Below are 72,089 nucleotides of genomic sequence, written 5' to 3' on the forward strand. Positions count from 1 at the left end.
ACATCACATAATCCATGCACATGTTAGCCATTTTACAAATGCTATTATTCAAAGCTGGGAAGCCTTCAGGAATATTCACACCTACATGTGTTGTGGTTTAACCCCAGCTGGCAGCTGAGCACCACTGCAGCTGCTCACTCACTCCCACCCTTCCTGGTGAGGGGGAGAATCAGAAAATCTTCAAAATCTTCAGCCCTCATGGGCTGAGGTAGGAACAGTTTAACAATTCAAACAAAATAAAATATATTAATAATAAGAAAAATAGTAATTATAATAATAACAATATTCATAATGAAAAGGACAGGGAGATAAATAAACCCCCCAAAAACAAGCAATGCTCAATAAATTTGCTCACCACACACTGACTGATGCCCAGCCGGTCCCCAAGCAGTGATCTGCTTCTTCTGGCCAACTTCTCAGAGCTTAAATACTGGCCATGATGTTCTGTAGTATGGATACTCCTTTGGCCAGTTTGGGTCAGCTGTCCTGACCATGCTTCCTCCCAGGTTCTTGTGCACCTGCTGGCTGGCAGAGCAAGGGAAACTGCAAAGCCCTTGATTCAGAGTAAGCACTACTTAGCAACAATGAAAACGTCAGTGTGTTGTCAACATTGAGATATATTCTCATACCAACTTCAAAACACATCACTGTACCAGCTACTCGGAAGAAAATTAACTCTATCCCAGCTGAAAGCATGACAACAAGAAAGAATAATTAAGAGAATGAAATCTTGGCTATGATGCTGATACTCCACTACCTTATGGCATTTGAACATCAGAAGACTCACGACTAAGGCATTTAGAATTTGTGTTTCTTTATCTCACAATCCTCCTCTTCCCTAGGAAGGTCACTAATGTCATCTGAGATACCCTAAGGTATCTAATGCATGTACATTATGACAAAATACCTATGGGAGACAGTGCCCTACTAGACCAGAAGTGGATGGCCAGGTCTTCCCATTCTGCAACCAAACTGTGCCTAAAGTCAACAAATGCCATGAATTTTAGGGAGCTGATGGGCTGTCCAGAGATGGGTATCTGTTTCAGGGGAGCTGAATGTCACCTGAAAGATGTTTATTCCCTTAGCCTGGGTGTGCACTCTCATAAAATATGAACTTGCATCAAACGTGTGTGAAGTCAGTGACCACTTACTGAGGGAGGACTCAGAATTAATACAAATAAACAATAAGCTCCCCTAAGCCTTACTTGCTTAGGAGACTGAGCTATAAACACCACTCAGAGTTTCCATAATCATTTTACCATTACTGTTGGTTCCTTGTCCTACTCTATTGATGGTGGAGGACAGAGGCCTTTTATGGCAGCCCCAATAACAGAAATTCAGTGGGTCTGCTGCAAGACTAAGTCTGGGTTTGAAGTGCACAAATGACCATCATTGGTGACAGCTGTGCTTCCCAGATTGCCACATAGCATTTGCTAGGAAAGAAATTAAGTCTGCATGGAATTATCTCTTTGAAGACGGCATTAGAAACAGTTCTGTTCTTTGAGATTCCACCTGGTGAGTTTTCTGCAAGAGCATAAGTGTGTTGGTTTAGACTTGTATGTCTGAAATCAGAATTAACTATTTCAAGTTTCTTAATTAATCATAAGGGACCACTGTAATGGCATCTTAGTTGTTGCTGGATAAAAGAATTATAAATGTGTTCCTTTAATAATAGAATTACTGTTAGTATACAACAGGAAGGGAAAAAATAGCAGAAATACATCCATTAATCACACCGTGGTTGTTCAGAGGGAATTCCTCAGAAAAAAGAAATAGGAACACCACAGAACAACAGAAATTATAGATGTTTAAAGATGTTTGAGGAGAAGAATAAGTGGCATTTTTTTAATTACATGGATAGTATCCTAGGATTAATACTACTTTAGGATACTCTAGGGTAAGTAGTATTCTCACAAATGTCTGAAACTTTAGACTTAAATGGCTGTGTCAATATAAATTGATACATGTACAGTGTATGTATCCATGTACATAAACTGTGGTAGAAAGGTGTTAATAACATTTTGTTTTATCCTACAGATATTTTCAGCCATTGATACTCTGGGAGGAAAATTGCAGCATCAAGACTGTCAAAGTACTTTTGGCTAATAATAATAACAACAACTATAGTAAGAGCAAAAATAGTAATAATAATGTCATAACACAGTACTCACTGTAACATTCAATCTCAAGTGTTAATTTCTTTCTTACTAACCTGGGCATTTTGTTTCATAGCTTTTATTCATGCTTTGCTTTTCAAGTGAACGTTTACTTTCTGAAAATGTCCTAATAGGGCTGAGAAATTTGTTGAAATACACAGTAAAGGAAGGCAGGGTTAATATGGCTTTTTAATATGGCAGGGTTAACAATGCTTTTGATGCAACAACTTTTAATCTGAAAATATTAGTAAAGATTCGTACTTTTGGCTTCTTTTAAAAAAAACATATTTCAGGGGTTTTGTAGGCTTTTCTTATTTGGTTGGTTTTGGGGGTTTTTTTGGGTGTGGTTTTTTTATTTTTGTTTTGTTTTGCTGTTGGTTGGTTGGTTTGGTGTGGGGGGGGTGGTTTGGGATTTTTTGTGTGTGTGTTTTGGTTTTTTTTACCAGTGTCTGAGTCATAATGAGGATATTTTGCAGTAACTTACTGCTGTGGATAAATGTATCAAGCACATTAAACAAGTGTTGCTACTGTTCATTTCAAGCCAACTCACAATCTGTATACTCATTCAACTTTTTTCTCTAAACAGTATACATCATTCTGAGCAGCTTCTATAAACAGACTGAGGTCTGCTTGCTATAGCAACACACCTCCAATAAGTGAATTTTCTGGCTGATTAAACAGAGGAACAATAACACTTTTTAGATCTAGCATACTTGTGTCAGTAAATATCTGCTTGTACTAACCCCACAGTAAAGTCCTCATCCATTCTTAGAGTGCAATGGATGCATCAAAAACAGGGGGAAAGGGAGAATGATCAGAACTGTATGTAAACAGGAGCCTCTCCCAGTACAGAAAAAAGGAAGGAAAAAAACCCTAAACCCACCAAAATGTAGTGGAGAAAATTCTTACATTTAATCTGAGGTATCTTCAATTTCAATATCTACCTATAGATAGGTGGGCTAACTCTGACATAAACTTTGGAAGTAGTCCAGATGGATGCTACTCTGTTTCTCTCCATTTAGAAAAAGACACTATATAATCAGATTGAAATATGCATTTACAGCATAAAATTAGGCAATATGAATCTCACGGTTTCTGTGGGTGTATCTATATTTTCCGTTCTAATTCTACTTTCTTCCTTTTCACTCTCCTGCTGCTATTTGACCTGACATACTGGCAGACTCTTGGACTCAGTAGTATATTTCTATAAAGGTCAAAAACTATAATTGTTACCTATAGGTGCCCTAGGTGATCCAACTTTGTTTAGTGCAAAGGACAAAGTGATTTCTGCTCACAGCTGGTTAGAATATTTTTCACCATTGCCTGAGTGCTTTTAAAATGAATACTGTTATATTCCCCAAAATTGACTATTTTCAATAAGATAAGCACTTGCTTAGACAAATGCTGTCATGAACAACAATTTAAAATAATTATTTTTCAGCTTGACAGATTGACTTGAAATTTCATTTAGAAATTCAAATGGTGTTTTAAAGGTTTGCAATGCCAGTATGTGTTCTTTCAGATCAATGCCATCTCTGTGTCTGGCCTCCATATTTCAATTTGTTTCAATGCCACATATACTTTGTTTTGAATAAAACCAAACAAAGCAATAATTTGGCCTGTGATTAACTTAGAACAGTATTTTAAACTAGATAACTTAAAATGGATCATAATTATCACGCTACATCAGCTAGTTACATGTATCAGTAGGCCTTTTACTGGCATTGAATGCAACCCTTGCATCCCTACATGCAGGTGACCCTTAAGTGAGCAAAGCAAAGGATTTAAAGCCGTGCATGCAAATGCTTGAACCACTGAAGTGTAAAGTGGATAAACTTGGCCCATATTTGTTGAAACAGTGTAAAATGAAACATAATTATGTGGAAATAATCTTCTCTTTTAAACAACAACCTCTACTTAAAAATGAATGACACTTCTTTCTATACAGTCTTTTGTTTCTTGCTCTGAGCAAAATTTAAAATGGCCTTCACTTAAAACTAGTGTAGGGTAGAAGGAAGGAATAAATTCTGCAGCTGAAGGTGAACAAGAGGTAGCATTTCTTTGGCACCAAAAGTAAGTAATTTTTGTTTGGCAAAAAGGGATGCTTGCTTTTGCACAGATATTTGCATTATAAGAAGCAGGCCTATCAGAAATGAATGAACAGACAGCACGTAGGTGAAGACTGAATGCAAATCAAATGGCTCTGAAATGTGAAAAACAATTGTCCTCAGATTGGGTTAGGGTTAGTCCCATATTGGATGCATTTAACTTTCTGGACTTAATGAGTCATATGGACCCAAATGAGAATGCCCATGTGCATGAAATTAAGATTTGAGTATATAAAAAGATATCACTGCAGCAGTTCAGATCAGCCTAGTGTTTTAAACATCAGCATTTTCTTTCAGGGAGACACCATTACAGTTTAAAAGTGTTGGCAAGCCTGAAGGTATTTAATTCTTAAGCAAATAAGATTTTAGTATCATCAGCTCTTGACAGAAATCCCTAATTAGTTTATCTTTTGCTTATAATGATATAGTATATCCTCTGTTTATAAAGGGGAACAGTATATATCAAGTGTGGATGAGTAACAGCAGAAAGTTTTAAATATTTAATACGTATAAATTACTGCATAATTTCTATTCCAAAACTGATGTCATTCTAGAGCCTTGTCCAGGCCTATTTGAGAATTTCCGTTTGGGGCTTTTCAAAGTATCTGAGAAAAACATTTCTATCTGAAAGTTCCTGGAAAAGGACATTATAGATCCCAGGGCCAATATACATCTAGAGATTGTGGGAGATGCTCATAAATCAAAAGAAATGAACAGCTGAAATGTCCATTCAGCTCAGCTGATGGTAGGAGTACTCAGCACCTCTGAAAATTAGCTTGCTTACCAGGTGCCTAAATAAGGATGGATTGGTGCTTTGAAAAATGTGAGCTTAATAAGTCAGTTTTGTAAACATACAGCAACACTTGCTACAACTTTTCCATCACACACTACAGCCACGGAGGAAATAGGAGCTCTGGAACGACTGCAGCTTATGCTTCTAGACTTGATCCTGACACATGCTGCATCTGGAGGCTGGCAGACTTGGATTCCTGGCTTTTCCAGAGCTTTGTTAGGCTCAGTGGTGCACAACATGCTAAGAGCCACCATTTTCAGGACTAGGAGCCAAATCTTGTGGTGAACCCTTTTTTCCACATGGAAGGCTTTCCTTCTAGGAAGGTTTCAAACACAGCTATCAGCTCAGCTCTGCTCTTCCAGCAGTTTTGTGCAGATTACAGTGGAACTGGTGAGCTTCCTTCTCTCTTTGCTAACACAAGTGAGGAGAATTTTACAAGACTCATCAGTGAGTGTTGCAATCCAGGCATACGCCACGGCAAATTGCAATCACTCTGAGAGCAAGTGATTTCTCTGGGGACTTCAAAACACATGGTGCACTGCGGTCTTTGGCACTTAAATCTTGCCTTACTTCAATCAGTGGAAAATAAAGTCAGAAAAATTAAAATAAAACAAATTTAGATTAATGTAATCTTAGTGATGAAGGTATATGCTCAAACTTCAGGAAATTATTTTTTTCAGCCTTACATCAGCTCAGCTGTTTTGCATATGCTGGCCTTGGTTAGTTCTGCTCTGTTAGTATGTTTTTAATATTTGTTTCATATCTCTGAGATTTACAATTGATATGTATACTTTAATACTTTTGATAACATAATATTTATTCCTAAATCTCTGGGAAGGTGGCCATCCATCCAGTCTTGTGTGGGTAAAGCCAAGTTTATGTACATATAAGTACATGTGCATGAAAATATGCATTTTGTGTTGTGGCTTTGGCTTCTCAGCAAGATCTGGAGGTAAAGAACCTATTTACCAGGATCAGGTTGTACACATGACCCACAGAGCTGGGCAGGATGACAGCTATGAGAGAACTGTGGCTCTGCCCTAGACCAGCCTTGTAGGACTGAGGTTCCATTGAATGGCCAAGGCTGGCCTCTGGTGAGGGTCTAGTCCAGCTTCTCCTCAGGGCCACAGCTACAGCGGCTGCTCAGAGCAACACCCAGCCTGGTTTTTGATACCTCCACTGACAGAGACACCACAGTCACTCAGGACAACCTGCTCCACTGAAGATTACACTTTATTATGTTTAAATGGAATTTCCTTCAGTCTGCACCATTTGTGTCAAGCCCTGGCACACTTAGAAAGAACTAGCTACTACAGTAGTGACATGTCATGAGATAGAATACGATGTGGCTGGAGAAGGGGGACATGCAGAGGTGGGGCAGCACTTTTCCTGGACAAACACCCTTGTTTTAGTTCCTGGAAATGAGCATAACACCGTACAGTTATGCACGGGAATGACAAAGCCAGGAGGCGGGCATGGACTGTAGAGGGGGATCAAGACGACCTAGGCGTCCCAAAACCCTCTGACCAATTTCCAGAAATATAATAAAGATCGTACTGCACTTGGTAACTAATTTACACGGAGAGTGAGAAGCCTGTCTTCAGGGTGGAGAAAACCTATCCATAAAAAGATATCCTTCCTAAGCCTGGGCAGCGACCCCTAGGACCAGGAGCTGGATCAATGCCAGAACCAGGACTGGTGATCTCTTTTCCTCTCTCTCTTTCTCTCTGCCCATCTTTAACTCATCTCTTCCTTTCTCCTTTCCCTTCTCTACCCTTATATCCAAAACCCACTGCCGTGTGCTTACACTTACACAGTAGGTCAGGGATTAAGAAAACAATTTCCACGCCAAGTGCGCGATTCACTAATACAACTTTCTGAATGTTTGCGGACCCTGTGACTTCTGTCGCTCCTTTGGACCACGAGCGTTTAGGAACCTCGGGCGCTGCCTTCCCCTTGCGGGTGGAACATCCCGCCCGCCCAAGTCCCGCAAGGCGGGGGACAGGAGAAGCTCAGCAGCCGGCGCTCCCTCACGGCCGCACCGCCCGCTCCCCGCGTGTGCCGGGAAGGGGAAGAGGCGGAGCGGCGGTGCACCCGAGTCATGGCCGCGCCCCGCCGCCGCCCGGCCCCTTCCCTTCCCAGCCCGCCCCGCCCGCCATGTTGCGGCGGAGGCGGCGGGAAAGGAAGCGGCGGGACCGTGGGATCGCGGGGCGCTCGGAGCATGCGGGGCGCACGGAGCGGGCAGGGCGCGGCCCCCGCGCAGTGGGTGCTCATTGCCCCAGGTAACCCGGCGGGGCCGCTCCGCGCAGGGGCGGCTCTGCCGCAGCGCCCGGCTCTTCTGCCCCGCCGGCCGGCTTGGGCGGGAGGCGGGCGCTCGTCCCCGGGGCCCGGGGCAGGCGCCGGGGCTGCTGCGGGCGGCCGGGGCCCGCCCGGGTGTGCAGGGCCGCTTTGGGACAGGCCCCTACACGAGGCCCCGCACGGTACCTGGCCTCCTCTCTCCAGGGACCCCATTTCCCTCGCTGCATCAGTCCGTTTAGTTTGTCTGTCATTAGGGTTTGGCCGAGGGCTCTTGCCACCCATGTCCCTGATGGGGTCTGGCTGTCCCCTCGCCGGAGCTGGCGGCCCGCCTTGCCTCCATCCCCTCAGTCCCTTCCTGCAGATTTTGAAGGCAACGATTTAGTGCCCTGAGCCACAGCTGTCAAACAGATTTCAGTGCTAAGCCAGAGTGAGATCTCCTCACTCGCTGATTGTGAAGCAGCAGAGCTCCTCACGGCAGCTCTGCAGGTGCAATACCCGCTGTGTTGCGGAGGCTCACTCTATCCCATGCCGCGCTGCATCACTGGGAGGATGCCTTTGCTCCTTACACGTATTTCTGCCTAGTATCAAGTTTAAACTAACAGATCAAAAAATGTTTTGCTGTTAAAGAGGATGAGTCGAACTGGATGTGTTCAAATGCCAAGACATTAAGAGAAAGGAGACGTAACTGTCTTTTTCTAGTTTAGTGTTTAAGGAAGTGTGGCTTCCATGTTTATCTGTGGGCCAACCTTGTACTGTGGCTATTTCCTCACCCACCCATAACTGGAGAGTGTTAATAACCAATCCTGATAAAAAGGATGAGTTCTATGGAAATCATCCCTTTCTGAGTTTTGCCTGTGATGATGTGAGAAATGCTGTGGATGGCACCACTGAAGGAAAGGTACAGCAAGAGCTTCGTTCAGCTCTTGAAAAGAAGGTTGAAAATAAGGCAGGAGCTCAATCTTGTGACATGTGCCCATAGGAAACAGGCTTTTCTGGTTACATGAGAAGCAGAACCAATTACTATGATTTCACTGATTCCTCTCTTCCTCTAGTTTTAACTTTTTGGTTCCACCCTTTGGTATCTGACATGTTTGATGACTAAGAAAGGAATTTATAAAGTGAGGAATTCCTTTTTTTAATATTGACTCTATGCAGACTAGGATTTAAAGCTGAATCTCATATCAGATGACTGGCTATGCCAACAGATGTCCATACTGTGCAAATATTTACAAATACGCTTAGCTTATGCATGAGTAGTCAGTTCTGTGCAGTAAGTTAAATTCTTCAGTAAGTGTTTGCAGGATTGGAGCCAGAGCTTGTAACTTTCATGAAGCCAGACAGTTTGTATTACCAATTATGCCAGCACAGCTCTGACAAAATTTATATAGTACTCCAGACCTGTAAGAAAGTTTATTAAGCCTTAGTTGAGCTTCAAAGCACATAGTGATTTTTAAAAAAAGTCTGTAGCTGATAAATTCAGGACTCCACAGCTGATGAGAGCCAGCCAAACAAAGCATTTCATTATTTTAGTTTTGTTTTAGCATTATTTTCAGAAAAGCTTTTTTAAGTTAACATGTTACCACTTTTCACAATTTTGCATTTTGTAACTGCTCTGTTGAATGAATCTCAGAATTTTTTCATTGGCTGTTTAGCAGAATGTATAGTAGGAAGACCTGATTACTTTCAGGAATGAAGATGGTTGCAATTGGATTTAGAACAAAAATGTCCTTTGACGGTGAAATTCTATTCATATGACAATCTCTATCTTCATAATACCTGTATGGCATTATATTACATACCTAAAACCAACTGGTGTAGATAAGTACAGGATCTGTTTCTGGGCATGAGTTCAGTGCCATTTGTTGCTGAGTCTGCTAAAAAATGCTTGTCTGCTTTAATATGGAAGGTTATGAAATTACTACTGATTTCCTTGTTTAAATACACATTTATATTCTGTTATATTGCATGGATAATGAATTGCTGTTCTGGTATTCAGAGCATGTGTGATGACTGACGAGACAAATTTCAGTTTTATTTTTGATTTTGTAGTTTTTATGTTGGTTTCAGTTTCTGGAAACAGCTCAGAAACAAGGAATCTCTTCTGTCAGGTAGAACTGCGCATGTTCTTGGTTGGAGGCATGATTCTGGCTAGAGGAATGCAGAGTGAGTTTTCTACCGATGCTGTGAGCTGTTTTTAGAGGGACAGACTATCACTTTCTGTAGCAAGTGATTAATTCTGTCAAATTTCCAGTGCTGTAAAAGTTTGGTAATTAGTGGTCCTCTCATGCCTGCACATCACAGGGCAGAGCTACAAACCATATGCTCAGCAGTTACTTTGCATGGTTTGTAGGGGTGGGTGAAGGTGAGGAGGGGAAGTAGGGTTGACTGAGCCAGTCTTTGCCCTCGCCAGCCCTTCTGCCACACCCAGACACTTGGGCTGTTTGGCATGGGAGATTTGCAGGAAGGGAAAAGGAGAGTCTCAGACAGTCATGTCTGAGCTGACTGCTAAGCAACTTCTGGGTGAGATTGCAAATTTTACCTTTAGAGATGGCAGCCTGCCCTTGGCCTGGTGAGAGGTGTTGTGATGGTGTTTCTTTGATATTTGCTCTTTTTTCCATGAAGACAGGACAATTTGACATGCAAATACAATCATATTTTTGTTTTGTTTTTGTAAGTGTAATGATTCCTTGGTTAGGGATTGAACCACCAGGGGCCGGACAAAGAGGGAAGCTAGAAGTGGTGGGAGAGGAGTTAGGAAATGCTGTTCAGGCAGGGTGAGCAGAGGGTGGTAACCATGGCCATCACTCCAGAAAGGCTGGAAGCCACTGATGTACCTTGTGCAGCCTTATTGGGGATGGGTAGTGGAAGGGTGAGAAGTGTATGTGAGTGGTCAGGAGAGAAAACAGTGAACAAATAGGAAGAGGGTAGATGGAGGGATTGCTTGTTATGGAGGAGGGTGAAAAGACAGAAAACTTGGTCGTGTTGGTAGTGGTAGAGCTGTGCATGCTGGCCTTGAAACAGAGTCAGCTCTTAGGACCATTTCTGCAGTTGCAGATTAACTGTGCAGTGGATATTCAGGCATCAGATTTAGCCTGGGGCAGGCTCGGCTCAGCACTAGCAGTTTATTAGTTCAAGTGCTGTGCCATGTTAACACATCTCTGCTGTTTCCAGAACCAGCTTTGCAGTGCAGCTGCTTTCAGACAGTGTCTGAACTAATAAGTCCTGATGGACCAGGCTGGCTCTGTGTAGACCCACTTGGGTGTTTCTGTGCTGTGCTCCATGTTCCAGGGGATTTTATTAGCTTGGCTGGAAATCTGGATCTGAGCTTGCTTTGTGCAGTGGTTGACGTCGCTGGTTAAGAAGACCTCCCGAATGTGGAGTTCTGGAGGAACGGTGGTGCAGAGACACCAAAGTGCTAGCGAGTCCTGGAGGACCACACGGGCATCGATGGTGGATGGCTGAGTTTCCAGATAGTGCTTTCCTGCATTTCAAATGGGAGTTGGGTAATCAAGGCTGTTACATTACCCTTGTATCCAAACTGTTTTTTCAGTGAGAATGTAGAAACTGTTGTTGGTCTAGCTGCTGATCCGGTACAAGAGAAAAGTAGTATCTCCTGGGGATTAAATCTTTGCGCTCTCACAGCTACAAAGTTACTAATGATGTGCTTTAATGGAGCAGATTCTGTCTGTATTTACTGAGTATCCGAGTACTTAAAAAAAAATACTGCTACTTTTTAACATGAAGGTAGGAAATTTCTACCTGCCTTTTCAGCTGGGCCCATGGAGCTACCATTTTTTATGTGTTCTCTGAAAATGACAAGAGCTAGAAGTTATTTCCTAGACTGAGAAATACTGCTGAGACCCAGCAGTATTTTAGGGCTATCTAAAGATTTTTAATTTTAGAGCTATCTAAATCGAAAGGCAGAGCTTTGGAAAACTCTCAAATACTGCGGTAAAGTCACTGTGTCCGATGTAGATGTGATCTGAGCTCTGTATAACAAATAAACATTCTTATGCAATGGCTTCAAACCAGTCTTACCAAAATCACACTAGCTGCTTAACAGGATTGGTGTGAAGGACAGTCTCTTTTTCAGTATTCCTCAGGGATAGGTGTTATGTCAGAACTGAAACTATTTATATCCTTCACTGGTTTAGCAAAGAGGTCAGGAATTGAAGGCAGTTTTCTAAGTGTGATGTTCCACTCTACACCTAAAATTAAGACTGATGTGTTTAATATGTTCTGTCTTTGTCTGCATTAGGAAAATAAGTAGGGGTTAGCTACATGCTGAAAATTATTCTCAGCCTTTATTTTTCTGAGCTAGACAAGTTTAGCTGGGCACATTTTTTCAGTCTGCTGTTTTCTTAAACAGTAAATTGATTAGCTCTTACATTGTTTTATGGGAACTGCCATATGAATAGAACTGGAAGGGTTGCAATGGGGGAGGGAAATTTAACAATCCTATTATTTTTAGGAATTACTTATTCAAAAATAAAAGGAGCAGTTTCAAATTATACTTGGCAAAAAGTTTGAACAAATCTCCTATATGCCAAAAGTCAAATGGAGGCAGAAATAAATGGACTGTGATGCCAAACCATGGGGCATCAGCACACATTAAATTAATCCCCCATCCTTTCAGTTGAGACTAAGGAACTTTTGTCTCCATGCAGTAACCGAGGAAGTATTTGACTTGAAAATTTTGGGTCATAGTGAGAGAAGGTGTCATAGCAAAAGAAGTTGTGGAATACTTAATTTGTGAAAGCGGTTTGCTTTAAAAACAGAAGTAGACAGGTTTTGCATTAACTTTTTTTCCATCCTTGCACTTCGATACATGCTTTCACTTACTGTTTTTAAAAAAAATCAGTTTATCTGCTATGAAATACATCACACTGCTGGGCTGTTAGGGTGCTTGACTAAAAAATTGTAATGAGTGTCAAAATTGAGCAGAATAATTGAACATTAATACTTTCCCAGAATAATCTAGGTAAAGAACTTGGAAATAATGTTTGCAATAAACAAATATGTATTTTTTTTTAACAGCTGAGTCAAAACATCAGAAAACCTATATGAAATAATAGCACATGTTTATATACCTTTTAAATAAGGTGGATGTGAATGTGCTTATTTTAGAAGTTAGCACTCTGTGGGCATATTTTACTAAACCTCCCCCTAAACTGGCATTTGCATCTCCTGAACAAAGCCCTTTGCCTGCAGGTAATTTGCACTCTTTCTTACATGTCATCTCCTGAAAGGCATACTGAGCTCTGCTGTGAATAAAGCAGATATAACTGGCAAGCTAAGGAGCCAGAAGGAAGCATAGCAAATAAAATAACTGAAAAGACATGTTTTAATGTGTAACACCATCTCCCACTTCTGCTTTCTGCCATCTGGCTTGGAAGAGACCAACGTATGCCAACTTAGGCCTCTCTGCATATGGGAATAGGGCTGATTCAGCCAGTAATACAGCTGCACCAGTGCTGACCCTATAAATATTGAGAAGGGAAGTCTGTAGTTTTTATCCTTTCAAGTGATAACCAGTTCTTGAACTTCTCAAGACTGACCTCCCCTTTATTCAGCTGAAACTCTGCATGTTCTGCCAGGCATCTTGACTTCAGTAATGGATGAATTAGTACTGTCCATTGCTACTAGTGAGTCCATGAACATGGGGGTTTTTTGGCTAAGAAGTGAATTATGCCAGCATAAAGGGAAGCCAAAAGATGCTCTCAGGCTTAAGTCTTAAAATTTAGCTGTATTGCCTAGCTGTGTCCTGCAGCAAAAGACCATTCAAACTGTCAAGTAGCATTTCTTTCTGAACTTATGGTCAAGATAGAAACCAGTGCCTTTTTTTGATACTGTGTTTTATTGGGGAATGTTCTAAATTATGTCACATTGAACATTGTTTCCTTAGGGCACCAAATAATAAATGCCATGATTACCAAACTGGTTATCATTCTGTGTTTTACAATGGGCACGGCAAAAGTCCCCTCACTGAAGCGAGTGCTGTGTACAGTCATAGCAGGAGTAAGGTGGTGAGGTAACATCAAGTTTACATAACTGAGTAACAATTAAGATTATTTCCAAAAATCAAGTGTGGGCAAGTACAAACCCATACCCTCTATGTAAGCACCTGCAAAATATTGGCTGTTTGCAGAGATGAATCAAGCTGTGTTCTGTTCAATGCTCCCCTGAGTATTGAGAGGCAGGGAAGCAGCAATGTAGACCTGTGTCTCATCTCCTGCTTCCTCAACTCTGTCAATTCAGACATGATCTGGTTTTATAATTTGTGTGCATTTGTGTGCAAAGACACCTGTGTCACATGTGGAGTAGGGAATATTCTATGCCATCTGCTCCTGCCATGGGTTCTGTCTCTTGTTCCAGTGAGCTTACTGATAGGATTAAAAGTTCTTATTTGCTTCTTCATTCTGGTTAGTTACTTCTCAGCTGGATGAGTGAACCGACTTGACTTGCTGCAGAGCCATGAACTTGCTAGTTTTGGTGGTACAAAACAAGAAGGGAGCAGAGTTGGGGACCCCAGGACTGCACTTTTCTGTGGGCTATGAACTTTGGTCATTTGAAGCCATTTATGATACAGACTGTATGTTCAGTCTGTGCATACCAGAATTCATTTATTATACTTGAAGTTAATTACCTTGTAACTTAGAAAAATTATAAAAAATTTGGGTGATACAAAGTACTGGATTTATTAATTATTTTTCACTAGGCTTTTTTCAGGGCATGCTGCACAACAAAGGACACAGACAGTGAATTAAAGCCATTTTCTTGAGGGTTGAGATTCTAAAAATAACACAAATAAAATGTTTAATAGATCTAACCTATCTGTACCCTTAGGCTACACAGTTTAAAGTCTTCCATAAAATGTCTATTTAATGGGCTCCATCATAATGTCTCCATCTGACACACCTTTCATGCACAGTTAGAAGCTAAGAAGGGAATGGAAAAGATTTGTGTAGGTGACGTATGGTTTAATATCTGTTTTTAAATGAAATTTTAACTTTATATTTCCAGACTTCAATAGTCCTTTTTCTTTGCAGGGTGGTGGTGGTGGTTGGGAAATTTGTGCTCTCAGAGGGTTTTTTCCTCTTACGCATTTGACAGATATTTACAGCCTTTTTGCTTGCTTGGCTGGCAGCTTTTTGCATGGGAACTCCATATAACTTGATATTAGTCTGTTATATATAGTATTCTATAAGCACTTTTTAAAAAAAGGAGAATAGACTTTGCATCATCCATAACAGTTTCATAGCTCTTAATGGGAGTTTTATGTTGTTTTTCAATTTATTTATGTTGCTGTACCAGGTAACACTTTTTTCTGGTTTTAACAACCAGATTCATTAGTGCCTCATATCTATCCATTGTGGAAGAAATTATTGCCAGAAATCCTTTGAAAGCTGGTTAATTTTCACTTTGTTTTGTTTATGTATTTGGTAGAATTTGCCTGGTTGTATGTCTGACCTCCATGAAACACAATAATCTTTTCTCCTTTTCTTCAGCTGCCTCCTGGAAGTGTCTGCCTTCTGTCTTCCCAGGCAGTTTAAAGAGTGACTTGCTGACTGAGATGCCTCCTTGAGACAGGATTAATAGAGCTCCTCTGTACCCTTCTGTCAGGTTTTTTATATCATTGTAGTGTGTGTTTTCCTAGGAGAAAATCATGCTGTAATGACACATGTTAGTAAGCTGACCTGACTGTGGGCCATCGCTGGTAGAGGGTGTACTGTTCAAAAAGCTCTCACCTCTCTCCTCCCAAGTATTCTTGTAGATGACTGCATTTGTCAGGGCTGAGCTATGGGAACTGTTATAATAAGCGTAGCGGCAATCATCTGATGTTTGCCTTTAGAATTTAACAAAACAGCTCTTCCTGTAATGTTACTTTTTACTGTTTATTTTCTGTAGGGGATGTTTTCTTATCTGGATGTGAACCTTAATATTGGAAAAAAGTTCCTAACCTAGTTTAACTCTCAGTCTTGCTAGAAAATGGCTACAGTACTGCTTTTTTAAGAAGTCTGTGTTTACTTAGCTATAAGAGATCCTTGCTGAAGTAGAAAGACTGATAAATGTAATGGCATTAAAGAAATCCAGTTACCTTTCCTGGCTACAGTCCAGAACACAAATAAGTTAGTTTGGACGCCTAACATCAAAAATCCCTTGCTCAGCATTTTCCTAGTCATGAGGTATTTAAACTCAGATAAATAGGGCCTTCTTTGCCCTAAAGGCCATATTAATACTGCATCCAGTTTTCCAAGCAGGCATTCTCCCAATTGCCTCTTTTTTTTGTCTGCCAACTTGACATATAGTAAGCCAATCTATAACAAAAATATACTTCAGATGCCCCTGGAAGTGGAGTGGAATACTGCCTACATTTTGAGGAAATTGAATGTTAAAGAAACTCAAAGAACCGCTTTTGCCTTTGCCTGGTCCTTCCCTTCTCCTTGTGCATGTGTGTGTCCCTTCAGGCAAACCATTTTCCGTGGCAGCTGTGTGGAGAGTGTGAGGTACCCTCTGATCCCATCACCAGGAGATACTGGGACAGAAGGCTGCAGCTCAGGCTGTTTGTTGGGGTTTGATCCCTGCTGCCTCTGTGCCGTGCTGAGCCCCTTGGAACCTGAGGAGCACCAAAGAACCCCGTGGGCATGGCTGTGCTGCTCTTCACCACCTGGGGAAGAGCTCCTGGCAGGGCCAGAGCCTGGGATAGCGTGGGGCAGGCCTGGATGAAGGAAGGTGGGATTGATGGTTGGGAAGGTAGGGGATTGATGAGGAAGAGAAGGGACACTGTATTCCTTGGGTTTGTTACACTTAGTGCTCCCTACCTGTAGGTGTCCCCCAGGCTTAGCAGAGATGGATAAATTCAGTGTGTTACTAGCAGGTTAGGGAGAGAACATCTCAACCCAGTAAAGATGCAAATGTCAGTAAAATCAGCAAAAAATTAGGAGGGATTGTCGACTTAATTGCTGACAAGATGCAACTTTGGGCTCAGCTGGACTCATTCCCGGTGTTCATCAATCTATGCATGAAGAAAGTAGAGCAAGCGAGCGCTCAAAGTTCCTTCGGGGTTTTTTTGTTTTGCTTTTTGTTTTAAATTTTGAAACGCACGTTTACTGTGTATATTTTAATATGTTCATGTGAAACACATCAAAGTAAACACGTGCAGTGTGTTTCTTTCACTATCATTAATCACTTCAGTGTTTTAAAAAGTAACAAAAAATACACTAATGTTAAACTGTGGTCAAGAATTGAAATATACACAGCTCTAGAAATTGGAAAGTCGACTTTGCCAGGGCAAATGTAGCTTGACAACCATGTGTTTATGTATCAGCATATGAAGCAAGTCTGCTTAGCAAATACGGATTTTTTCCATTAAAAGCCCTCAACTTATATTGAAACTTTTTGAAGCACTTTTCCAAGCCACCTGAAGACTCAGCTGAGTATTGAAGAGAATAAAATTACTTTAAATTGTCTGAACAGCTCTGAGAATTATTACTCTCCATCACTACTATCACTAAACACAGTTGGTTTTTGTGTACCGCTTATGTCTTTATCTCGGCAACTTCAGGTGGCACAACTGAATAACAAGGGGTGGATATAAAGGTTGAGAGTTATTTGGGCCTTTTTTTTTTTTTGCCCATGAGGTGTTAGTGAAGAGCCAAGTGTGAGAAGTCCACTTGTCCTTTTCAGATGTGGCTGGGGCTTTCAGCCAGGGTGGAGGACAGCTACTTTCAGTTGTTCCTACTTCCCTGTTTGCCAAAGAATTGTGCCAGCTCCCTCTTCCCAAACCTGCTGGATGTTACTGGAAGGGGAAGGACAATGTGGCACTTCTGTTCCTTTGAATAATCATGGAGTCTGCCTCTACTGCTCCTCTATGCTTTCCTCAGCAGCACTGTAACACAAACATCAGCCTGATCTCTGTCAGTCCATTCTCTGGGGTCTGGATACTCATTATATATGTGAAATGTTTTAGTAATTTTCCTTGCTCTGATGAATGCCTGTATGAAAGGAATTGAGGCAGAACTGGCAGTGTGCAGGCTAAGAAAGATGATTCTGTCATGGTGCTCTTTTACTGAGATGTGGGAAGTTGTTTTCGTAAATATAAGTTAGACTTTCCCTACAAAGAGAGCTTGCCTAGAATATAATTAACTGGGGATACTTATAGATGTGGTTTTTTGTACTTGAGTCAGTGTCCTTGTGGTAACTGTTTCCCTCTTTTTTCAGTTTCACAGAAAAAATTATACCTCTGTGGCTCTGCTTTTTATCTTCCGTTTGTTCAAAGATACAGGAAAGAAAATATCTGTAAGGGGCTTCAGCCAGAGGTGCTGCATTCTCTCACCTTCTTTTTCTTGTGGGGGGAATTAAATGCAATCTTTATATTTCAAGTTCATACATATCAGATAAATAAGTGTGCATGTTTTTCACAGGCATAACAACTAGAATAGGCTAATTCCTGTGTAATCTGACTTTGTGAAAGTTTTAAAGGATAGTTTCTCCCCATGTGTATTTTACCTTTTGGACTTTCTTAACGTCCACGTTGTGCTTGGCCTGACTAACCAAAGCATTCTCATTGTCTTTGTGACTAATCAGGGCAGCATATCAGTTCATCTTACTTAACTGGGATGTCAAATTTAGGAGCTCTCTTGCCTGAAGGGTCTCTAGGGGGAAGTGGTTTTCAAAATCTAAATCATCCCCAGGTGCATATCTTTCCTGTGACAGACAGAGAGTGCCAGGAAGTCTGGAATTATAATTTAAGTGCCTTGATCAGGTAGGATGAATTTGGGCTGAGGCATACAATTTTTATGTTTTATGTTTTCAAAAAGTGTCAATCCAATTAATTCAGAATGTCTTGGTGAAGCAGATGTGAAATACTTCACAATTTACCAGTTCCTAACTTTTTCCTCTCCCCCTACAGAGGCTGCAATTGACCCCCCAAAGACACCTGACAGCGAACCCTTGTTTACAAAACTGCGCAACCCAAGCACAGGCAAGTTCTGGAACTGTGACATGAGCTTGTTAAAATTCTGGTTGATCTTCTCCACCACCAAAAGATTCATGTTTCTCAAAGCTGAAATAATGATGATAGGTACAAGTCTTACGTGCCAAAGATACTGCTGGTTATGCCAGATGGTTAATGCTGTGCAAACATTTAGGATTTCTTTTATAATTTTAATTGGTTGAACTGTTTATTCATCAGAAATATTGGCAGAACAAAAAAGGGGTGTAATTTAAGTTCTGTTTTTAAGTGCATTAGTTTTGGGGAGCTTACAGTGTTGGGTGTTGAGTCCAAGCCTTTTTTTTAAATCCGAATTTAGGCTTCTTAGCATTCATCTTATGCTATAAAATAAATAGAGTTAGAAGAAGTGATTCAATTGTACTTACCAAGCTTTTTGGTCTTTTCATTTTTAAATCTAATTTTCTTCTCATGGCCTGGGTCATGGTGTCTCTTTTCTCCTTAACAGAGGACGAGGCACTTTGAATTCAAACTACATTAGAAGGACCAGCAAATGCAGGCAATTCAATGATACCACCATCCCACCATTACTTTCTTCTAGTCATATTGTTCTTTTTGTCAAGGATTTTTAATTTTTCTGTGATTAATTAATAATTAGAGTGTGTGGTGCTGCAACAGAAACTTGCAGCAAGCCTTTGTTAGGGTTAACATACTGTTTGAAAAACGTTTTTCATGGTTGTGGTTTTTTTTCTTTGCCTGAGTTAGTTTCTTTTCCGTAGATTAAAGTTCTATGGTTTTGGTTTGAAATTGACTGCTTGTATTTATATGTATTTACATGTATGTGTGTAACTGAGTCTTCAGATGAATTTTATTGTCACAGTATAGGAACCATATTTGTTCTTGAAAGAGGAAAATTGTCAAAAATAATAATACAGAATGTAAAATCACTTACTCCTCATGATGCGTGTTTCTTGACTGCTCAGATTTGCAATGGGAATATAAAGCCACATCTATTTTCCACCTGTGTTATTATTTCCTGCTGTAGCATACTGCCTTTGTAGTTTGTTATGTTTTTAAAAGCATAGATGTTAATTTGTTTTTCTCTGTGTAAAAAGAGATCTGTTTACCTTGTAGAATCAGAGGTCTTGGGGAAGTTTTCTGGGGAAAACCTAAAGTGCAATGATTGTCTGGGTGTGTTCCTTTAGAATTTACAGGACCTTATTTATAGGCCTGCATAGACTTTCAGTTATGTAGCCTGTTTTAAATACAAAGTCTGAAAATGGAAGAACTGAGAACACACTATTAATGTATTTTCCTTACCTTTGTGTCTAACAGATGAATTGTTGATGCCAGATACTGTATAAGTAGGCACTGAAGGACTCAGCACACTGTAGAATCGATGCTAACCGCTTTATTAAGTAAAAGCATGCTTCATCATTTATATAGACAGGTAAAAGAACAAGATTTCTATCCCTTACAAAGACTATAAAGTAGGATTAGACTGCAGTTCAGAAGTACCACAAGAACCATTAGTGAAGTTGTGAGCAAAGCTGTTGGAGTTCTCTCTCCATCCCCTGCAGTTCCTGTCTTACAGTACTGTAGGGAACCCGTGGTGACTGTCCTTTTAGCATAATGACATAAATTAAGGAGCTGTACTTAGGTAATAAAAAGAGTTCTTTTCCCAAGATTTCATAGCTCACCACTGGATTTGGCTAGCACACTCCCTGGTAGGAGTCTTAAGTTGTTCAGTCAGCACTTCTGTGAGTAGTTTGATATGAGGCTGATCAAACTGTGGTGTAGACCCTTGTTGAAGGTGCACATGGTAATGATTGAAACTTCTGCTCCCCCTTATGACTACTCATTGCTCCTCTCCTCCCCTACCCAAAAGAAAAATTATCAGAGTACTGAAATTATATCCTTAAGTGAGGTTAAACATCTGGTCAGCCTTTTGGATAAAGGGGAAAAAAATGCATTACCAGTCATTTTTGGGAATTCATCTGTCTGCCCATTTTTGCTGACCTCCCTCCGCACCTGGGGGTGTCTGCAGACTGAGAAGAGCAGTGCTGATGTCAGCTTTCAGGGCTTACACTGAGCCTTCTCTGAGCCAGCCCATCATCTGCAAGTCACTGCAGCTTTGCAATTTATGTGCTCTGAGCAAGACAGCCCTGCTGTAGTTGCTCTTGTTTCCTGAAGATGGATTGATAAGCAAGATAGAAGCAGGCCAGCCAACAGACTGAGGTGACTGCATTTCAGTGGCCCCTTCTGTAGTTGTGGCAACCTCCCATTTCTGATATGGAAAATGCCAGTCCTGTTTGCAATGTGTTTGTCACCCTTCCGTTGTAACCCAAAACTAATGTCAAATGGTAGAGCTGCAATGACCTAAAATAAAGCTATCCTTTTCCTTTCCCAACTATTAAGGTTCTGATGGGCACTTCAAACCAACTTCTTCTAGCTTCCTTGTTTACTTTGTATGTCTACCCATACAGAGTCATCACGATCCATTTTGGTGCACAAAAAAAAAAAAAAGAATATTTCAGATTGTCCATGAAAGGTTTGAGACTTTTGTTCCCCTAACCCCGAGTCTGGTATCCTTAAGACAAACATGATGGAAGGAGAGGGAATTCTCTTGTTTTCCACCTTCCATCTTCACTGCAGAAAAAAGCTGATTTCTTCAGTGATTTTGATTTGGGTTTGGATCAAAGGCTTTGTGTTGTAAGATGAACTATTCACACATCTTATTTATTGATTCAAATTCAGTTTCGTTTATAGAGCTGGTAAATGAACATCTGTATATAATAGTATTTTTTGTCTGAGCTCTCTTTGTAGTGAGTTTATGTAGACTGTGTGTATGTTTGTGTGTCTGTATGTATATAAGGCACATTCTTCAAACATATTGGGTATTCTTTTGATTTTTCTGAAAGCTTACAAACACAAACCAGATTTCTTTTCAACAGGGGAAGCAACCCTTTACTTATTCAATAGTGGTGCACAGCAGCTGTTTGAAGTAAAAGCTTTTCACGAGGAACGTCGTTCCTGGTTTATAGGTCAGACTGTTCAACAGGGTGAGTTGGATAATGTGTCTTTCCCCCATCTTTAACTAATGTTTGTACACAGACCTTCTCTCTTTCTTCTAGTAAATTTACAGGTGTTTTTCCTTGTTTGAGACATGCTGCATCATATCCCCACCTTCTGATAGACTCATTTGCCGTAAGGATTTAACCAGGGCTGGGGGCTTTGTCATTTCTCTTTAAAATGTTGCCTTTGGCAGCCTCAATTAGACTGATGTTCATTTGTCATTTTTTGAAGGGGGAAGGAGGGGTAAGTAATTCAATTGTGTTTAATCTGAAGTGCCATAAAATAGTTAGCTTTCCTTGTCAATCACACCAGCAAGTCCTCTTTGTAAGTTTATATGTATTTTCCACTGGGAAAGAAAAGAAAGGGCTGGAAGGCCTTAGCTAGCCAAGCAAAGTGGTGTGTTAGAGCTCCAAGCACTGGAATGTATGGTCTTGTGTTCTTTAAATTGCCTCTGTAGTCCCCAGCCTAAATGCTGAGTTCTCAGGAGAGGTCTGAAGCTGCTATTTCACCGTTCTCTCTAAGGGAGCTGGTCTGTTATATCCTGGACATTCTCTGATCCTGTTCACCTTTGTGAAAAGGAGGAGGAAGCTTGTGTAACTTGCTTGGGATGGCTTTCACAATCCATTTTCAGTAAGGATGTTATTGTAGCAGTGTTTCTCTGCCAGCATGTCCACAGACCAGCATGTCCATAAGTATTAATTCAGAAGATTAAGGTATATTTGTTTTATTCCTTTTCATTAGAGAAAAGTCCATTTATAGTAATAAATAAAAGCAACCCTTCCAGACATATGCCTTCTTTAACAGTAATATCCCAAAGTGTGTGCTAACTTTTAAACATCCTCTGCAGGCACATAAAGCAGTGCAAGCAGTATGTCTCTGAGCTTTTCCTTGCTCTGTCTTGGGGGTGAGCCAACAGACTGGGTCTGCTCCCTGCTCCCAATTATTTCCACATTGTAGTCTCTCTCTCCCTTTCTAACCTTTATTTTGGCCCTTGGGAAACAGTTGCCTTAAGAAATCATGCCCTCAGTTTTCTTTTAAAAATACAGTGGAAAAATTGTTCGTGAATGTTAGGGCTGCTGTATCTCTGAAAGGGTCAGAAGAAGAACAATAAAAACAATTCTGTGTGTTTGCAGTTAAAACAAATTATCTGGTTATCTGCAGAGAAGGGCAGAGGTCTTTATACACTTCTAGTGAGTCTGAATCTTTAGAACAAACAAAAATAACTCCTCCTGGAGGTTGGATGGAAAGCATTTAAATGGAAGCTTTTAGAAAGTGGCTAGTGGGTCTTTTTCCTTCCAATTTCAATATCAAAGCTTTTGTGTTTGTAAGTAGCCCTGATGCTTGCCTTGCCTCACACTGAGCATCATTTTGATAATACACATGGTAGACTGGATATCAGCTTTACCCAAAACACATTCTTCCCACATGATCTTTTGTTAGATTTAGGGCCATCATAATAGGATTTCCTTTTCTTTAGTTATCTTAATAATGTGATTTAAACCAAAAATAATTACATTTATTTGCTTTTGGTTTGCTAATTACTGTCAAATTGTCATCAATTATTTGGTCTCGTTAGTGAATTTCCTTGATGTAACGTTGTTTCCAATTATCTGCAGTTGTACAAAAGGCCTGACTAAGCCATTGTCCTGCAATGAACTCCAGATGGGCAGAGGTGTCTGTTTCAATGGGAGACCAAGTTCTTCCTTTGTGTATAACCTTGAATGCAGCACTCTGAGCCATGTATTCTGATCTAAGTTTATTTTGTTCTATTGGGAGACTGCATGAGATTCTCCCTTTGCAGATTAAGGCAGCTCTCCCTTAACTAGCCCTTGAAACTCTTTCTTGTCCTGCCTGTCTCTTCTGCCAGTGCAGTGTTACCTTGCCCAGTGTTAGAGGTGGAGTATTGCTGAGTATCTCTGGTGTACCAATCCAATTTCTGTTGCCCCCAAATCTGCCAATAGAGGGCAGCTTCAATGTTGCTGGTTTTAATACAGTCCAGAAAAAAAGGCAAAACTCAGCCTACACAAAGCAGAAGTCCTGAAGTGGAGTATGTGCTTTGGTTTGGTAGGGTAGAGAATTGAATTATCTCTGTGTTTTTAATATGAATTTACAAATACTATTTTTCTGTTTTATTCAAGTATTGGGATACTTACTAAAAAAAACTCTATTCACACTCCTAAAAAACATCCTAAAACCCCAAAAAGTCAATATATTGTGGAAGCTTACTTTTCCTTATCTGTCACGTAGATGGGCGCCTGCTCTTTGTTACACCAATGGACCCCTTGTTTCTGATACTTTACTACCTCATAAAGGCAGACAAAGAGGTAAGCCTGCTTTATTTTTTCTTCTGGAATTCTCAGGAGAAAAACATTATTTCTGACTTCAGTTCTGCAGAAGTTATGTTAATTTTACAAAGAGTGGCTTCCATAATAGTGGAAAATTAATTTGCTTTTAAAGCAGTATTATCTTAATACCTAGAAGTACTTTTGTTTCCATGAAGTTTTTTGGTTGGTAAATTATGCTACAAGAGTCAGCTTTCAATCTCAACAAGCACTAATCACCTTCTTTTTTTTAGAGAAGAGAATCTCTTTTGTCTTTTTGTGAGAGCCTGTCCCAGAACTATTGAATTTAAAATGCTCACATGTCATCAGATCAAAACAAACCTAGTGCCCTTTCTGAGGCATCAGTAAAATGGTTATTTTGGGAAAGAAGGGGGGAAAAAAAGAAATATTTGGATGCTATGGAGGAGGAAGGAGGAACATTTTTGTGGCAGTTTGAACTTGAAAGGAAACAACAACATTTGTAGAGATGCCATATCATAGAACAGCAATGGGATGATTGAGTATCCAAAATTTGGATAATTTAAAAAAATGGGTTCATTGATTTATAGTTGGTGTAAACCTCTGTAAATTTCTGAAATGTATCAAAAGTTGTAGGCAAATTTTCTGATATTTTTTAATAAGGAGCCTGTGAACAAAGGGGCACAAAATAAAATTGAAATGCTGATTTTTGTTGGTTTTTTTTGCTTGTTTGTTTTGTTTTGTGGAGACAATGCACTTTATGCATCCTAAGACTTTTTTGCTCTAAAGAATTTCTACAAGGTTGTTTGCTATTTTCTGCTTTAGATTGCAAGTGGAGAATGCAAGAGAACAAATTATTTATGGTGAAGATATAAAGTCTCCCTATACTTTTGTAATAGTAACTTACTGTTCTTTCATTATTTTTTAATTATTTAAGGTATAGGGTGTGCAGATGTATTCTGCATTTCAGTGGTCCGGTTGGTCATCAGAAGAGGCCATCCCACAAGTAGTTCAGTTTGTTCCCTGGGTGCTGCACTCTGAATTCATCATTCCTTTGAAAGCTTTATACGAAACTTAAATTAGGGAAGTAGTAAATCTCTCTTTATGTGGGGTGTTGTTGAGGTAGCATGAGTAAAGGACAGCTACTGCTGCTGTTTCTCAGGGAAGAGTCCTGTGCTGCCATTCATTTTTTCAGTACATTGTTTTCTGGTTGTCTAGGCCAGGTGTGATGCCAGATAAATGCATAGAGCTGTTGTGGGTCCTAAAAAAAGGCAAATGCTTTCCTGCAGCACCTTGCCTAAGTTGGTGTATTCTGCAGTCCTGTGGCAAGGTTAGCCTGAATGCTGCGCAGTCACTTCCAGCTTGAACTAATGAATATCACTGGAAATCATAGAATCATCCTTTACACTGTCCTTTGATTTTGATAGTGTGATGCAGGATTGCTTTGTGTGTCTCTGAGCAGAGCCATCTCCTATACAGCACCTTTCTTGGCTTAGGCTCTGTGCCCATGCATGAGGTAAATGCAGCTGTCTTGCTTTGGGACACAGGCAGGTCAGTTATGTGTAAGAAAGAGCTTATTGCAGTTCTATTTTTTTTGTGCAGTTTTATTTTCCTGAATTCCTTTTGCCACGGTTATTGTGCCTTTTCCCTTTTAAGGAGAAGAAACTCTCTAAATACTTTCTTGGTTCTGCTTTTTTTTGTGTTTGTTTGGGACTTTTTTTCTTGTTTTTATTGTGATTTAACAATAGATGGTTACTTTTATTAAGCCTCTGAGTGTCTAGCAAGAGAATTAATTAATAATGAAAGCAGTATACCCCAAGTGGGTTTTTTCATGCTGACCAGTATAATGAGTTCAGCCTTGGCTGCAGAGACCATGCACTCTCTAAGCATGAGAAGTTCACAGAGTCTTTGTACTGATGCACTAAAGGATCTTTCCAAAGGGAAGTTTGCCAGTTGTGCCAAACCATGCTGAATGATTATGCATTGTTTGGCAATGGCAAAATTTGTTTGATGGTTCTGTCATATGTAGGGCTGTTTAAGTTGTGCCAAAATCACTTTATATCCCTACTCTGGCCAAACTGGAATTGACTTTGCAGAGGTGAAAGGTTAATACTGTGTTCCGGAAGCTGCCCTGCTCCTTTGAGATATATCTTTGTGGAAGGAAAAGCAAAATTTGAATGGAAGTTATGACACTGGGTTTAATCCAGCAGGTTTTGGTCTAAAACACTATTGGCACACACTGACTACTGTGTCTTATGTCATCTTCCAAAAAATCCTGCTGTACTTCACATTAGTTTCTCCCTATGTTGTTTTAAATTTGGCCTTTTAAGTGCGGTGTTTGAAGAGTTCAGCATTTTGCAGGTATTTACTGGTCTGAAATAAATATTTATAGCTTGCTTTGTAATCAGTTTCTGAATGTGTCATGTGTTACCATTCAAAATACGATCTTCTTTAAATCCTCTATTTTAAAGCTATGGCCATTGCATGCATATATATTTATATACATAAGTGTAGTGTGTATATATGTGTCTTAACATTTTAGTAATGCTTTTGTAATCCCTTTGATGTATTTTCAGCAGCAAGGAAAGTTCCAGCCACTTGATCAAGTTGTGCTAGACTCAGAATACCCTAGCTGCCCACTGCTGCTGAAATGTGCAGATGTTAAACAGTACATACAGCACGTAACAGAAGAAAAAGGTGAAAAAATGGGGTGGGAGGGGAGGGAGGATAAATAAAAAAAGACTCAATTTGTTAGTGTCACCTCATTACAAGATAGATTTAAATATTGTTTTTTGCTTTACCAAACAACTGAAGTGCTGGACACAGCTGTACTTTAAAAACAGAAGCTTAGGCTTAGAGCTTGTCATTGCAGTCTTGTGAATAGAAATGTAATAGAAATAGATTATAGAAATAGATTATCTGCTGCAAGTCTGAAAATCTCATGGAGTCTTGTTGCTAGGTGTCATACAAATGATAAACCAATCACAGCTGGCTTTTGACATTATTGTATATGTTGTGAACTCTCTTTGACTTGGATCAGAATCTTACATCTCTCTCAATTCTTTATTTAGTGTAGGATGGTCTGGCATGGAAAAGGTCCATTTTACTTTTTTTAATCCTTTGTCACAAACAATTAAAAAATAAGTCAATAAAAGCTGGAGAAGAATGAATATGTTGCTGAGAAAGGAGAACAAAACTTTTCTGGCTTTGCATAATTTAGTGTTGTGGGTTTAAGTTTAAAGGCATAATCATTTTAAAATACAAAAAATTATTGAGATGCATGAGTATATGAGTGAGAAAACTCAAATGGAAAAAGTTAGCAAGCTATCAATTCTGTACATAGTTTCCTCAGCCTTTGCTCAGAATTCCCTTTGGTGTGGGGGCTTTCATTTTATTTAAGGACAATATATGCTTTCTAGGGAAGGGACAGGAGTGTGACATTATTTTTGTAGGTTTGCAGATACACCAAACGTGCAAGACTTCGGCTTTTATTTTCAGTCCTTTAAATAGCATTCTACGTAGGCTTGCCAACTCCCTGATAGGGAATGGAGATTTCCCTGCATGCACATGGAGACCTATAGGAGAACATACAGGAATCTTTTGCACCACCAAAAGCAAAAGTAGTAAGCTGTCTGATTCTTATGCACCAGAGTTGCTCCAAGGAGTTGAGATTTAAGTTAAAAGATAGATTGAAAGCTACAAACATTAAGAATTTGCTTTCATGAAGCAAGCTGACCCTTATCATTGATACATATATATATATATATATATGAATAAATATTTTGATGATCTACAGATAATTGGAAAGTGGGTAAGGAAAGGTGATGAAAAAATAGTGTCTGCTAAGTAAAAGACCTCCTTCTAGCTGTATAGAACATTCAGGTGTTTGTGAGGGGTGGAAGCTGTAAGTTGATTTAGGTGAACAAGTTTAAGTATTTTGGGCTTTTTATGGTGTATGTGCAGTAGGGTAGGAAAGTTGCACTTGAACTTCAGGGCAGGACATGTTTCTGTTGAAAATGCTCACTTTCACAAGGGAGTAGAAAATCTAGGTAGGAAGGCTGTTGTCACATTCTGTTTGGGGCTGGAGTAGTTGGAATTATGAGCTTCCATAAACACATAGCTCTGGAGTAATATTACTATTCCTCTTGCATTTCCAAAAGAGCCTACAGAAACATTTAGTTACATTTTGTATAATTTTGGACCAAACAATCTTTTTCTTTGGGTGAGTTCTGACTTTTGAGAAGGCTTCTCTAGGACAGATGCATCTGAAAAGCAAAACCCTTTTTACCTTCTCATGAAGTGACAAGTATTTCCATTAAAAAGTATTTTTAAGCTTTCAGGCAATTGCTTGCCCTACAACTTGTGTAAGATGGGATAAGTAGCCAGGGTGAGAGCAGAGCATAGGAACTTAGGACAAGGTCTAGATGATTTTTTTTGAAGGGCCACTTCCTCCAAACAGCAGCACAGCCTTTGGGCAGTATTTATGTTCCCAAAACAAAACTTGCTTTAAAATGGTTTGCTATAGACAAGGTCTTGTGTCTTGGTCTAACTTCTGTATCCATTCTGATACTGTATTTGCAGTTATTATCCATCTGGGAGCATCCTCCCATAAAGTGCATTCTGTTAGACAGTAGTGAAGATGCTTCACTGCTTGGTTTTTTCCATTTTAAGTAATGCTTTATGTACACCCATAAGTTAGTGTCATTTTGCCAGCAAATTGTATTAGCTGTTAAAGGTGTGTTCAGTTCCTGGGTTTTGTTTTGAAATATGAGGTCAATAATGCTTTTGTCATAAAAGCTGTACACACACACACATATCAGCTTTATGTGATGTTCTTGGATTTTCCCAGGCATGTACCTGCATGTACATGCTACTTCTTTTCTTGTTCAGGTTAGGATTGGGTTACAGTGGAGTTTGTTCTTAGGATTTCTTTCTTTTTATAGAACACCAAGAGTACTGTTATGCAACAAACCCCTTGGCACTTTCTTGCCTGTCATGCACACATCACCTTTCTGTTTAATCCACTTCTATGTGTTTCATATTCTCATGTCTTTTATTGCTTGTAAAAAATACCAGCATTATGACTTCAGGTACTCACTCTTTTCTGGCTCTTAAGAGCTGTTGTCCACTTTGTAGCCTTTCTCATTTTAGGAGTAGAGCATTAGGGCAAGAAATACCAGTTGTGTTAAGGCTTCTGCAGCTCTGTTCTGCTTGACAGAACTTAACAACATAATTATTTCACTCTTCATTTAGTCTTAAGACTTTTAACATCTGTCTGAGAAATTCTTACCCCAGAGCACTCACAGTTTACACTTACTGAATTAGCAGAAAATCCACCTTCCCTGGCCTCATTCTTGAAAGGCACTGAAAATTCATTTAGTTGAATTAAATTCTGAATTACCTGCTTTAGTAGTTCTGGAAAGGGTGTGCTACAGCTCACTAAGTCTGGGTGAGGCAGGTTGTTTGCTAATAAATTTTGACATTGGATTGAATGTACAGTAGAGAGGGTTTAAGAAAGGGTTATGAATTCCAGTTCTAGAGTGTTACTCTTTGTTTCATTTTGCGAGGCAAAAGCTGCACTATGATCTTGTCTGATGTGATTAACATGAAGAGCCAAGAAAACTTACCTGATTAGAAGAACTAAATAATATTGCCAAGCTTGTATTCCCAGGAGGTAGGAAAAAAGGGGCCCTATAAGTTTCAGAGTTATGGAAAACACTGAGAAAATGGATTTTAAAATGTGCTTTAGGCAGTTTGCTCAACAATACATCAGGGAAACTTCCAAGTCTACATAGCGATTACCCAATCACTGAACATATTATTTAATTGTAGAACCACTTATATTCCATCTGTATTTCTCAAACCCAATCTTTCCAGATGTCTCAGACCAGTTTTATAGGCACCAGACACATTAGGGAACAAAAGGCTTTCCAATATATACTCATATTATCAAACATAGTCACTAACTCTCACCAATATCAAATGTGCATCACATGTTAAATCCACGTTCCAATATTGAATCCTTTTGTCAGCAGTTTGTGACTTTCATAACTCACTTTAATTCTTCAGAGGTCTTGAATATTGTCAGTTTCTAGGGTTTAATAGTCAAAACTGTCAAGCACACAAAATATTTTCAAACAAAGTGATCTCTGAAGGGTTCAGTGTAATTATTTTTCACATGTTTTAATGAAAATGGCTTCACAGTTCCACATTTCCTTTCCCTGAGTCACTCTGAATCATGCTGTTGTGGGGGAGTCTGCCTGGGAATCCAGACTAGAATTACTTTTCAGCATGGGTTGGGGGATGGTGCCCAGAGGATGTCCCTTCCTCGAACTTTCATAGATAAGAGAGGAATCCATGAATTGTACTCACTGTGCTTGAACCCAAGCCACGTTAGCCCTTTGAGAAGCAGGTTCAGGTATCCAGAGAGTTTCTCCATTTTCTGCTCCTTTTCTTTCAGACCCATTTAGAAGCTTCTAAGTCCTAAAGCCTGCAGCCAGCAATGTCACAGCTAATTGTTTTACCTGCAGCTCATCATTAAACAAAGTGTACATTAGTGTATTTTTTTCCTTTTTGCTCTGAAGAATTTTTGTATTTTGCTATTATACAACTATTGAGAGAGATTTAAACTTTTATCTTGCAAGCAGCTTTCCTTGACCTCTCCATAGCCCCTGCCATGCATGCAGAAAGAGCACATAATAGTTCACTGTTTGTGTGCAATTTGGAAGAGCCAAGATAAACCCCAAAGAAGGAAATGCTGAAGGAATCATAAATAATATGTTGTTGTTTGCCAGGGGAGAAGGAAAATCCATGAAATGAGTGTTGGAATATGACACTGTATCAGTAAATGACATGAAACAGATGTAGGTATTTATGGGAATGGTATACAGGAGATCAAAACTTATTGAAATACCTGTTAAAGAAAAGGACTGAAACAGCAGGCTCCAAAATCTCCTGTGAAAGCTTATTAGGCATCTGATTCCTTTCCCCAAATGTAGCTTTCTGTGAGTTAACACTGAACTTTTATACTGAAATTTCCTTGAGCCTTTGTAATTTTCTCTTTTGCCTGGATGTTTTGAACTGATGTATCTCCAGATCACATGTGAATGGCAAGTGCTCATGATGCCCTCGTTATCACAGGGGAAGCATTCTCCAGAATTCTTATATCATCAAGTTAATTTGTGTTGCTCCATAAATCATGAGTGAATCATGTACTTCCTCCCACAAGGAGTGAGTTTCACTATTTTGGATTCTGTGTTTTCTTTTAACATTTTATTGGATTATGTAAAAGGGGGATAGAAGTAAAAATCCTGTTTTAGTCACTCTGACATGAGAGAGGAGAACTGATAGGGAAAGGGTTTATAGAAGAGGTGGATGGTTTAGCTTCAGTAACCAACTCTGTCCTGGTCCCTTACTAGGTGCTGAAATCCAGTACATAAAGATTTAAGATAATCTGTTGTTTAAAAAAAAATAAAATTGTGGAACCAACATTTTGTGTTATGAGATACGTAGTTAAAATCACCAGTCTGATGACACAGGGCAGTGAAGGTGAAGTGAAACTACAAGGACTCGAGAAGAATCTTGGTGAATAAGAGAACTCAAGATTGCATATAAATAAATAAAATCTGTGCTTTGCTGGATTAGGTCCTAATTAAAGAACTGTCAGATTGTCCAGACTTGTTCATATCAGCTCAGTCTGTTTATTTTTTTTTTTTGCTTCCAATATTTTTTAAACTTATTGCCCTGATATCAAACATGTGCAAGATGCAAATTAACTTCTATATTCTATCTACAAGTTAAAAGATTTTAAAGGTATTGAAAATGCAATCCAAACCAGGCATGACATTTTTCCCCTTGCTTGTTTTTTCCCAGAGATTGGCAGTCAGAAATTCCACAAATACAGCCAGGAGAAGACACTGAAGTGGTTAAAGAAAAAGGTATTGTGTTTCATTTTTGCTTTAAAAATTGCTATATGTTTAAAATGGAAATGCTTTTTAGCTTGTCTACATTTGCATTGGAGCTATGTGCTGTGCCTCAGTTCAAGGTATGTGTCCTGTTCAAGAAGGACAGACATCACAGTAAAGTTGCTCCACTTGGGAATGTGATCAGGTGTTAGAGATATTCACAAGCTTGTTGCATTTCTCTTTTTGACGGGACTGGTCAGGAAAGGGGCTTATATGGGGTGTGGGTAGGAAGAAGAAGCTGTCAGCTTATTGCTGTGGGCTTTGCATAAGGTGAGGAGCTTGCTTTTGCTTTGTCCCTTTCATAGATGGGCTAGAGGAGGGTTTTAATTGTTACAGTTTCTAAATTCTGCTGTGCTTTGAAGCTGGACAGAACTGCCTTGGTTTTGTGCTGCAAATGTGTTTCCTGAAGTTTTGGCAGAGTTCACTCAGAATGGTCCTGGTTTGGTTGCTATTATCCTGATCCAGTCATGCTGTTCAACAGGCCTGTAGAGTTTGCCAGAAATAAACTAGTGTTAAAGCTAAGCTTGATGGGGTCTTTGTTTTGGTGTAAAGAAAGTGAATTTCATTTAACTCATGCACATGTGCCCTTAACATGATGCTGTTCTATAGAAAAAGAGGTTGTGCGTCGCATGATGAGGAGGCCTTGTCATTTAAATTAATCAATACAAGCACAAAATCTGGTCCACTTTCTGCAGTGATGAGGTGTGGGAATGAATACCTATTTTGCAATGATTACCTGAATATTTACGTGTGAATAGATACCTGTTTGTGTTGTTGAAAATACCTTTGTCTGACAGTTCTCTCTCTGTTGGATCTAGCACATCAGTGCCCTGTGGAGTCTTTAATCTTCGATTTCCACCAGTACTACCTTTGCCATCCTGCTGAGCTCAGGAGTGTTCTCTGAGCAGGTGTATTTCTCACCTGTATAATCATGGCTGTTGAGTTTGAGTAGCTCAGCTCATCTTAGGGTGCTGCAAAAGTGGTGCTGTGTTGCCAAGGCAACATGTTCAAAAACATGCTAGTTTCTTTGGGTTTTTTGAGATCATCTGCTAGTCATTACAAATGTATATTAAATTTCACCACAGTCCATAACTTGAGTGTTTTATATGCTTGAAACAAAATTACAAGAGCTTTGTCACTGCATTAACATGTGCATAACAATATTGATACAGGCATTTCATTCTTTGGTTTTCTGTAGGTTAATCAAACAGTGAAAGCACTTAAAAGCAACAATATATCAGTAGGTGAAAGAGTGCTTGCAAGTACATTTATCAACAGTAAACAGATCACAGATGCTCAGGAAGGTAAGAAAACTAAACATCATAATGAATTCCATTTTTGTGAAGTCACATAAGTAGAGATAAAACACATGATTAGAAACTAAAATATATTGAAATTGACCTTTGCAGTAAATTTATGCCCTGTACAGAAAATTCCATATAAGTTGCGACTCTGTGCCTTGGCTTTTCCAAGTTCTTTGCTATATTCATCAGATGACAATGTAATTAACAATTACAATGGTCTCAGCTGGGGTTCTCTTAGCTTCTTCACAGTTCAAGGAGGAAACATTTTTCTCAGTGGAATATTTGCTGAAGTGCTTTGCTGAACTGAGACTGTGTTAAAGAATAGGACACATATTTGTAATGTATGAGTTCCCACCCAGTAAGTGTCTGTATTAGAACATGCTTCTTTTCATTATTATTTTTATTAGGATGCATGGAGTATTAGCATTCATAGAATTCTTCAAAATGGTGAAGGGATCTTAGGAAGTCATCATCACAGAAAAAAGGCTCCTTGTCCAAACATTACTTTATGCAACAAATGTGCAAGTTGGATGATTTTTGTGGGTGCACTGGCATTTTACCATCCTCAACCCACTACAAATGCACAAATGTGTAATTATTAAGGGCAAAATTTTGGTAATATGTGTATTAAATTATAGCAGTCCTATTACCGAAAAGTCTCGTGGGATCCTGTTTGCTTCTAATCGCCATTTTGCTGGGGAGGGCAATGTCCTGAATGTTAATGACACAAAATTCTGTAAAGAAACCTGAAAATGGACTCGGAATAAAATCTTCAAATGTTAATGAAAATTAAGAACAGTTTAGAGCAAGATGAACCAAGGCAAATTGTTTCTTATTACAAAGACAGTCAGAAGTCTTCATGCTATTGAAAATTGAGAAGAAACAAAGCAGCTTGCTCACAAAGTGGAAAATGAGCTACCAAGTCATGATATCAAAAGAAACAACATACATGAGATTTATGAGGCAAATAGACAATTTTATAGAACAGAGATTGTAATATATGGTTTTTAAAAAGAGACAAAATTGCAAAAGTTGTGACTTTAACTTCACAGTACCTTTTCACCTTTTTCCCAACCCCTACTTTTTCAAAGAAAGGGGAAAGTGTCCTGGAAACAACCATCTTGACTATGGTTAAATACTTTTTCTCTGAAATTTATAATTAAATATTTCATCTGCAGTGGGTTTTTTTCCACCCTGCTCTTTATTTGTAGTGACATGATTATAGTAGTCTTTTTTAAAACCTTGGGTTTTCATATTTGAGAGAACAGCATTGAAATTGGGAGTACTGGGGTCTAAAGTAAGTGAGTTTTGGAGGTAGTCCCACTGTATGTGGCAAGGTGTATGACAGGAAGTCAAATGGGCATTACTCAACACTTATTTCTAGTAAGACTCATTTTCTTGTCTGATTTTCACTGCTGTGACAGTGCAATTTATTTCTGTACAGAATTGTTTTCATTGGGATATTATGAAATTTCAGCACCTTAAAAATAGATGGGTATATGTAGTTAGCATCTACAGATGTTGTAGGGCAAAAATAGAGGAGGATATAATGAGAGCAAATAGGGAAGTAGGGGAGGTTTATCATATGGGACTTGACTATTTCATTCAGAAGACAAAGAAGGGGAATGTGCAATATTCCTAATGTTTGATGAAAGATTAATAACAAAGGCTGATGTAAGAACACGGACTCCATAGGAGGCAAATAGTGATGTTTTTAAATTAGTAAAGGAAGATAGTGAAGATTGCTTCAAGTCAGAAATGCAAAGGGAATGTGTTTTGTATTTAGTATGAAATAATAGCAGTTGATTTGAACTCACCATTCAGTGTCATAATGCAAAGAGCGAAATGATTGGAATATTTTTCTTATGCAGTAAATTGGACATATTAAGTGCTGAGGTGAAATTGTCTTGGGTTGGAATTATTTCGTATTCTCTCCTGATCCCAAAGTAGGCTTAGAGAGTGAAAAAACTTTGATGAATCTAGGCAGTGAAGGAAGGAGAAGTGCTGATAGGTGATAGTAGGAATTTATTATCAGTTCACCTGAAATGCGTATGCTGCTGTCAGTTTGTTAATGCTTTCTCCTTCAATGCCAGTTTGCATTGGGCTTTTCAGGTTAAAAAAAGAGAAAATGGGGAAAAAAATAAATTTATCTCTGGCACTAAAGTAATAGCTCTTTGCCGCCTTAAGGTTGGTATGCCATGTGCTTCTGAACTCTCTTAAGTGTGGAGGCATATGAGCAGATAAACTGGCCTGTTGGAGTTGGAATTCAGAAGGGAGATTTTAGCTTAATATCTGCCTGGCAAATGCTTCCTATGCATGGGTGAAGTTACTCCCTAGCAGCCTCAACAACAGCAAGTTTAAAAAATCCAGCCCATGATCAGTAAATGCTTGTGAAGAACGTGACCGGAAAAGATCTGGTTTAGGACTTTGTGTTATAAAAGGGTCACTTTTTTTCCTCAGTCTCTCAGAAGAACATTTATAGCAGGAGTGCCCTGTACTGAAAACAGCTTCTAGTAGTTCATATTTCCACAGATAATTATCCTGTCTTGCCAGTGATGTTTAGATAGGCCTTGGCATTTTCTATAAAGTACTGAAAATTAAGTACAAGACTTTGAAATAGACTCATTGTCTCATCTAATTGTTTTCAGTTGAAGCCAGAAAATGTTCTTTAGTACTGAAGCCCTTGCCAAATAATTGTAAGATCCAGATGCTTTAAAATTAATGATTGCATGTTCTGTTGAGTCAGCTTTTTACTTTTGCAGGTTTTTAAAATTTAATTTCTTCGGAAAAATACACGATATCTAGTACTCTCAGAAAGTGAACAGCTTTTGTAAAGTACATGCAGCAGATATTAATAACATGTGCTGACAAAGTGAGTGTAGTAAGTCTTTACTTTTTAAATAAACCTACGAGTGTCATATAACATAAACTACTCAAGGCAGAGAAGCATCACAGTGTATCCATTAGGAGTCTGTTGTGAGTGATTCAACCTTGTGCCTCATGGTAGCACATGCAACATGGCTAAAGCAACGTGACTTTGTAACATGAATGTTCTTTTTCTCCTCCTCCCCGCTCCCTGACCTCTTCCTGAAGACTATGTACGGTATGCCCATGGGTTAATATCAGAGTATATTCCTGAAGATCTGAGTAAGGAGTTGTTAAAATACTTGGGGTAAGTATTGTTCCAGCTGGCTTATAGCTTTACATGGCATGGATTAATGTCCATTTGGTCATTTCTGTTGAATACTGAGATTTGTTCATCAAGGCAGTGCAGTGAATGACACAATGAGATTATATTTGCCACACTTGAAACGTGAATTTTCAAATGTGGACTGTAGGTTATTTTTTGGCTTTCTGATGGTGTTAAGGACTGTGAGCTGGGGGAGATGTAATGTTAAAGTCGGATATGTCTGTTACCACTGTTGCCTGATGAAACCCTGAGTAATGTATCCTGTTTGAAAGCAAGTGGGAGCAAAATCCAAAAGAACAGTTTGTCCAGAATTGTCAAGCACAAACAGCAGAGCCAGAAATTTAGTCTTCATCCCCCCTCCTCCTTCCTTTTCCCTACTCACTCAATGCTACTTGGGTATGACTTATTTATCTCACCTGTGTTAGTTTGTATTTAAATCTGAAAGGTGAGCCAAATCCTCATCCTGGTGTTCCCTGCCAGCAGCAGACTTGGCTTGGATCATCACTGGGACTCTGCACCTACTCATCAGTTCAGTTTTGCTCAAAGGCTTCTGTTATGATGGCCTTTGGAAAAGTGTGCAGTTTGCATCCTGAAGCCCCATAGTTTCATAAGTCAGAAATACAGTCCATGAGCTGCTTTTTTTTTGAAGTGCTTGCCATGTGTGAGTAGCTGATAACCAAAGCAGCATTCATAAAGAAGGATTTCCAAACTTAAAATTGTGCAATTCATCTCTCTTAATTTTTAATTTAAAATCTTTTGTTCTGCAGGCTCCCAGAACTTAGAAGCCCAGCACCAGAGCCACCAGTGAAGGTAGGAGAACATTAAGATATTGATAGATGTGTTGTAAGTTAATTTTTCTGAGTTATTATTAAAACTGGACCAGACCAAGCACTGGGTACAATACATTAAGTAAGGTGGCCTTGTGAAAAGCCAGTCTGAAACAAGCTCAAGAAATTTACCAGGTAACTCATATTTTTAATAAGGAATATTTTGGTTGGTTTTCCTGCTTAAAAAGGGGAGGGAAAAAGACATATTTTATGGTTTTGGTCAGCAGTCTTTTTCATACGTGTTTTGCTTATTTAGTTTTATTGAGGTTGATGGGACAATATGACCTCATAGGTTTTCTTTCATATATAATTTATGAGGACCCTGAAAGGGACCTCCTGGGTCAGAGATTCCCAGACAACCATGTTGAATAATCTCTCATACACTGACCATTCTTCACTGTAAGTCTCATTAGGATTTTTTATTTCCATTACTTCTCTTGGAAGAGTGTTCTATAACCTCATTCCTCTGATGCTCAGAAACCTTTCTGTAAATTCCACCTTGAATTTATTCATGGCCAATTTATTCCCCTGCCCTTTTGTGCTAACTTTATCATTGTTTTTTGAAATTGAAATGGCTCCTTTCCCTCCCTAACATTAGTTCTTTCAGTGTGTAAAGGGAAAACATATATGCTTTGTGTTTTCATTTTGAGAAGCCAATTTGGTTGTGTGAGATGGGTTCTCCATTCCCTCATTGTGGAAGCATTTCTTTACACCTATTCCAAGATGAATTCAATTGTTTCAAAGCAGGTGACCAGAAAAATGTGTAATTATTTCTGATAAAACCTTTACTCATACAATATGATGGCATTCTTCCCTTCTTGTCTTAACTAGAAATACTTTGTCCCATTACAGACTAGAATCCCATTTCCCTCTGTTGGTGTGTGATCAGATAACTCTCTGTTGTGCTGTGAATAGTTAAGACACACAGTTGGTTTGTTTTTTTCCACTGCAGTTTCTACTTGATCAGTTCTCAGATTTATAAGAAATTCAAGCAGTTAGTTTCTGTGTACATGACCTTTTGCTTCTTCTGTACATTTAATCTGGTTTTAATGTTTCCAGTCTTGAAGGTTCTCTGACTTTTTTACACAGTGTTAAAAGCTCTTTAGGTGTTCATAATGCTACTCGGTGGTGTACATTTGGCAAATGATAACATTGTAATATTATCTTTAATTAGTAATTAACTAGTAATCTCCATCTGATCCAATGGCATCCCTTTCTGCATTATTTGCCTTTGTTTCCCTCTTCCCCAGTTTCTCACCTACCTTAAACTTCTTATGCAGTATTTGTTTTCTGTAATTTCAGCTGCTTAAGTGGCACCATGTCAAGTCCTCTGGCAATCCCTCACATTTTGTCGCCAAAAAATGTGTTATATTTGAGAAAATAAAGGCAACTTAGTAGGCATTACCTTGTTTTGATTTTAGGCTGAGACATACTGAGAGCGTTGGGGCTGTTCAGCCTGGAGAAGAGAAGGCTCCAGGGAGATCTTAGAGCACCTTCCAGTACCTTAAGGGGGCTACGGGAGAGCTGGCAAGAAACTTTTTACAAGGGCATGTGGTGACAGGACAAGGGGCAATGACCTTAAGCTGAGAGAGAGTGTAGGTTTAAATTAGATGTGAAGGTGGTGAGGCAGTGGAACAGGCTGCCCAGACATGTGAGCTCCCATCCCTGGCAGTGTTCAAGGCCAGGCTGGATGGGGCTCTGTGCCACCTGGTCTAGTGGAAGGTGTTGCTGCCATGGCAGGAGGGTTGGAATTAGATGATCTTAGGTCCCTTTAAACCCAAACCACTCTATGATTCTGTGTTTCATTTACTCTTCAATTATTCTTCCTTCTTTCACTTTTTTCCCCACTCTCTTCTCCTGAGTCCTACTATCACTTTTTCTCCCTTCTTATATTAAAGATGGGTCTGTGGCTGTTCTGCACTATGGTCCCTTCCTGACAGAATATACATCAGGTTCTGGCTCTCATCTTGTAGCTTCTGATGTGGTCTTCCAACCAGATCAATATACTGAGTTTTACTTCTGTCTTGAATAGAGTGATTTCTATTCTTTCTTCTGTCCCTGTGCTTAACCTCTTCATTTTTATTGAAAATTATTTACTGAGGCAAAAGAGTTCTTCCATTTTGGGTCCACACATAGGTTAACTTTAATATCTATCCAATCCCTACAGTACAGCAGCTTCACTTTCTCTTTTTTAATTCCCTTTTTGCCTCTGTGGCTAAACAACCTTGTACTGTTTGTTTTAATTTCCTTTCCAAGGTCTAACTCAGCTTGACTTTTTGGCAGTTCTCACTTAGTCCCAGGATTACCTGACCCCTAAACCAATCTTTTTTTTAATATTTCCTTTTCCCCAGTCTTTTTTCCCCCCATTCATTAGAGACTTCTGCTTACACCTAGTGTCAGTTGGATTTTTTGGAGGATGAATGGGGGGTGGTGGAATGTGTGTGCATCTGTGTGAGCAAGGAGCCACATTTATAGTGTTTAGTCTGAAGAGCATTTTCCTCCAAGATTTTCACCTTGTTTGAAGTCGAAGATCCAAAATCACTTCTTCAGTCTTTTTCTTTTACCTTCCAAATGTCTTCCTCACACATCAAGTCCCTTTGCTTTGCCTCAGACAAGTAAGGCTTATGGTTTGCAAAGTTTGCCCCCTAGAACCAATAACCCCACTTTGGATAATCCTTTCCATTTACTTTAAACTGGGCAGCCCATGTCTGCTGAAACGAGATTACCTATAGTGCTGGCCTTTCCTGCAATGTCCCTGCTACTTACTGAAACAAAGTCTAAAAAACCCCTCAGTTCTGGCTCCTTCAGTGACTATTCTGTTTAGCAGCATGTCAGCTAGCACATAGAGGAATAATTGAGCCCTACTGTTATTAATAGCATTTGTTCTCCAATGGATATCCAGAGATATGTTATTTCCATGTGGCTGGACAGTTGTTCTGGCTGCACAGTTACTTGGCCCTTTGATTCAGTTAAGAATTATCTTTATGTGTTGTAAGAAATATTAAGTACACATCAGGAGCCAATTGATAGTCATTAGCTATATAAGCATGTTAAAACAACTGTATTAAACTGCATGTGATGTACATTCCATATTGTGTACGAATAGCTCTTATACCGTTGGGATAGTTCTGAGAATCTATTTTTAAAAACAGTTTTATTTCAGCAGTTTGGTTGCAGAGGAAATGAGGCTTAGAACTGTTCAGTTGTTGGGTAGCGAGACCTTGCTGAGGATTTGATTAATTTCCAGAGCACTGACCAGGGTGTGTATGATGTTTCTGTGTTTAAGTCCTTGCAACTTCAGAGATTAAAACACTCCTTTATTTCACAATCTCAGAGGAGCAAGGTAGGCTTATACATGGAAACTTCGTCTCCTTCAGACTGTTTCTAATCACTTGTGTTGACATTTCTCTTCATGAGGACAAGGTGTATTATCAGACATAATATATGATTATTCCAAAATAAGGTTCTAACATGCATTTCCTGTTTTGGAAAAATAATTGCATGTTTGTAAATTACATTTAACTGTGAAGGGAGGAAAGATGTAGAAACTTCAGTGATCAGCCGAAAAGCAATGACACATTCTCTTTCTTGAACAAGAACAAGCTGGGTGCAGCCTGGTCTTTGTGATTTAATAATTAAATCAAAATTGCATGTTCTTTGTATTAATTGTAAGCCGTTGATCTTGTGTTGTAATCATCACAGTGTCCAGTTTGTCAGCACAGGGAGTCTGGCTATTGGCAGATGATGAGAGACATTTACAAAGAATATGTAGGCTTTGCTACAACTAAACAGCAAATGTTTTGCTGAAATGCAAACATTTTTGTTATGAGTTTTAAAAACTTGTTTATCAGATTCCAAAAAGAGGAGAAAAGTAATTCTTCATTAGATTGTCATTTGAAAATGTAATCACAGCACAGTAAACAGCCTCCTAAAGAGGCTGATCCAGATTCCATTGAAATCAGAAGAAAAGGCTTCAGTTGGATCTGGTTCTAAGAGCTGAGAAATCTAGGCTGCAGACCTGACTTCTGTGCCAAACAGAGAGAGGGAGGGGAAGAGAGAGAGAGAGAGAGATATCAGAAGCACCATAAACAAAATGAATAAAACAGGATCTTAAAATGTATGGTACCATCCAAGTTGCTTGCAAAATCACTCTCTTTGGCACAAAAGCTGGGAAGTCCATGGTCTAGATTTCACAGGATATTAAGGACAGGGTAGTAATATCAGATATATAATAATAATAAAAATACAGTGTTGTAAAATACTACATACTTTTTTTTCCCTTTTGGAAACATACCAGAATGTTTTCACCTTTAAACTAAACACATGCTCACAGTTTATGGAAAGAAATATTCATTTTTACTGCCTGATCATGTGGAGTGCTTAGAATCGTTCACGTGCATTATTTCTGAAGTTAGAAGTCACACAGCACATGCAGTCAAACTTCCATAATATACTGTTGGATTCAAGTGATAAATGAGCTATGGCAGTGTTTCACTCTTGCCAGCCTGTAGAAGCTAATTAATTCTAAAGGTTGTGAACAGACAACAGACTAAATGATGATCCACATGTGCTGGCAGATAGATACAACACTGGAGGTGCTGCACAGGTCCATGAGATCATAAGCACCACAGTTCCTTGACTGTCAGGCACTGACTTCCAACAGCTGCTCCAGAAAGCTCTCTAAATAGACTGACACCAAAGTCACAATCATGGCTGATTTCTAGCAGTCATTCGTCAGAAGGCTAGGAAGAAAATGCTTCCCCTGACACTGAATGCTCTCTTCTGAATGCTGTAAGGATGGTTTATATTCACATGTAGAGAAGAGGATTGCAGACAGAAATCTTCCACTCTTGCTGCAGATTCTTCAGTTGATTGCCAGTCCTGTTTTGGTGCTATGGTTACGTTTAAAGCCAAAGCTTTGAACTTCCCTGTGTGTACATCATAAAAGTGGTTGACAGAGCAACTTCCTCACTCTAACATTTCAGAAAAGGAAATTGTCAGATGTCCCTGTGGAACCACAAGAAGACTATACTAAATTTAACAGTGACAATCTGAAAACCAAGAAGGTAAGCAAGCCTTGCATTCATACATGTTTTGTTGAAGTGTAGATGAATAGCAAATACTAGCACAGAGTGCATAACTTTCTCCTTCAAAACACATCACTAATACAAAACAAATACAAAATTGTCTGACATCTGTAATTATATCTCTTTGAACTTTTCTTTCAGGTTTAATGTGACAGTTTTAATTTCGTATTCTGAACTGTTTTGTACTACTGCTGCCAGGCTGTATTTCACCAGTTAACATTCCAGTGAGCCTCACAGACTCAGACACGTGTTAAGGTGTTTGGCTAATGTTTGCAAAGCTCGTTGAGATCTTTAGATGAGAAATCCTGTGGCTTAGTGATAGCAACTGGTAAATTTCAGTTACTCAAAAAAGAAATGAAGATGGCAGCATTTACTTAAATTCCAAGGGATGCTAGGACAGGCTTTATTTTTACCTAGAAATATTGCTTGTGCACTTACTTATGTCAACTTAATGAAGTTAAGTCAACACAGAACTTACTGATTGCCAGCTCCAACGCATGTTTGGAGGCCAATCCAAATCTGAGTCCAGCGGTGCCTGCCACTGTACTATTCCTAGGAGAGCAACAGAGATGTGAAAAGAAATAGATCCTGTCTGTGTCTGCCAAAGCTTTGAGGCTTGTACTGGCTTATTTCTCTGAACATTGAAAGAAAATGAATCTTCCTCCAATCCGTGGGGAACTGAGAAGGCCCGCTGTGCTGGTCTTGTGACCTTCAGTCTAATGCTGACTACTCGTTATCCCTTTACAAAGAGAAGCAGCTGGTGACAGATGCATTCCTTCCTCTCCCCAAAACCCCAGATTTTTTTTTTTTACTCATTGCACATTCTAGTTTGGAAGTAGGAGGATTGCCCCCTAAGTGAAGGTGATAAATAGTTTAAATATCATGCTTCCCCCCTCCCCACATTATATGCTTTTGAACTTAGCATAATGATAGAAGTAAACTGAGGAGAGATAATTCATTTTAACATTAAATAAGATTTACTTCTGAAGTAATAATGCACATTGATGAGAGAATCTGGGAAAGAAAAGATAGCCCTTGGACTCTGTACAGTATACTACTCTTTTTAAAATACTTTGGCAGTGGTTTTATTTGTAGAGTAACACAGACAATCTTACAGTTGTTGCCTATCTCCATCATATCCATAACCATCTAGCTGATCCCTAGTACTGTAATTGGGAAGTCCTGCAGACTGAGGAGTATCATAAGGAAAGGTCAATGCAAAGTTTTCTTAATAGGGAAAGCAGCTAGAGATTTAAAACATAACGCTTTAAAATACAAGAAAGAAAAGAGGTTGGCTCTATAAAATGTGGTTCATAAAATGTGTTTTAGGCATAGAAGTCTGGGAAGTTGTCCCAGTGGCCTCAAAAGTGCTTTGGAAACGTTAGTTACCTTTTTCATTCCTAGTTCTTAATCCCTTTTCCCTTTATTTCACTGTGCATAGTCTTTGATAGTAAATCAGTGTGAATTATTCATCATCCGTAATGCAGGTCTGTAATTCAGCCTGCTGACAGCATAATCATGAGATTGAGTCGGAGGGTACAGAATGCGTCTGTTCTATTGCATGCATTATTCCTATTAATGTACACTCAGGGATTATCCCAAAGTAAACGTTTGATTTGGGATACCTCGTCCTGCAGAAAGGAGAGATGTTTCACCTCCTTCTCCTTGTAGTTGGTTTTCTGTCTTTGTTTGAGGTTAAGTAATTCAAGACAAGTATTCTTCAGTTTGAATAATCTCAAATTTGTTTTTTAATATTTTTCTCCTACTATTCAAAGCCTGCATCACATTATCCTTACAACCGTATACTAAAAAAACAATTCAACTTATTGTTTGACTTCTGTATTTAGGAGTTTGAAGCATCTATTTCCCCCCTATGGAGTTGCTGTTTAACTGTTTCTGTTTATCATTTCACTCACAGGCAAACACCAAGATGTCTGCAGCACAGAAGGCTCTGGCCAAAGTTGATAAGAGTGGAATGAAATCCATTTCTGCTTTCTTCAGCTCCAAACCTAAAACATCAAAATGAAGACCTATTCTTTAAAGAATTTCATACAATGGTTATTTTTATGTTAAGCTAAAGAAGTCTCCGGGAGTTTTTTGTTAGTATAGTGTATGCAGGGCATGTCTGGGTACGAGTGTGATGGAGAGGTCTGTCAGCTGGCTGGGCACAGAGCTGCTGGTCCTTAGTGAGGCAAGGCAGTACCATGATATCTGATTTTCCAGCCTGGATTGAGAAGATGGCTCAGCTGCATTAACATGGTGCTGTGAGCTAGAAGCAAGGCTTAGCAGGGTACTAGACTGTGCTGCTGCTCCTTCTAGCGCAAGCCCAGTAAAGCCCACCATGGAGTTTTCTCCATTACACTTCATTCTAGGTCAAAAACTTGTCCACCTTTGATGATTTTTTTTCTTAAATTCATAAGGAGCGTTATTTTTTTAAAACTTTCTGAAGTTTTTTACCCAGTGTTGCATCAGAGTAGGATGGCATCATTGCATTTTTATTTTGACCCAAATGTAAGCGTTGATGTAAGGGTTGTCACTGGTGGTATTTTATCGAGGCAAGGATACTCTCTGTATTGGGATTTGGGGCGTTTTCAATATGCTGGAAACAAATGGCAATGAATGTCAGTGTACATGTAATGCAATAAAGTGCTTTGTGTAACAAACTTGTGCTTGCTGTATTTGCTGTATGCTTCAAAAGCTAGGTTGTGTTTCAGCACATTTTTTAAGTGCTTTTGGTATTTTCCTGTATATAAATTTTAATCCTTAAAGAGTTCTGGCATCTCTTTGGCTTTACGTGATAAATCTCTTAGCGCATAGCAATATAGGGGTATTTTTATGTTTAGTTCCAAGGTCAAGAGGTCCTTACAAAAATAATCAGGGAAAAATTGATTTAAAGGCAAGAATGGGTGGGGTTTTTTTAAGAAGCCTGTTTGGCATTGGATTCAAAAGCTTAAGTATGAGTGTCTTAGATAAGGTTTAGTTTTACAAAGTTTTGCACAAGGTAGGACTGTTACTTAAAATGCACTATCCACTCTTTTCTATGTTCTTTCATCATTACAGACTATTCCTGTATATTTAGAGGGATAGCTGATGATGTGGCTTCCCTCAGTCTCAGAATTGAAAAAGAGATGGAGTCATTGGGATCATTTGTACCGATCTAGCCAATTCTGCACAATAATCAATGTCATCCATCAGTTGTTGCACTGAGTCATTACTGTAGATCAGCTACGATGTTTGTTTTTGAATGACACTCTTAAAACACATCAGTCTTTGCTACTTCAGCTCAGTAAAGAATCTGCTTGTATCCCTTGATCATGCAAGTTTTAGAGAAATTAGGCATTTCCCCTTTTTGAGTAACTATGCCATTTTTCCACTTCAAACTTATTTGCTGTCATTTACAACCCTTGGATTACGATGGTGTCTGTTAGGTTAAAAAGCTCTGTAGCACTCTATTCCAGCCAGAAATGAAAGAGAAGTCTTGCCATGTGTTCTGTGCAGTTTTGTAGTTCTTGTTGGGTTTTGTGTGCTTTTCAAACTGATGTTTTTTACAAAGTATCAGATGTAGTTTGCAAATGCACAGAGGGTCAGCATGGCTGGAATTCCAGATAGAGGAAAATACTTGGAAATCTACAGAATTATTATCTCTGATAATAAATAGCATTTGATGACCCCAGAACAAGCAATAGTGGTTGTGAACTGGAAGGGTTAAATTCCAGAAAACATTCAACCTCCCATATTCATGTGAGTAGAATCATGGGATGCCAAAGTGATGGCAATTTTGAAAAACACCCATCAAAAATGTAGGATGATGCTATGGGAAAAAAGGAAAGGGAAATATCAGGCACATTCTGCTGGGTTAAGGGAGAAGTTCTGTGCAGTAAGCAACTAGTTAGGGAGTGTTTTTGTAGAAAAAAGGAGTTTTGTATCTATTAATGAAAAGCCAGTTCTAGAAAATGCTGAGAAAGCAGACAAGCATGGGATGGGTTCTTGTTGGAAAACCAGGAATGGGAGAGGATTATGTTCAAAACGGGAACTATGGGGCAGAACAGATACATGGTAGAAGCTCTTCTGAATATTTAAAAATGCTAGTTTTAGGAATTTGGATTTTAACAGTTCAAAAATTTTGTGAAATAAACTTTCCAAGCACGCCTTTTCATTGACTGAGCTGTTCAAGAACCTTCTATGAAAAAGTCCCAGTTTCTCTGGTCAGAATTTGGGACAGAGAGAGAACAAATGTGATACAGATGAGAGGCCTTTGTGCTGACCTTCTGGTACTTCTCAGGTACCAGATTTCATTTTTTCTTGCTCTATGCATGCCGTTCACATCTGCTGCTGTGCTCAAGGACTGAGTCTAGAGTTCTTCTTCTGTGCAGGGATGCATTTTGCTTTAGTGCCACATCTCGACTTCAGCTGTCAGCTATGCTGTAACTTACCATAATAGTAATTTTATTAGTGACTGTACTTTTGGTTAAGCACGAATTTATGCATGACAAGAAAAATAAGCCATTTCCAAAAACCATTAGAACTTTCACATGAAAACAAAAACTTTTCCCTTTAGGAAAGCAAGAAGTACATTTAGTAAGTTTGAAACTTCCTCGACATGTATCTGTAAGAAGTTATGAAGAGCATAAGGTGCCAAGTGCATAAAACAATATTTCCTACCACAATAAGGATTTAAATATAGTTACCCTGCTTGGCCAGCAGTAGCAGTAGATCATTATGAAGTGTTTCTTTGCTATTTCTTCTTTGGTTAGCATAGCATAGAGCAACATGCCAGGGCTGTTATAGAAATGTGGTTTTACTTTATTTCTTTTTCTGGGTTAACATGACATCTCTACATGTTCATGTAAATATCTAATGAGCTGTGATGATTTTATAGTTGTTTATCTGGGATTAAACGGCTCTCACATTTTCACTTTTTTGGACTTTGCATAGAAAATGGATTGACATCAGTGGGCATGGAAAACATGGAAATTCAAGCACTGACTTAGGGATATTTAAGGGTCAAACTGGCACATCATTTTCAGTCTTAAGTAATAAACTTAGTTCTATTTGTAGAAGTGATTGGTGATTTGAATATTTTTCAGTGGAAGAGGTGGTATAGTTGGCAGAGCTTGCATTCAGATCTGAAATCTGGAAGGGTTCAGTGTGCTTGTTTTCAGGTGTTCAATTGCATCTGACGTGATGTTTATTGAGGCAAAATTAAATGCATGGATGGTTATTTGAATAAAGTAATGTTTTTGATTAGGGTTTTCTCTTTACTTTGTAGATGCCTGAGAAAAGACATGCAAAGAAGAAATGAAAGGAGCTTAAGAAGACTCACTTGTATTATTGTAACTCTCCATAATCACAAAGCTGCTTTTGATGGCTTCTTTTACGCACTTTCTGAAAAATAAATGTTTGACATCGGACATGCCCCGTTCCAAGAAATAGCAAATCTCAGCAGATTAGCATTGTTAAATATGCGGTGTGTTAAACATACTCTGCTTCAAATTTTATAGCTCACACACGATTGGTCTATCGGGCCCTTCCAGGAAAGCACTTACGAGCATGCCTAATGTTAAGCACATGAGCAGTGATCCTCAAGTCAGCCGTGTTGTTCGTGTGGGTAAGTGCTTTGCTGGATCAGTGCCTGCAGCCCTGTTAGGTGCTGAGCATCCTGATCCATATCCAGCAAAGCACTTACGTCCATGCTTATCTTGAAGTGGAAGAGCCAGTCTAATATTTGTGCATTAGTGTTCACCATAAAATCTCTCTTGGCACAATGACTCATATGCTTAATATTAAGCACCTGCCCAAGTATTTTGCAAGATCAGACCAACTGCATCCTTGAGCAAGTCTTAAATACTTGATCTTCTATGTTTTGTACTCATTTTTTAATAGAATGTGTGCTTTTAGTGACTGTAATTACAAGTTTTAGAAGCTGTGTAGCAAAATATGTTTGTATAGCATGTTTTATGCAATTTCTTCTTTCTTTTTCAAAAGTCCAATGTTCAGTCAAAAAATCAACCAAAATGGGAAAAAACCCAATATCGACTCTTTATAGGACATTTACATTTCTAAAAGTAATTTCACTGAGTTTGATTTACATTATTTTGTCCAACGCTGACCAGTTTTACAGCTAGCTCAGGTTGTGTGGACAGTGTGACTCTTAAGTGCTAATGCTTCAAGTTGGTTGTATGTTCAGAAGGACTGATGGAGAAGCTGTATTTTTTTATTTTACTTCTTTTATTCTAAGGGACTGAATCCTTACAAACGTATATAAAATAACATGTACATTTTGTGTTAAGAACTAAACCAAAACCTATGTAATTTTTCAGGTTAAAAAAAAAGACCTAATTATCCTTTATTTTCTGTGGAGTGAGCTTCAACCAAAATGTCAGCCTGAGTCTACATAAAACATGCAGAAAGTGGATGCTAATGAGATCCTGAAGTGATTTGTGTCATATGCAGTCTGATGTTTTTGACTTAAATACCTGTATATCAAACCACTGTTAATATATAACTCCTTGCTGAAGAACTTTTTAAAGTTAGTAATTGACAGGATTTTGAACAGAATTAATTTTACTTCTGTAAATTCCAGCTGTGACAGTTCACAGATGCCTACAGCAAATAACCAAAATGCTTGGTAAAGCTTGAATGTATTTTAAGTGTTCTAGATAAAATGTAAAGAAGTATTTTACATCAACACTAGCAAATTTTGCCTAACTTTGAGTAAAGAAGAGCTCCAATAAGAGTTTATTTTGACCTTGCTGGAAGTTAAATTCCAGGACAGAGGCAATAGCTTATTCAACTTTCTTTTCAACTGATTCTGCTCATCTCTGTTTCAGAATATGAAAAACCTGAACTATTCACTATTTAGAAATCATATATGAAAGGAAATGTAATCTGAATGCCTGTTTTAGGAATTTGCACTGAATTATTTTTTTTAGTCTGGTGAAGCAATGTGCACTTTCTCTTTTTAAGGAAAAATAATTTTTTAACATCGTTTTTAGGAATACAGCAAGATTATTATATGGGTCCAAAATGAAATTTCTATTTTTCTAGCTTACATTAAAAAATGTTTGATGTATGAATTAAGATGATATATTTCAGTATATGGTTCCCTATTTTGTAAGATTTTATTTTTAATATATGTGCAAGAAATAAATAAATGCCTTTGGAATATTTTGCTGATTATTTCTTCACTAGTATCACAGAGGAATGCAAAGAAGAATGCGGTGCAGTCAGGCTGCTGATGCTGTTACCCTCCACAGGGTATTCAGTAATTCTTGGACTGAGTTGGAGGAAATAATGAGTCCTGATATAAATACAAATCTAAAAGTTCATTTAGACAGATTCAGTGATGCAATTAGGCTAATCCCTGAGGACCTTACTGTACAGGTTTGCTAAAGAGATCCCATCTCTGTCTACATACAGTTGCTGGCCTGCACACTCTGGACATTTTCATTTTTGTGAAGATGGTGGTAGATCTTTGAGTGTTGGTGGATGGGATGAAGAGAGTGGAGGTGAAGGGAATGATGTGATTATTTGTGTGACTTTTTACGTGCTTTGCATTCTTTGCCATCACATACGTGATACATCAGTGCTGCATCACAGACTGACACAGAACTGATAAACAATTATTTTCCATGGTTTTTAAGAGCAGACAGGTAATAAAGCACAGAGGAAAAGCTGTTCCTCCGCCAAACATTATCCTGGTATCACCCTGATATTGTAAGTGCTGACATGAGGTTTCAAGGCTGTTAGGATAGTTACAGTCATTGCATTTATAACATCCAGACAACAAGGGACAAAGCAAAGATGATGGATATTTTATTTGACTGCCAAGTTTGTTTATTGATATTAATGAACAAAAAAAGAAAAGAAGTAAGGCTTGTACCATTTCATATACCCATCGCTCACCAAGACTTATCTGAAGAAAGAGAAGTACCAGTGCTAACAACAAAGCAATGGTATGGCATCTATTTAAATATGAAGTAGCCTTTACATTTCTTAGTTCAATGAAGTCACCTTGCAAGGCATTGCTAAGACTAAGGAAAACAGCACATTGCTTTACATTCTTGAAGAGCTTCAATAGCTCAAGTGTCCAAGCTGAGCTCTCTAGTACCCTCTCTGTGCACAACTGTTGTCTTTTAGGGTCTGTCACATTGCAAATTGCGCTAATTTTTCCAAAGCTCCCTTTTAAAACGCATTGCATACCCTGAGACAGTTGCAAAGCAAGCAATGGTGTGTCAGGTAAAACAATGCCCCTGTGAGGCTCATCAGTTTTTAAAAGGGGAAGCTAATAGGAAGATGAATAGTTCTGCTTTAAAATTCAGCTTCTGATTTGGGATTATGGTCATTGTTTTGTTCATCCTTTGTTTTTTCAATCTGAGGACCTGATTCTTTTTCAGAAGGTGCTAATTTGTTATAGTCTCACCTCCCCTTGCCTTCAGGCCAATTGAGCAAGTTGTTTCAGAACAGGAATCCACATTCATGAGGGCAGGCAAAATCAAAACTCTCTGCAGTCCTGGTTGTGCATAGACTCATCACTACTTTCTCTTGAATTCCTTGTGCAAGCTGGCATTGCTACAGGTTCTTCCAAAACAGTTGAGTTGATTCAATAGGGGTGAAAGTGAAAAACCCCAACCTGATGTACTTTCTTCTCTTATAGTTAATCCTACTCTAGAGAAACTGAGCAGAAAGGTTAAAGAGACAACAATAAGGATGGAATTAAGAAGGCAGAAAAGCTGGCTCAAATACAAAAGGCAGTGTTGAAAATGAAGGAAAAGTAGGCAGAGGAAGGAAATAGTGGCAAACGAACTGTTGAATTGAAAGTGGAAAAAGACCACAGTAAGTCTGAACATGAAGAAAGCAACAACAATGCTGACACAAGTGAAAAAGACTATATTTAATTTCTGCTGAATTTCTCTACCTTTATTGGCATCAGTCATGGTATGGTCTCGCCAAGGATCTGGTGCCACTTGAGTGGGCATGCTGGTTACAGAGATTGGGCTGCTGTTATCAGCAGTGGGAATTGCTGCTGCACCTCTTCTCTAGATGCAGATGGAGCAGCACTGAGCTCAGTCCTGCTGTTCCTTCCATATGAGGTAGACCCCCAGGTGTCATGCCCTTTGCAGAGCTCACATCATCTCCAGACAGCAGCAGATAGCACTGGGTGGCTTGTGTGGTATCTGCAACTCCTTACATGTGTTTCACCCTTCTTCTGACTTCAATTTCCTCCCCCAGTGTCATGTCCTGTCACATCATCTCTTGATGGTGCAGCCACTGGACCACGCCCTTTCTTGTATTTCAGAATATCTTGGTGCCACCAGTGCCTGAAGGCTCCTAATGAGTGAGTACCACTTGCATCAGCTACTGATGCTGCAGAGCCACATTGCCAAAAGAGAATTGTCTGTGTCTTCCTGTAGAGTCGCATGGAAAAGTGTCCTGGTTTAGGGCAAATTTTGGGAGGAAACCTCCAAATGGGGTGCCTCTAGAAAAGCAAATTCAAGCAACCCCTCCCCCAGCTGAGGGGTTCAGGAAAAGATTTTCTTGGAGAAAAGTGGAAAAAACTGTTTATTTAACTAGCAGAGTATTCACAGGCATAAAAAAATGGATAATATTAAGCAGTATAACTTCTTGCTGTTTTGAAGGTATGGGAAACTCAGAAAGTTCTTTTTGTGGCTTGTAGCTCGGCTCACTCTGACTCTTGTCAGTCCCTCTGGCACTGGAAAGCAGCATCACACGTCCTGGTGGGCCACAGGTGTGAGCTCCAAGTTTTTCTGAGTTTTCTGTCCAGAGCAGATTTGAACAGTTCCAAGAAAAAGAAAAAAACACAGTCTGGGTAACTTCTCTGCCTCAATTTACTGGAAAAAAAACCCAAGCAAAAATGCAAAGGAGAGCTCTCTCCCACTGTCTGTCCATGCTGCAGGTAACACAGTCCAGGAGAAGAAGCAAGTGCAGTCCCTGATAACAAACTCTGTGCCTCTTCTCTCCCCCCTTCACTCTCAGAACCAGTCTTAAAGGTGCAGAACTTAATATCCAGCATAAACAGAACAAACAACTGGGGATACAAGCACCATAAAGTCATCCCAGGTCATTAAGACAAGGGGTAACAAGCATAAGTTGTACTGGGAGAGCTTTTTTCTTGACATAAAAGAAATTGTTCATGTTAGGAACAATCATTCACTGGAACAACCTTTCATGAGTTGTGGTGGAGTCCCTATCACTGGAGGTTTTCAAGATGCCGTTGGACAGGATGCTAGATAATCTCATCTAGGCTCTTCTTCCATGAATGGTTGGACCAGATGATGTTTTGAAGTCCCTTCCAACATGGGCTGTTCTATAATTCTGTGAAATATGTAATGAATGTGCCACCACAGAATTGCAGCAAGAGTGAGTGCTATGTACGTTTTTCCCAGCCCATTGTTTAGACAGTGCAGCTTTGACAGAGAGGATACCTTCAGGGAGGATTATTTGCTGTGGTTTTTATTCCCAAGGCAAGTTGTCCCTGTATGCACATGCCTGACTTGAGCATTTCCCTTCCAGGACTATTGGTTAGTGACAAACAGTATGGGCCAAATGCTCTACAGAGATAAGAGGGTTTTGTTGTTGGCTTGTTTTGCAGGAAAATATAGGGGGAAAAAAGGCTCAAAGGCTGCCCAGCAGGGTTGTAGGGTCTCCCACTGTGGAGGTATTCAAAACCTACCTGCATGCATGCCTGTGTAACCTGCTCCACGTGACCCTGTCTGAACAGGGAAGCTGGACTAAATTATCTCCAAAGGGCCCTTCCAACCCAAACGATTCTCTCACTCTGATAAGCTTGGAAATAAAGGAGTGGAGGTGGGAAGGGCAGAGAGAAAAGAGAGCTTGAATAGCACAGGGAAGCAAAGAGGACCATGGATCAGCACTTTTCCATGCTCTCATTTTATCTGGAAGTTGTGCCTTAAAATTCTTCTTTACTTGTGCCAGTGGTATGTGTAAACCACTAGGCAGCAGGCAACTACTAAAAAGCAGTAACTCATTAGAATGGACACGCTACTCCACGACAAGAAGAAAATGTTACTGGACCCTTTTAAGAGAAAACCACTATAGAAATGAGTTTGCCAGTAGCACTTGCAAGGATCAGAAAGATTCTTGGTGCAGTTTGCCAGGGCCTTTTTCAGCAGTTCTTCATAGAAAACTGTTTATTTTTACAGTGTACAAAAGAGTCCTACTTGACTTTGAAGCCACTGAGAGATGAGGTATCTGTCCCAGTGGGCTTACAGAATAACTACAAACAGTGACATTCTCAGATGTCCTCATACTTGTGTCCATGTGTTCTGTTCCATGTGTGTGTGAGTATTTTCAACTCTGCCAAAGTGTAACCACACAAATTCTATTGGACAGAAAGGGAGTGGTGCATCTGAATTCTGCCCGGGGGTTTGGAAGCACTGAGCTTAAACTAACAGTGTGTATAAACAGTTTGTTTTTTGGTTGACAAGATCTAAGCCATTATGCTCACAATACCTGGTCTCCATGAGTGAAGGGAAGAGCTTGGGAAGGAAAAGAGCTTCAATGGGTAAACACCTGGCTGCACATCTGGTGTCAACAGGAATCAGGCACTGACAACTATGGAACTCAGTTTGAGGACTGAGACCTGCTAGGAACAGGTGGGACCCGTCTGACAAAGTGGGGAGTTTGCCCAAGTGGAGAGTTGTGACAGATTGATACAAGCTCAGGAACAAAGCAGGGAAGATGCTGAGAGGGATTATTGTCTGTGTGAAGGGACCCTTTGGATGTATGGAGCTCCTCTATGGAAGAGATGGGCTTGTTCTCTTCCTCCTTTGTGAGGTGGAGAACATAGCCACCATCTGTACTCCACGTTGTCACTTTTCAGGGGGGAAATTTGAGTAGATTGGAGTCTTTCATTCAAAATCTGGATCCTCTTCAGGATTTTGCAATTTAATAGCCAGGAATCACATTCTCCCTACTGGCCACAGTATAGTGGATGGTGAGGGTGGTCCATCAGGAGAACACTGAGCCCACATCACACCTTTTTCTCACATCCATTGCTTCCTGGGACAGTCTGTGCTCTCTGCACCTGGGTTTGGCAGTGCTTCATGGTTTGCTTGTGGCCCACTGTCACTAACTTGTTTACCTCCTTCAGCACCCTATCACATGCAAGTATTCCTAAGAAACATTTTGGACATTTTGCCAAGTTGTTGTAAAATATGTACTTGCAGAGGGCCAAAAAATGTCATGTGGCCCTCCACCCCAGCCTTGCTTGACAGAAAGCTAGCTGATGCTGATACTGATTCTCCTTCTGCACCCACAGAACTCTATAAATTCTGTCTGTTGGTTCATTTTTCCCACCTGATCTGTGGGACACTGATTTTTCCCTCTTGTTGAGGAAGCTATGTGGTATTAATCTACTGGTGTTATAGCAGCACTTGTTTGTCCAGTGATCTTCAATCTCTTCAAGGAGAGCTCCCAGGTCTCATATGGCTTATCTTCTGCAGGAGATAGAGAAAGAAATAAATGGGACAGGAAGAAGAATGAGGAGTAGTGTGTCTTAATGAACAAGAGATGTCTTCCCTGGGGAGACAGGAAAATAATTTAAACTAGAGCCTGCAGCCAGGGTTGGTGAGTGGGCAGGAAGAGGTAGAAGGCAGGAAAAGAAAGGTTGATGTCCTGAAGGAAATGACATCAGCTCTGCTTCCCAGCCTGAGAGCTATGGCAGGAGGCACAGTTGCCCACTGAGCATTCTTGGGCTGTGGAGAGAGGGTAGGGTCTCACGTTCAGCAGAAGTGTCCAGGTGCCAACAAGTGTTTCTGCTCTGCATCTCTAGGAGCAGCAGACACAGGATATCTGCAGCCAGCTGGACCCAAACAAACATCTGTGGGCTTTGTTCCCCTCTCACAAAGGTAAAGGTGACCTGAATGGACAGAGGAGGAGCATAAAAGCTCTGCTGGCATCCAAAAATCTGGTTACACTTCTTCTCTTGCTCCGAAACTCCACTGAGACCTGGTATGATAAACAAACCCTTTTGCCTCATAGAGGGGAGGAAGGATAGAAATGTCTACTTTTCCCCCATCTCAGTGGTTTTGTGGTGCCCTGTATTTTACTATGAGCTCCTTGAGGCAACAGCCATTTTCTCAGCCATTTTCACACAGTTCTTGGCTTACAGAAGTCTTGATCATTAGTTATTCCTCTCAATCTCAATTGTAAGAATTTTGTTTTATTCAGGACTACAGGATTTTCCCATCTAAAATATCCATGAAACAAATAAACTCCCCTTGGAGAGTCCTAAGTCCTTTTTGATCTTTTCTAGAAATCCATGTAAGTGAAGTGAAGGCTTGGTTTATGATGTACACTGCTGTGCTTCTTAGCAGACCTTTTTGTAAAACGTGAGGATTTGATTGAAATATTTTTAAAATACTTCATTTTTGAAGATATTCTCTTCCTTAGTCCCAGAATTCTTTTCCTTTCCACTGGGCACAAGTACAGCCCTTTGCCTGAGCTCACTGGCTCCTGGCTTTGGGCTGCTGTGGGTCTATTACACCCAGGGGAGTAGTATGAAGCTAATGACCAAGGGCAGAGGAGAGTTACACAAAAGGCTGTTGAATAAAGCCTTCAACAAACCAAAAATAACTAGGGGGAGAAGGGAGGAGGAGGAGGAGGAGGAGGAGGAGGAGGGAAGGCGGGTTGTGCTGCACGAGGTTCCACATGGGCTCTGCGTGCTGCGTTACAACAACAGAGCCACGGGGACGAGCGGAATGTTCCCATCCCTAGAGGATGTATGGCACCAACCTGCAGCACACGCCCCTCACCAGGTGAAGGATTGCCCAGCTCCCTGTCCCAGGGACACCACCTGACCAGCTGGGCGAGAGGGCTCATGTTCAATAAACTGGGAACCAGCATGGCTCGTTGCTCCAACAGCACTTGGCTTAGTAGCTAATTAGACCAATTCCTAAATAAGCGTTACAAATAATAAACATGCGGTAGCATCCTGGTTTAACCAGGAGTTGAAGATAGTGCTGAAAGCATTTATTTGTGTTTTAAAAGGCTACTGGAAACCTCCCTTTCAAGGATGAGTTAAGTAGCCTCATTGTCATGTCGCTTCTGCATTTTGAAGTTAAACAGCTCCGTGATCTATGAACTCAAATCACACAGTTAATTACCCTACATTCCCCCTTCTTGCTCCCCTCCCTCTCCCACTTTGCTCTTGAAATACATTATATTTCTTTGGCAGTCCACTGAGAACAATGTCTGCTTTTGTGACAGCAACATTGCCAGTGGTGTAAAAATCTATGCGTCTGTCAGGTTTCCCCATGTGAAACATAATTGCTTAATTTCCATTTGAAAGTACATCCCTGACATTAGAACAACGCAGACACACCAAGGATAACAATGATTTCCTGACACCTACAATGGGGCATAATGTGGTAATAAATATGTGTGCAAAATGAATGCTCTGCACACAGAGGGAGCAGGTCTGAATTTACAGCTGCAGATGAAGTGTTCCTCAGGAAAAAAAAATAATAAAAAGAAAGAAACCAACAGATTAGCATCAGTGTGAGTCTATGTCAACCAGATGGCTTGCTATGGAAAAAGAGCTTCCCTGCTTTATTCCAGTAACCCTGGCTAGCAGGCTGAATGTCTGAGATGAGAAAAATGATCTCATTCAGTTGGGGGTTTTTTTTCATCCTTGCATACATACAGTTTGAGCTGGAGCGGAGTAAAAGCTCTGAAAAGAACACAGAAATTGTCCCTTAATGGTGGAGTGTGATGGACCAGGAAAGCTCCTGGAGAGGGGTTCAAGCAGCCCAAAAGCACAGTGGAGAGCACTGCCAGCTGGGAGGAGGGGAGCCCTCAGGGGACAGCCACTGGGTCCAGCCAGGCATCTACTCTGCACCTTGAAATGATGATGTGCTTCTCCCAAGACTTCTCCCTGCTTCAGATGGTCCCTGAAATGTTGGAGCAGAGGTCATTTCCCCAAAGTCCCAGTTGCTAGCATCCTTATATGTTAGTGTGATGACAGGCATGGCCTGGCATGTTTGGTCCTGGCCTGCCAAGACTGGACTTGGACTGGAGAACATTTGCAGTTCATGTGGAGGCAGCCATGCCAGGCTGCTACCTGGTCCAGGCCACCTCATCTCATTTTAGGCATTTAACTGAACACTTAGTTAGGAGTAGTTCCTTCAGGGTCACTGGGAACAAAAACACATCTTCATTTGAGTGTTGACAAGGGGTCTGGTGGTGCCTCTCTCTACAGACTGTGGGAAAAAGTCCTAGTGTAATAAGACTCTCAGCTTGGCCTGAAGTGAGATGGGATGAGTCCAGGCTCAGATGTCTCCCTTCAGGGTGATGAGTGCTGTCCTTTGCCAGAGCAGGTCAGGACATCCTCACTGTCAGACTCTCTGAATCACACATGGCTTCTCCCCCGAGACACTGCAGTTTGACAGCTAAGGAAGGGACCTGTAGCTGACAGTTTGAAGAAGTCCAAGTGCACTTATCTTTACAGGCACTTGAGAACCCAATATGAGATTTACAGCATTGGCTTGCTGCTTAAGTAGCATTTCACAAAAGCTCTGGTACGGTGGTTGCTGGGACAGACAATGTGCTTCATACAGCAGGCAATTTTGCTGGGAGTTTCTGGATTCCAGTTAGAACTAAGTGCATTTCTGTGACACTGTGATGAGGGTTGTCCTACAGAGAGGTTGTAAAAATAATCAGGGTGATTTGACCTCTCTTATCTGCAATAAATGATGAGTTGTGACTGTGCACCAAGAAACAGGAGATGAGAATCTTCCTTCTCTTTGGAGAAGTTGTGACACCGTTTGTTAAGACCTCTTTCAAGGCTAGGGCACCATTCACAGGGCAAAAACTGAATAGTTATTTTTCAGTTTTCTTTGTTTAAATTCTGTTCCCAATGGAAATTTTTCACAGTAAGAAATGAGGAGGATGTTTAACTTCAGTTTGGTCTATGGCAGAATTAATGTGCATAGAATATCCAGTCCTCGGTTCTTTACTTGTCTTTGGCACTGAATGAATGTCTGTCATTGTGAATATCTACAAAATTACTGTTTTAATGACCTGTTTGCTTCAATTAAGGTCTGGCTATTATCTTTCCAAGAGGCAGAGGGTCGGGGAGGGGGAGACAGAACAGGAGAAAAAAAGCTGATCACTAGGATGTGTGAGTAGAACATTTAAGGGGCCAGCTGAAACTGAGAGTGGATTTGGAAAGGCTGTGTGATGAATCTGTGACATTGCAATATTTCAATCATCACATTTCAGATTCTGGTTCATGCATCATTTGCTATGAAAGTTTTGAGATTTTAATCAGTGTTTCAAGAGTAAATTGATACAGCCTAATCATTTAGAATCTCTGGCATGAGACCAAAGTGTATTATGTTAAGTGTATGTTATGTATTATAAAAGCTGCTTGCTGAAAATTAATTGAGTATTCCCGTGCTAGATAATGTTTCTCCATTCCCCAGAGCCCATCCCTTTGCGTGCGAGTGTTTTCCCAAGTGCAATGCAGATGCCAGAGAAAAGGTGAATATATAACATATGTAAAAGACTGGCTCAGTTTGACATAGCACAGTATCAGGCCTGCTAACCTCTCTGACTGGATCGTGGGGTTGTTTATTTGTCTGCATGATGTGTAGGAGGAAAACTTCCGGGTACGAAATGACAGAAAAATGTATTTTCCATAAAAGAAAAATATAAGAAAGCCTATTAAAAAACTGAATGCATTTGCATTTCTACTGATGGCCTATGTGGACTTGGCAGAACAAGCAGCCCAAGTAAATGACGCAGTTAGCAGCCAGTGGGTCTAGGTAACAAATGTGCCACACACTGTGTATTGAAAGGATCACTAAATTCCCATGTTGTGCTGGTCCTGCATCCTGCTTGACCTGTGGCAATGCTGATAAAAGGAGAAAGCTCCAAGATGAGGAGCTGGGCACACCTTTGATTTGCCAAAAGCCAATGGTAGGTGGCCACCAGCATTATTTATCCTCTGTGCTGACATTTCTGCTACAAAACTTTTCCATCTGCTGAAACTGGTTTCTCAAGGATATTTGGGTTCCTTTTGCAAAGAGGAGTTGACTTTGGAACTTTCCCTGTCTAACTAGTACAGAGGAAATAGGTTCAAATACCCCTTCTGCACAGGCACTCCTAAGATGAATCTTCCCACCATCAGCATGTTCTTCCCAGCATCCTGGTCAAAACTGTCCTAATTTATGGGGTTTGGTCATTAGGCAAAAGAAGATGGGTATTTTCTGGCTGCAGTTGGATCTCACTTCCCTCAGCTCGTCTCAAGTCCTCATTACACATTTTCTCCCCTTACCACCTTTTAGAAAGTGGAGAAGCATCAACACTCGGAGCATGTGTCCATCCTCTCATCTTCTCATGAGATCTCTGTGCAGGTTCATTAGCCTCATCTGGGCAAGCCAAGAGTTTGAAGCCCATTTGTACACATCCCAGGCAAGAGCCCAACATCTCTCCCTCTCGTGCTCCCCACTCCACTGTTGAAGTCCCTCAGCTACAAAGTGAGGAGAAAGGCAGCATTTGTCTTGATAGCTTTGGCTAGGACTCCCAGCCTCCCCCTTTGGCTGTCTGTCTTTCCTTCTTTGAATTTTTTAAAGCCCCAAGGCAATGGAAGAAAAGCATTTGTTTGGGGTCACTTCAAATTCTTCATTCAAACAGAATGAATTGTTTCATTCCACTGAATATTGGGAATTCCTTTTTTTCTGTTTCAGTTTAATGGATAATCTCCTCCCCAAGGGGAAAATCAATAATTCCCGTGGCCTTAATTTAGGCACACCCATTACCAGTGTTTCTAAGTTCAGATACAGTCCATAAGATGGAGGAGTGAGATAGGGCTGGGAGGAGGTCATCCAGCTCTCCTGAGGAGGTAACATCTCAAAGGACTCAAGAACTCCTTTATGCTCAGAAGGTTTGCAGTTGCTTGCCTCCACCCATGGCCTGGTTTGTATCATAGAAATGCCAAAAGTACATGTGCTGGGGGCACACACAGCATCTCTCATGGACTGAGCAGTCCCACATCTGGCTTCCCCCCTCAGGGCCCAGTTGCTCCCCAGTCATCCATCTGCAGTTCCTCTCTGCTGTACTCTCTGGCCCTTCTTTCAAAGGACAGCCAGCTGGCCTCCTCTGTTGGCAGCTTGCTCATCACCTGGTGGTCCCAAAACAGCAGAGGGGTGCCTTATCAGCTGGCCCCCTGCTCCCAGATGAGTCCTCCTGCAGAGTCCTCCTTTGCCCTGATGCCTGGCCATCTGGCATGCTGTCTGTGATAACTGGAGAAGATACTTGGGTGTCCTGTGGGAGAAGCTTCATGCTTGTGATCACAGATGATTTTACATTGCAAGGAAATGCAGTTTAGCCACCAGCTCTTGTTAATAGCATAAATATTCCAAATGGTTTTTTTAATCTATTCTCTGTTTATAGTGGCACCCTTTGGTGGAACAGTGAACAGAAAATAGAAATGGAGTATCCAAGAAGGCAAAATATTCCTAAGATTCACAACTGAAATCCTTCTTCAACTCTTGGGGTGAAAGATCTACCCTTTAGGAATAATTGAATGATTTAGTAATTATGACATCATCATCTTCTCCCCTTGTGTCATTGGGACACAGACAACATTCCTCCGAGAATAGGAGGGCAAGCTCTTTTTTTTGTATCTAGTGGAAGAGTTTGCAGAACATCTTTGGAATATCCTTCAGAGGTATTGGAGTCTTAACACCAGATGCCAGAAGACACAAATGCTTCTGCTTCATTTAACACATATATGAAAAAGCACAAACAGGCATAAAAGCTAACAAGAGAGCTAGAAGCTTGGGCTGCTAGAGGTAACTTCTTCCTGAGAATCCATTTCTTCCTTCCTGTTGCTGGCTGCTAATTCACCATATGACTGTGGCCATCCAACCACTCTTGGTCCTTTCCTTGCCTGTCCCATTGAGCTGGTCTATACAATGCAAATTTCTCAGATACACTAAAATGCTATTGACAGGTCTCTTGTTTCTCCAGCCCCATCAGAGCCCATAAGCCTCACCACAATTACTCCATTCCTCATCAGGACTTTCCTTCTGTCACCTATCTGGAGCTCCTACGATGAAGGCTCTAAATTGCTTCGAGAAGCAACCAAGTAACCATGAACTGTTTATAGAGTCTGACCTTGGGAATGCCTGCAGCAGGAAAGGAAAAAATATTTTGCCCATTGGCAAAATATTTGCATAGGTCAGTGCAGACATCCAGGAGTGACAGAACTCATCACCATGAGATGCAGATGCTAGGGCTAGCAATCATCAATTGTGTAGCAATCTACACAATTCTGTAGATTCATGACTTCAAAGATTTTTCTTTCCTTTTTGCAGATCTCTCAAAGTTTTTCTAAGGGAAACACACATTGCTTTATAGTGAATTTAAGCTGACTAACAGGAGGCATTCCTCATCTCAAAGAATTGAGGTAGAAAATCTCTGCTATAACTGTAAGTAATGACCCTTAGGTGCTTCTTGTTCCAGACTTTATGGGACAACACAATCTCCGTTTCTTAGCCAAGGTATTACAAGGGTCACCTACTGCTGAACCTCTGGCTCATCATGCTTAACTTTGTGCTCTGCTTCACCTCTAAATGAAGTCAAGGATAGCGATCCAAAGTCCATGGTCAGTGTTACTCTGAACTTTCTGTATCACGCAAAGGACTTAAATTATGGCTGCAGATCCAGCTTGAAGACACCTGCCCTCATGCTGTCTCATGCTGTATGTTTTTTATTAAAATAGTCTATCATGAATGTCATATTAGCAAACTTAAATTTGGGGGCTCTTTCCTCTTTAAAGGGCAGTCACTCTGTAATGACATATAGCTCATCTTGAACTTTATATTAGCAGCCAAAGAGAAAGGCTGTAGACTGTATTTGATTTTAAAAATATAGGTAATAAAATTTCATCTTTTTTCATTTTGGAACTTGAGACCAAAAGTACTGAACACTTCTGTTTACCTTTATTACACAGTATTGGCATTCCCAAAGTCTGGACTGAAAACTCATCATCTTTTTTCATTAAAGTGCCTAATATCAGGCTTTCTGCAATTTATGTTCCTTATTTTCCATGTATTATGACAAAACACTAATCCTAGAATGTCTGTTGCCATTGCTAATTGGAAAGCCACTCTTCATTGTTCCTTTTTTTTTGTTCTCCATTAAGGCCAACTGGCTTTAGTTGCTGGCATATAAAAAGTGAGAACAAAAAGAGGTGTTAAAAAAGTGCCAGGAAAATATCCAAGCAGTCCTCAGTGTGAACAGATCTAGCTTGTCAGTCACCTCAGGAGAAAACTCTGGTAAGGCTGACGAGACACTTTCTTGAGTGCTGCATCCAGCTCTGGGACCCCCAACATAAGAAGGACAGGGACCTGCTGGAGCAAGTCCAGAGGAGGGCCACAAAGAGGATCAGAGGGCTGGGGCACCTCTCCTGTGAAAACAGGCAGAGAGAGCTGGGGCTGCTCATCCTGGGCAAGAGAGGACCTTCTGGCATCTTTCCAGTACCTGAAGAGGGCTTACAAGGAAGATGGAGAATGATTTTTTACAAGGATATATAGTGATAGGAAAAGGAAAAATGGTTTTCAACTGAAAGGAGCTGGTTTTAGATTAAATATAAGGAAGAATTTCTTTACTGTGAGGATGGTGAAGTGCTGTTGTGGGTTTCCCAGAGAATCTGAGGATGCCTCATCCCTAGAAATGTTCAAGGCCAATCTGGATGGGGCTTTGGGCAACCTGGTCTAATGGGAGGTGTCCCTGCCCATGGCAGGGGAGTTGGAACTAAATGATCTTTAAGATTCATTCCAATCCATGCCATTCATTGACTATGATGGTTCTATGCATGGGCTGTCCTTTAGGATTCTCTCATTCTTAGTGGCAGGGCTGGTGCATTGCATTCAGCTGTGTCTGACAGAGCTGCTCCTTTGCTTTTGATTTCTTTTGTCATCTGCCATATCACCAACACTACAGGTCACATAGCAAAAGCAGCAAACCCAAAAACCTCAGAGGAAAACTGTACAAGAAACTTCCTTGTGGAAGATGGAAGAAGGCAGGTGGAGTTGACCATACTTGGCACAGCAAATGCATGTGAGGTGGCTTGAGGGGCCATATCAGATCAAAGAAGTGGAGTGCAAAACCCTAGGAATGATTCTCTTCTGTTTTGTGATCATCATCCAGCAGACCAGAGCCAGGGAAGCAATACTGTAGAAGCACAAGGTATCCACATTCTTAGAGCCATTTTTTTTTCCTTTGAACTGTCTGACTCTTTACCTTCAATTCCCTATGTAGCCAATAGCAATTTTATGGTGTCTCCAGGAGACTCCAAAGCCTTCCAAAACACTCTTGAATACTTGGTGATGAAGGAAACTTTGAGGTGAGGCTGCTGCAAGGCAAATGGATCCTAGAGAGATGGGTGATGCCTTGTTCTGCACAATGTAAATGATCTTCATGGTTACATATCATCAACCCGTAAATGTGTGAACTCTGCAGTGACCAAACCAGATTAGTACTGTATTTAATGGAGTATGGATTTATTCACAGTGTTTGGCATGAATAAGGACAAATCAGATTATAAAACTGCTTCAGCTTGTGGGACCCACATGATACAAAATTGGAAATCTGGTGTTTAGCATGGCTTGCTGTGGCAGGGACTTCGTAGTGATGCCCTTTAACTATGGTTGGGTTTAGCACCAACATAAAAACATCTGCCAAATCCCACTGCTGCTGTGCAAGCTTACCAGCCTTGAGCAAAGCTTTCCACTGGCATCAGCAATCAGGAATGTCTGCCCTGGAAACAGACAGGGCCAGATACAAACCCAGGTCAGCAAAAAAAGCCACAGCTTACACCTCCAGTCTTTCAAGATGAGGTAACTCTTTAAGGATGTGGGGACTCCAGTAGCAAAGCCAAAGGGACAGATTTTAAAGGGGCTTAGTTCCTTCTCTCCCAGGTTAATGAGGAGGAGTGAAACACATAAATGCTGTAGAAAAAAAATTTGGCCCTGGGGGAGCCATTTGCTGTAGCATGCAGATGAGGTATGACCTGGCTTTACTAGGCTCATCTGGATCATCCTCAGCCCACCTCCCCTTGTGTGAAATAAAGCATCAGGACCATTTTAAAGCAAGCCTCTGACGAGCTCCCTGCCGGCAGTGCTGCTTGTGGTAAGCAGCTGCTCATCATCAGAGTGCTCCATAGCAGTTACCACTCCTCTGCCCAGGCTTCCTACAGCATCTGCCTCCTGAAGGGCTCAGAGGAGGAAGAAAGCAGGGGTGACAATACAGAGTGCTCTGAGGAGCCAGGAAAACACGGACTCAAAAGCAGGAGGGAAGAAAGGCTTTTAAGAGCCAAGTTTTCTTACATTTTCTTTTCCTTTAATGAGTACAAGCTTGCTTGGATCCTCACATCCACACAAAGGCATGTGGGTAGTTGCCAAGTTGGGTTTGTGTGTGCAGCTATCACAGAGCTTATGGGGTAATGGATCCAAAAAGGGATTAGACAGATTCAGAGAGGGTGAGTCTGTGGTGGCTGTTAAACTTGGTGGTCTGGACACAACCCCAGGCCTAGAAAACCTTTAAGTTGCTGATTGCTGGAAGCCAGGACAGGATGCCAACCAGAGCCTGAGTCTCTGCATTTCCCATTCTTAAAGATCTTCCCTAAGGATTTTCTACTGCCTCCTGCTAGAATGCTGACCTAGACAAACTTTTGATCTGACCGTGTTCTGCCAACTTCTTGTTGTTATTCCCATATATAACATGGGCACCAAGAGTGGGGAATGAGCTTAGCTGTCCTCCTCAGTCCCAGCAGCATCCCCAGCATGCTCAATGCTTCTGTTGGATATGTGTTCCTCACATGTGCTGGCTAAAGGCTGGTGGCTTCATGTGTTGAAGAGGAATTCATAAATCTGTTACTGTTTTCACAGTCCTAGGTTCAAAACACAGTCTTTGCCAGAAACAATAGCCTTTTCATCTCTCTAGACATGAAGTGGGATCCTGCTGACTTGCTTTCTGCCATGAGTGCTCCTGCTCTGTCAGAATTTCACTCTAAGGTGAGGTCCCATCCCTGCAAGCAGTGATTTATGAGGCAACAAACAGGCAGAGTGTTTGCATCTGGACCAAGGTTCCTGGGACTCTTCATGGGACATTGCTGACATTTGTTTGATTTACAGCAGGGTAGGAGTCACTGCCTCACCCATGGGTATTTCAAAGACAAGGTCACTAAGCACGTGGTACAATGAAATCCCCTCCTTACAGGGGCAGAGATGTGTTGTCACAGAGATTTTGTCTGCCTTGCACTGGCACAGGTACATGGCAAGCATAGGCTGCTGCATGTGAAGGTGAGAGGCAGACCCTTTTCCAAATCCTGGGGCTGGAAAAGGGCTGAAAACCAGACATTTAAGTCATGTTTCTAAATCTAAATTATCCCTTAAACTTCCCTATCCTACACCCTGCAGAAGATTTATATTTGTGCTCCTGATCCATTGTCAAGCTCTTTGCCTGCTCCTTTGTCCTTCTGCATGTCTTTCTACTGGTTTGCCCAGATTGCTTCAAGATATGTTCCCCTAGTCCTGTCTCTGAGTGCTTGCTGGCCCTCTTCTCCCCTTCCACCAACACTCTCAAAAAATATTGAGGTAACTGCAACAAAGAAACTTCAGAATTTATGTAATTTGATCTCTTATTCAACCAGGTTTTGTGTTGTATCCTCCAGTTCCAGGTGCTTGGTCACTATTTGTTCAGGGCCAGGGCAGTATTTACCCTTTTTTACATGTATGGTTTCCACAGCATGGTGAGGCATGGATCTAATTCTATGTCTGCTGCATCAATTTTCCTCCTTATCTACTTTCACAAGACATCCTGCTGTCTCATTTTCGTATCATCCAGTGTGTTCACTGACAGCCAACATAAAAGGGGAAAAGAAAGTATAGCTGGGAACTGGGATTTAAATTGAATTTCTTGAGGGATTTTCTTTAGGCCTGAAATGAGGAATGGCTGAATTACTTGAGACTTCAAAATAAATTGAGTTTGCTACCTTTTCCCAGAATTCAGAGCAATATTGGTTTAGCTGCTTTATATTGGCCTGGCAGGCCTCCTGTGTGAACCATTCTGTTCAGTCTGGCTGCAGAGAAGCTTTGATTTCATCCTCAGTTGCTTCCCTGAAAAGCCCTTCTCCCTTTCACTTCCTCTTTAGTTTCTCCCATCTATTTTAAAGTTTATAATTGGCAGATTTCTACACAAGAGAAAATGTGGAATTTAGGATAAGGAAGACTATGCCAAAACAGGGACCAAGAATTATTGAAAGGAAATTAAAAAACTGAAATGACAGTGCACCCTCATTGTACATTTTGATGGCCAGGGCAATGGTATCCAAGGCAATACTTTATTGTTCCAGGTCACTTTCTGCTGTAATTGCTTCTGGGTGAAAACAGCTTCCCATGTACGATGCTCTGTTATATAGAATGGCATAAAAGCACCTGGTAGTGTCAGCCCCAACACTCCAAGAAGCCAATATACCACTGTTTCCTACTTCTGATAAGGATCTGCCTATAGTTGAAGAGATATCAAAAACCACATTTAATTTGAGAAAGGATACCAAAAAGTTGGATGGAAGATAATATTTCAAGATATTAAAGAGTTGCACAAAAAAATTCAAGCAGAATTCAATAACCAGAATTCAATAAACTTTCAATAAGTATCTCCTAATGCACAGCACATGGGTAGACAGCTAATCCACATGGAGTTCTTCTGCCTCCCTCCCTGTAGGTGTAGCACTCTGCCCAGGCATGTCATGTTGTGGGACTGAGGCTCAGCAAAGCCTTCTGTAATTCATATTTCATTTAAGTATCCAAATTTCACACATAAACCAGGAAAAAATGATCTGGTAAAAAAGAAAGTGTGAGGGTCTGTATTTGTGGATTCTGGTCTTATTTGTTCAGTTTATACCAGGAAATCTCATTCATGAGTGCCAGCTCTGCAACCATTTGGCCCCTGCTCTTCTCTGGCTCATAGATCATCACCAGGATAAAAAAATCCTGCAACTGGAACTTAACAATTCCACTGTGAAGCATGAATCAGAAAGGAATTCACAATTCTCTCCTACACCTCCGTTAGCTCTACAGAGCTAGTAAAAATTATTTGTTGCTAGCAATTTTTTTAAGCAGAAGTGAGCTTTGCAAGACTTCTCAGAAAGGAATCTGCTCTAGACATTTAAGGCTTTGTTTGCACACTTATTTTCCTGTTTGTTATTGCACTTTGCAGTAGTTATTGGTGGTGTGAAATATGTGAAGGTGTTATGTGTCAAGCACAGCAAACAGCATTTTGTGACTTTATTTCATGAGTATTTCTCTTTGTTCTTGTGAAAGCATGTGTCAGTAATGCCTAAAGCAAGTCAAAAAGACTCCATGATGCTCAGTTCTTAAAGTACATTAAAAGAGTATTTTTTCCTCCTTTCTATAACAACAAGTAAATTACTTTATCTCACAAACTGGGCACTGCTTCTCCTGCAGATAAACCAGAATTGTCCTGTGTTGCATGATATGAAGTGATGCCGAATGTGACTAGGTTGTAAGAGCAGATGAAATCCTCGGGTTTACACAGGGAGCAGAGTGGAGCATCTTCAATCCACTGTGCCACCATTATGCCAACTGCAGACCAGACTTTAGGCTGCTGAGGGAAAAAGTCCCACTAACATCAACAGAATATTTTGCCTGGGTGTGGAATGCAGAGTCAGACTCTTTGTTCACTAGGGAAGGAAGCAATGCCACAGTAAGAAAGCTGTTATGTAAGTTATTTATTGCTGAGTTTAGGGTTGGTTAGGATTTGTGCTAGGTACTAAATCAATTGCTGGTCATGGAAATTTTATTTTTAAGCATTTCTCTTTTGGATGCCCCAAAAATTGCTTTATCTGTGAATTATTTTGAAAGACCGTGACCAATAAAAAATGTGTGAATCATAAATCAGAGACAACATGTTCCTGCTGGAGACTCTGAGAATATAAAATAGGAAGCCAGAATTAGGACTGCTAGGAAATAGGTTCCTGTTTCTTCTACAGGTATGGGCAAGCATAAAGCCAAAGTCCTTGCTTTTCAGGGGAGTTGCATCAATTGTTCCACAAAATCTTTAGGTACCTGCAAAGAACTCAGGTTTATGCATCCAAGCAACTTCTCTGCATCCTGTGTATATTTTACCTTCTTTACCACTCTGTTCTGTGCTTTCCCTTTGTAGGATATCCACAGACAGCTTCCAGCTCATTTGTCCTGCATTTTGCACCAACCTTGCACAACTCCTTCCAAGCAGCACTGGAGAGGACAAGTCTAAGATACTCAAGGAATCTCTTGATCCCCTGTAGTGCAAATTTCTCCAGGTTGAAGCCTGAGCAGAAAGAGAAGAGCCTGCCAGCAAAAAAAGTCCAAACATGGAAGCCAGTGGACATTACACCCTTTCCAAGTGATTACCTCACTCAGTACACCCTGCTGCTCTGAGGGGCCTCGAGCCCATGGAAACCTGTCCAGGCAGGGAAGCATGCTACTGCTTGGAGGCCTGCATCTGTCTGCCAACAATTGGCTCTTGTGTGAGCAAAGCAATTGCTAGGATTTTTACAAGGTGAGGGCTAGGAGAATCTTACTCCTCTGTTTAAGCACCTGGATTTTGGGTGGTGGGTGGAAATATTAAGTAATGGGAAAATAATTCTGTTCACATGGTATATGTGTGTGGGTGGCAGTATTCACACCTCCACTTACAACTTCCCTTGATGTCTCTCTCAGACATGCTGGATTATCCCCTGAATCAGCTACCTTTTTCCACTGACTCATGTTGATTTGACTGATCTTAGGGACATCCCCAAAGTAACCTGCTGTAGATAATTCCAAAATGACCCTTGTTGTATGGTTGCTCTAGCCAAAAGTGATGAGGAAGAAAATACTCAGGTAGGTTTGCATCTACACTTCTTTTTCCTTACTGAAGAGCTGCTGATCTGAGGTGGGCACTCCTGGAAGACTGTGATTTTCTCTCCAGTAAGCTGTGTTGACAGTATCTCCTAACAAGTGGTGCTTTTGGCCTTTTCTCATCACCAGCCCCAGCAAGCACTGATCCAGAGCAGATCCCAACTCTGCTCAGTTTTTAAGAATCAGAAAGGAAACATCATATCAGCTTCCCATTGTCTCTTCCTGGAATATTTTGTAGTCCTTCTTGAACAGCCATGCCTCGCAAAAGCTTGAACAGGCTGGTCCTCACTTAACATTGTAGGGCCTAAGTAACCTCTTACTCCTCTGTAGGAACCTGTCCACTTACTTGGAGAAACAAAGCTTTAGCCTTGGGGTAATGATCGGGCAGGTGGTGTTTGTAAGGGGAAGACTGAGACTGTAACACCTTATTTGTTTTCCTATTGTCTTGTGACTGTCACATGAGACAGCAATTGGCAGAAGAGGAGAAAGGATTGCAGCCCCAGTGCACTCATGAAAAACATCACTTTGAACATGTCTCCACCAGACTATTCTCTCTTCCTTACAACTCAGCATGCTAAAGTCAGCCTTCTGTGTTTGTACAATTAATGTTATGCTTTTATAGCTGGCTGATAAAGAGCTGTAAAATTGCATGTTTTCAACGAGCAATTTAACATGCCCTTGTGTAAGTACCTCTTGTAAGCAAAATACAAGTGCAAAATAAACCATTACCTCAATTATTTTGTGTCTGTGCATGAGTTACTAAATGACTTTGTGGTTATCCCCAAGCACATATACCAAAAAAGACAAAGTATGTTTCTGAGTGCTTGTTTCTCTAAATTGCCAGTGAACTGACTACTTGGCTATGGTTAAATGCATGCTTTAGTGCCTTATTGGTTTCTGAACTGAAAAGTTTTTCCTGCTGCAAAATTAGAGTCCCACGGCCTGATTTCAGCATTACACATGAATATAAACCTGAAGTGCAAATATGTTGACATTCACTGGAAATTGAAATCCTGCTTGAATATCTACTGGTATACAGCATCTTTTCTAGAGCAAGAATCCAGTCATACCTCCCAGGTTGAGCTCCTCAGCCATGGGGCTCATGATTGGCTGCTCTTCATGCATGGCTGGTGATGGGCACTGTGATGCCCCCAACCATCATCACCAGCTGTTTCATCTGAGCAGCGGAAGATTCTACAGTCAAGCAATGCTCAATCCCTGTGACCCACCAAAGTTAATGGTAAAGCTCCCATAGGGATAAAATGGACTCAGAAAATGTCCCAGTCTTAGGATGTGCTAGATGTTTCCATTTTCATTGAAGGTGTGGGTGTCAGCCATTGAAAGAATAAGTACTTATCGTTAACATGGACAAGCCATTTTTTAGTATAACTTCAAAAATTTCCTAATGACAAGATTTTAGTTTGCCTTTTTTTTTCTTTACGTATATGAGTGAAAGGGACATTCATGAGATCTGTAACGTCTTATCTCAAAGAACTGAAAGGAATGAAAGACCTATTTACAAGACCTGATGTTTGAAGTTCTGAAGGAGCTCTGTACACCCCACATTTTCAGCCAGTTTCACTTCCTGTGATGACATCAGATTCTCTTGGGTTAGACAGAAGAAAGCTCATCATAAACCCAACCCAAACAAACAAAATACACACGGAAAAGCGTCATCCACCAAAGAAAACAATAATGGAAACACTTACTTTATAAACTTGATGGACATTGCCAAATCGATCAAACTTGGAATATGTTTAATTCATCATATCCACTGTTTGGAAGGGCTCCCAGACAGAATACATATTTGTGATTGTCATAGCATCAGTGAAGAGTACTGTACAGGAATCAAATTCTCGTGAGGAAGAACTCAGCTCCCAGATGTACATTTCCCCATAAAGGCTTCTATTCTTATTTGACTAAGTCGGCAATAGAATTTGACAACAGATTTCTGTAATTGACCAAATTTCTATTAATTGGTTTGAAAGCTGAAGAAAAGCTTCCTGTAAGAATAGGAAAGATTCCCATCTTTCCCTGTTTGGTAGCTGAATTATGCTGATTGAAGTTAGGACATGTCCCTTCAAAGTTTCTTTTGACATCCCAGCCTGAGTATTCTAATATCCGCAGCCTTGTTGGACAGGATTTGAGTCACTTCTATTTTGCATCTGTTTATAGATTGGATTTGCCTGAAGAAGTGCAAGTGCCCAGAGCCACACAGGGCACCTCACTAAAGGTATAAATTTGCAGCATTAACTCCAAATTCACCATCACCATTTTGTGCAGACATGCTGAAGCTAGGAATTCTAATACAAATAAACACACAGGCACCGGGCAGTAAGTTATTGTGTGCTACAGTCAGACACTTCTAGCTGTAGTGACTAAAAAGATCTTGTTTGGTAGATGTTGTACAGGACTTTGATGAGCTGGTATATTCCAGGCTGAAGATCAGAAAATACACATGCCAGAAATGCCCTCCTTTCCTGCTACAAACGATCTACTTTTACATCTACTTCTTCATAACAGGGTTCTCTTTTAAAAGGCTTTCTAGCAGTGGTATCAGGCATGAATTTATGATGCAACTCTCCTAGGTGGAGCTCCCAGGCAAGGCCTGTTCCTCATGTGCAGCCATCTGTTCCCCATCATCATAGCTGCAAGAGTCCCTGATGATGCTTTTATGCCCTGGGTGCTGTAATTCATCGTCTGGAGAAAAAGAATACCTTGGAACTGCTCTGGTAAATGCACTGCTACAAAGGGAGCTGCAAAGTTTAAAACCATACATATTGGGAGGAGGAGAGGACAAGGAAGAAACCTCCAAGGAAGGAACCAAGCTGATTCCTTAAGCTTCCTTAACCTAATATGCTTTGGCAGCATGGCATACAGCACAGTCTCTGCCTTTTCAGCCTCCAAATTCTTGGACCTCTTCCATGCTTCCTCTCCAGATGGTTTGAAAGCTCTATCTCTGCCAGGTGCCACTGGTTCATCACACGAAGATTTTTTTGTGCCTCATCATGAGATGGAGTGTCAGGGAGTTTCACCTTCAGCTCCTCTAGTTACATGAGGCTGAAAGTCTTGAGGGAGC

The 72,089-nt window shown here is 40.3% G+C and overlaps 1 protein-coding gene across 4 annotated transcripts; it reads left to right on the plus strand.

The window, feature by feature from the left end:
* The first annotated feature begins 7,208 nt into the window (after positions 1-7,208).
* On the plus strand, positions 7,209-49,159 carry RNASEH2B (ribonuclease H2 subunit B). 4 transcript variants are annotated; one of them, XM_064715118.1, is made up of 11 exons: positions 7,209-7,339; positions 18,268-18,339; positions 21,261-21,368; positions 23,629-23,705; positions 26,258-26,378; positions 31,554-31,618; positions 32,844-32,949; positions 36,043-36,121; positions 36,907-36,949; positions 41,952-42,032; positions 43,972-47,292. In XM_064715118.1, exons 1-11 carry the CDS (start codon positions 7,279-7,281, stop codon positions 44,077-44,079), a joined length of 921 nt encoding a protein of 306 aa, XP_064571188.1. In that variant the 5' UTR covers positions 7,209-7,278; the 3' UTR covers positions 44,080-47,292. The 4 variants fall into 4 exon arrangements, with proteins under 4 accessions (XP_064571188.1, XP_064571197.1, XP_064571214.1 ...); XM_064715127.1 differs by having other exon boundaries at positions 26,261-26,378; XM_064715144.1 differs by lacking the exons at positions 41,952-42,032; positions 43,972-47,292 and adding an exon at positions 47,323-49,159.
* The last annotated feature ends 22,930 nt before the right edge of the window (positions 49,160-72,089 follow it).

Source organism: Zonotrichia leucophrys, chromosome 1, assembly GCF_028769735.1.
Source record: "Zonotrichia leucophrys gambelii isolate GWCS_2022_RI chromosome 1, RI_Zleu_2.0, whole genome shotgun sequence".
In the NCBI taxonomy this organism is placed as follows: domain Eukaryota; kingdom Metazoa; phylum Chordata; class Aves; order Passeriformes; family Passerellidae; genus Zonotrichia; species Zonotrichia leucophrys.

Coding starts and splice junctions, on each gene's coding strand:
- RNASEH2B (XM_064715118.1), top strand. CDS start 7,279: ATGCGGGGCGCACGGAGCGGGCAGGGCGCGGCCCCCGCGCAGTGGGTG. Junction 31,619..32,843: donor TGAAGTGGTTAAAGAAAAAG/GTATTGTGTTTC, acceptor GGTTTTCTGTAG/GTTAATCAAACAGTGAAAGC. Junction 32,950..36,042: donor GATCACAGATGCTCAGGAAG/GTAAGAAAACTA, acceptor CTCTTCCTGAAG/ACTATGTACGGTATGCCCAT.